The 72,089-nt window shown below is 42.8% G+C and overlaps 2 protein-coding genes and 1 long non-coding RNA gene across 7 annotated transcripts; 2 read left to right on the top strand and 1 right to left on the bottom strand.

Moving 5' to 3' along the window:
- The first annotated feature begins 32,152 nt into the window (after nt 1-32,152).
- LOC113025039 (inner centromere protein-like) lies at nt 32,153-59,905 on the top strand. Its single transcript, XM_026172409.1, has 2 exons — nt 32,153-32,484; nt 58,414-59,905. The coding sequence occupies exons 1-2, from the start codon at nt 32,379-32,381 to the stop codon at nt 59,718-59,720; spliced, it is 1,413 nt and encodes a 470-aa protein (XP_026028194.1). The 5' UTR covers nt 32,153-32,378; the 3' UTR covers nt 59,721-59,905.
- LOC113025041 (uncharacterized) lies at nt 43,431-45,026 on the bottom strand. Of its 3 annotated transcripts, XR_003272755.1 has the most exons (5): nt 44,973-45,026; nt 44,786-44,879; nt 44,627-44,689; nt 44,468-44,530; nt 44,171-44,351 (listed from the first exon to the last, which is right to left on the bottom strand). It is a non-coding gene; the product is annotated as an uncharacterized LOC113025041 (long non-coding RNA). The 3 variants fall into 3 exon arrangements; XR_003272753.1 differs by lacking the exon at nt 44,973-45,026 and having other exon boundaries at nt 43,431-44,351; nt 44,468-44,689; nt 44,786-44,963; XR_003272754.1 differs by lacking the exons at nt 44,171-44,351; nt 44,973-45,026 and having other exon boundaries at nt 44,376-44,530; nt 44,786-44,963.
- LOC113025040 (uncharacterized) lies at nt 45,054-50,620 on the top strand. Of its 3 annotated transcripts, none has more exons than XM_026172412.1 (7): nt 45,054-45,195; nt 47,139-47,728; nt 48,023-48,202; nt 48,571-48,711; nt 48,964-49,009; nt 49,171-49,324; nt 50,410-50,620. In XM_026172412.1, exons 2-7 carry the CDS (start codon nt 47,291-47,293, stop codon nt 50,555-50,557), a joined length of 1,107 nt encoding a protein of 368 aa, XP_026028197.1. In that variant the 5' UTR covers nt 45,054-45,195; nt 47,139-47,290; the 3' UTR covers nt 50,558-50,620. The 3 variants fall into 3 exon arrangements, with proteins under 3 accessions (XP_026028197.1, XP_026028196.1, XP_026028195.1); XM_026172411.1 differs by lacking the exon at nt 45,054-45,195 and adding an exon at nt 45,598-45,712 and having other exon boundaries at nt 48,068-48,202; XM_026172410.1 differs by lacking the exon at nt 45,054-45,195 and adding an exon at nt 45,598-45,712.
- Nucleotides 59,906-72,089: the final 12,184 nt, after the last annotated feature.

The raw sequence follows: 72,089 nt of genomic DNA, 5'->3' as shown, positions 1-72,089 counted from the left end.
AGGTGGATCCGTTGATGACTCACTGTGAGCCCGATGTGTGAAGGGGCTACATGAAAAGTTAGATTTGTAAGAAGAAATGATCAAGTTCTTTCTGCCAGCTCAAAGTAAATAAAAAGCCCTGAGCATTAGTCAGACCTGTCCTCCTGCTCTGCCAGGAAAACTGTTTCTGTGAGATGCTGCTGGCGCTCCTGCTGGCGCTGATAGAAGAACACAGACATTAAGATCTTGGCAGGTTGTTTGAAGATAAATATATATTTGAAAGTGGCTTTCATTTAAAAAAACAGAAGAAAGCGTGAAAACATAAGAGAGATCGGGCACATCACCAAGAAACTCCAAACAATTGGCAGACGTGCGCTCGGGATTCAAAACCAGGTCAAGTGAATTTAACAAACTCAATATGTAACAGCAGATTTCCATAAATACACACATTTAAACAAACGTCACGATCCTCAGCTGAACTCTCCGGGAGCTGATTGATATTAAATCCTCCTCCATTTATCATCTTTAGCAGCAGTCAGGTTTCTACTATCCATCCATCCATCCATCCATCCATCGTCATCCGCTTTGTCCGGGGTCGGGTCGCGGGGGCAGCAGCCTAAGCAAAGAGGCCCAGACCTCCCTCTCCCCAGCCACCTCCTCCAGCTTATCCGGGGGAACACCAAGGCGTTCCCAGGCCAGCCGAGAGATATAATCTCTCCAGCGTGTCCTCGGCCTGCCCCGGGGCCTCCTCCCGGTGGGACATGCCTGGAACACCTCACCCAGGAGGCGCCCAGGGGGCATCCTTGTCAGATGCCCGAACCACCTCAGCTGGCTCCTTTCGATGTGGAGCAGCAGCTGCTCTACTCTGAGCCCCTCCCGGATGGCCGAACTTCTCACCCTATCTCTAAGGGAGAGGCCAGCCACCCTTCGGAGGAAGCTCATTTCTGCCGCTTGTATCCGCGATCTCGTTCTTTCGGTCACTACCCACAGCTCGTGGCCATAGGTGAGGGTAGGGACGTAGATCGACCGGTAAATTGAGAGCTTCGCTTTTACACTCAGCTCCCTCTTCACCACGACGGACCGGTGCAGCGTCCGCATTACTGCAGCTGCAGCCCCAATCCGTCTGTCGATCTCCGGCTCCCTTCTCCCATCACTCGCGAACAAGACCCCGAGATACTTGAACTCCTCCACTTGGGGCAGGAACTCATCCCCGACCCGGAGTGGGCACTCCACCCTTTTCCGGCTGAGAACCATGGCCTCAGATTTGGAGGTGCTGATCCTCATTCCCGCTGCTTCACACTCGGCTGCGAACCGTTCCAGTGCGAGCTGGAGGCCCTCACCCGATGAAGCCAACAGAACCACATCATCTGCAAAAATCAAAAATCAAAGCGAAAGCTTGGTGGCCTCAGCTTTCTACTAATGGGAACCAAATCATTGCTACCTGACACTCGATGTAGAGGTGGGGAAATGGCTTGTTTTACACATACAGGTTTAGTTTGGGATGAGGGATTATTTAGGACTGTGAATGATGCAAAGTTACTTCAGTGAAGTCCAAGAATAAAAGCACAGAAGTTGAAATGAGTAGAAAACATCTCATCTTAGCATTCCTATATCATCGAATACGTGAGCCCCACTTCTGCTTCGTGTTGATGGACTGTGACAAGTTTCCATATTTAGCCAAGCTTAGCTGAGGTGGAGCCTAGCAGACAGCTAGCACACATCTGCGTCACTACAACCACCTGTCAAAGAGGCCACGCCCCTAAAAGTGCAAACTTTAAGCTTTAAACAGGCGACACAGGTGTTATGAAGTAGGACGTTTTCTACAGAGACCAAACCAGCTTGTGTGTCCGGCTGTAAACGTGTTTATTTCTGCCGTAAAGTTTAAACATGCGAGTTTGCGGGGTGCCCCGCTGCTGCCCCTGGTGGACGTCAGTGGAACTGCAACTTTTGGTACAGCACCACCTTCAGCCACAGCTAGATTCTTCTTCTAGTCACGGACGTTTTCCCAGATGCTCCCCCTGAGTTACTGTTTGAAACAGTGCCATCGGCCAAACAGAGCAGATCCAGTCTGTGAGGCTCGTGCTCAGCTCAGGGTTCACGGCCCACTGCACACTCACAGGAGGCTTTAAACACCCTCCTCACTTTCACACGTCTCTCTGCAACGTCCAGGTCAGTGTCGAGCAGCTGAAGAAGTTATTGTGTTTGAGGATGTGCCGTCCATTGCTCTGCAGAGTTCAGCTTTTCTCTGCTTCACTCGTCCTTCGTTAAATCATGCTTGATAAAAGAAATTAAAGCCTGTATACGAAAACAAAAAACCCCAAAATCGATCATCTGAGTTTGTGTCTCCCACGGCGACAGCTTAGACGGGATAATTCGGGGCTCACATGCCTTAGATTACCTTTAAGGAGGGGGAGTGATGATGACTTAAGCCGTGACATTTAGAGGGAAACCCATATTTCCAGTGTTTTTACCAACTCTTTAATCCACAGGATCAACATTTATTAACTTCTCAGCTTTATAGTGTTTGGTCAGAAAGGCCTGAAACATAATATACTGACAGAGCCTCGTTAATAACTCATTGCATTCTGTGTTTTCTGCTCAGTTTAAGTTAAACTTCATTTCTTCTGCTTGTTGTCATTCTGAAGCTGCAGGGAAGCGAACAGCAGGACACAGAGCAGCCTGTGGGACGAACCGAGCAGTGGAGCGGGGAACACGAGTGGGTGTCACTGTGGACCGCCACGTTCATCTAAATCATCTGTGTCTTAAATGTTGTCGGTGTGTTGGCTCGGCAGGCCTGTAGCTCCGAATCATTTGTTAGTCGTTGATTTGCTGTGAAGCGCTCGCCACGTTTAAATGCAGAAATAAACTGATTTAATCAGAGTCTGAAAGCCAGCATTTAATCAGCTTCAAAACTAAAGTTTGTGACCCAAGACAAAAGATCCAGAATCACGTGCTGCACGGCGCCAAACAGGGAACCAGATCTGTGAGGGAACACAGACTTATATCCCTTTTTCTTAGTTTGCTGTGCTTCATAATCGCAGAGCTTTAGTTTGTTTCTTCTGTTAGTGTCTCTGGTTCTGACGCCTGAAATAAAGATGGCGACACGCACGCACAGTGCTTTTTGTTGTTCCTACAGTAGCCGATGATAGTCAGCAGGATTTTCTATTCATATTATGTCAGCTACTTATGTTAAGTGCTTTTTTAGTATTGCTTTAATCCAACTCTACTTGCAGAAAGACAATACAGTCTTAAATCCTTGAATTCCTTGAAGCAGGATTTGGTCTTATCCAGGTAACCTCAGAGTGAACCCGGGTCAAAGGTGCTTCACTCCTTACTTTGACCTCTGCAGGGAGAGCAGGAGTGACTGTATTACCCTGAAGAGCATCAGTAATACACATTGATATCTGATCATAAAAGATAACCTTTACACTATACTTGCTGACCTCATGTGGACTATATTTGAATTCTGAATTGATATTTACTCCCAAACACTTAAACAGGTCAGAATCTGCAGCTGAGGGAATGAAAACTTAAACTGTTGGGAGCAACTGGTTTAAAATAATCTGAAAGTGTCTGATTTTCATATTTACAGCGTGTTCGTAGAGTCTCTATTGGGCAAATTTGTTCTATGTGTGTAAAATGTTGAGCTAAAACCACTGAACCCAAACTGTGCATGTGTTAATCTGCTGATTCTGACTCACACTGATGTGACCAGCTGCAGTGATTTCCACGTGTGCTGAACTAACCTGGATCTACTTAAACATCAAAGCTCACAGTCCCACAGCCTGATGCGGACTCCAAGATCTAATATTTAGCCAAAGTGTGATAAATCAGCAGATTAACAATCATCTCTCGTTCTTTTTAAAACACTGCTGTATTTTACAGTTAGATGTTTTAAACACCATTTAAAGTCTGTGGAGCAGGAGACGCTCGCGGGGATCATTTTCTCGAGAAGAAAATTCACCTGATCTGATCTTCTAGATTGGTCAGAAGATGCTAACACCGGCCTGTCATGTGACTGTGCAGGTGTAACCCTGATTTAACTTAACCAGCTGATAACCAGCTTTCCATATTTAAGACTGTCCAGTTCTAATCTGCTGTCACGTGTGTTTGTTAGTCATTAGTCAGTGCCAGCATGTCACCATCGCACAGTCGTCAGACCCTCCCAGCCTGCAGGGAAGTGAGGCTGAAGCAGAATGTTCTCCTCTGGTTTGAAAGTGGACCGCGTTTTCATTCTTAGGATTTATTTTAAACCAAACTTTCTGCCGTCATAAAGACACTTCAAACTCTCCAGGCCCGTCTGGGCCGATAGCCGGCGGATGTTAATTTTCAGGTTTTCAGTGGAACAATATTTTAAAGTAGGGGCTCCCCGGAGGCTTCTGATGGCGGCATACTTTAGATGCGCTCCACGTACATGCAGAGCACACATCTGAATTCAGCCGAGGACCCGCTCCAGACCACACTCTCGTCTCGTTTCCGTCTTCCATCGTTTCCTGTCTGGCTCGTTTAATGAGGGAAGTTAAAAAAAAGAGTGGATGGTTTTCATTCCTGATGAAGCTGAAATGGACGAGACATAAACAGGTTAAGAGGCAGCAGGGAGTTCGGAGACAGGAGGCCTGGGTCTGAGTTTACTGTTCCCGAGGAGAACGTGATGTCATGAAGTGAGAACGCCGATGTGATTGCATCTCCACTCCGTCCTCGCCACTGCTTTGACTCCATTAGCAGACGATGAGCTCTTGAAATGAAGCTGGTGGAAAACATCAGCTGTCACTCAGCTTTAAAAAGCAGCAGCCATTAGGCACAAAGACGCGGAGCTCTTCATCAGCCGGCAGAGATGGCTGTATTTTCTGCTCAGATTGCAGTTAATTACACCGACGTGGGATAAAGAGCACGGGTGGCTCATCTGTTTCTGCCTGATTCTTTCTAATCACTGAGAATTAACCAGAGTGTTGATGATGTTGGACGTCAGCCTCTTCGTGTCCGGTTCGGGTCCTGACATGTTGAACGCTCACAGAAACATCAAATGTCAGCGTCAGGGATACAATCACGCTGGGCTGTGAACTAAAGGATGCTTCATCGATGAAAATGATAAACCTGCAGGGGGCTAAAATCAAAAACATGACACCGTGTCCTGATGGAACTCCACCCACATCTGAAGCAGGGCGTCGCCGTGGACAGTCTGAGGTGCACCCTGGTGGTGTCGGATGGACCGAAACATAATGTCCCCGAGATGATCAGAAGAGCACGCCTATCACACGTGCTCAGGGGGAACCTGCTCTTATCTGTGAAGGGCACAGCTGTCCACTGGTGGGCCGGGCAGTGACCCTCCCTGTGAAGTGTATCTCCGATTGGTTGGTCAGAGACGTTGACCTCAGCAGCCTGCCGGAGGTCATTTTGTAGCACTGGCAGCACTCACCCTGCTCCTCCTCGGTTGTGTCATTGTTGCCCCTCTAGAGCTCCTGTTGTTAATTTCATGAACACCAAAGCAGCTGAAAGTGATGAACAGCCCCTCTGATGCTTGACTGACCAGGTCAATATCCCAGACGTTTAACTGACCCGATGCCGTACTCTGATTAAAACGTCCTCCTTTGATGTTTCCCTGAAACGTGTTTCAGGAACAGAATTAAAGTGTTTAATTAATACATACTGAAAACACAAGGACAACAGCAAGTTTAGCAGGTGAGTTTGTAGCTGCTTTTAAAACATGATCACAGATGTAAGACTTCCAGAGTCTGCGAGCCACTGTTGCAAATAATGAGTCGAGCCATCTGTGTGACTCATCAGATGTGTGCGACAGCGAGTTGACGACTTTGGAAAGTAAAGTTGAAAAGTAATTCACAGATGAGCAAAACACAAACACAAGCGATGCCTCTTTTCAGCCGCGTCACAGCAAACAATGAAGCGCAGCCATGTTTTTATTAAACACCAGCAGCCAGTCTATCAGGTCGAATGTACGCTTCATTAAAGAATGTAAAGGTTACTGGATAAAATGATACTGGAAACCTGATGGTTATGAAACTCAGTTCTGACAAAGAAAAAAGGCTTTTGCACATTTTCGATGAAAGATTTTTGATAAAACTGTAAAGCAGCTTCAGCGTCGTGTGAAAGCTGTCAGACGCTGGAAAGTCTAAAGCAGGAGAGAGAAACTGTGTCCATGGTGACACCATCCATCAGCGTCACTGCGAGTGTCAGAGTGGACCCGTCGAAGCAGAACGCCGCAGGGCGCCGAAAAACGTTTGACAGCTGAGAATGATGCAGCTACTGCGAGGCACACCCCCTGACTGAAGATCTGATGATCGCTCATCTTTTATCAGAGACGCTCGCAGCTCAGTGATGATGATGAAAACGCAAAAAGATGAGCTCATGAATTATCAGCCTGGTTTAACTTTACTATTCTGGGACACGCACACACACGTGCGCACACACACACACACACACACACACACACACACACACACACACACACACACAGGTTAAGATAAGTTAAACCTTTATTCGTCACAGCAGACAGTACAAGCTGAGAGCAGGAAAATTAAGAAAAAAACAGAAAACAATGTGATAGAATAAGATGCTACTGTATATAAAATAGAATAAAATACCATGTACAATAGAATAAGTACTATACAAATAGAATAAACACTTGCACAACAGTGACAGTTACAGTTGTGTGCATGTGTGTGTGTGCAGTCATCTGCAGAGACCACGTTGTAGAGTCTGACAGCAGTAGGGAGGAAACATCGTGGGTGCCGCCACTGATGGAGCGGCTCAGTGCAGCTCAGGTTCAGCTGCTCAATGATGCAAATCATCTAATCGGCCAATCATGTAGCAGGACGGTGCACAGCAGCATTTAGGCATGTAGACACAAACTGAGAATCAGACTGAGGTCAGCTTAAGTGACTTTGACTGTGGTGTCATCTGCTGGGATTCAGATCCAGGGTCCTGCCTTGCATCAGCAGTGCAGGCTGGTGCTGTAATGGTGTGGGGGATCTCTCCTTGGCTCACCCTTGACCTCCTTAGTCCCAGTTTAGCACATACCTCAGCCTACCTGAGTGCTGTTGTCCATCTCTGTACGCTGCCTCCAGCAGGACGTCACAGAGCTCAGACCTTCTCAAACTGGTTTCTTGAACATGACGATGACTGTCGCTGTGGTTTGGTGCTACATAAGTCAAACTGGACTGAAGTCAAGTCAAGTAATCTTTATTTCCCTGTTGGAAATAATCCCTGTTGGACAACATCTCCCACCCCATGCAGCAGACTGTGACAGCACTGAGCAGCTCCTTCAGTGGGAGACTGCGGCACCCACGGTGTGGGACGGAGAGATTTCGCAGGTCTTTCCTCCCCACTGCTGTCAGAGTCCATAATAAAGACTTTAACTGATCAAGCACACACATCCATACATATGCAATAATACTAAGTGCAATAATCCTTTCTGTCATCGTTGTATTTTTACTCAGTTGTATATAGTATTTGCATTTGTATTCTATTTTTATCTTATTGTATATTTATTTTATTTTATTCTACTGTACATAGTATATTATTTTATTCTATTCTGTACAGCTGTGTACTATATTTATTCTTATTGTATTCTAATTTTTGCCTCATAACTTTTGCACTGTCCACTTCCTGCTGTGACAAAACAAATTTCCCACGTGTGGGACTAATAAAGGTTATCTTATCTTATCTTATCTTATTTATATAGCACATTTAAAAGACGTCAAGTGTCGGCCAAAGTGCTGAACAGAGGGATGATATGGTCAAAGAATTAAAAAAAAAAAGAATTGTAAGACATGTAAGAGTATATAGCATATAATGTAGATGCAATTTTCCCATAGAAACATAGAATTGAATAAAATCGATTCTATGTTTAACTGGTAGCCAATGTAGAGATGCAAGTACCGGGGTAATAGTCTCTGTTTCTGGTACCCGTCAGGAGCCTTGCGGCTGCATTTTGAACAAGTTGCAGGCGGGTCAGGCTTGAGTGACAGATGCCTAAATAGAGAGACTTACAGTAGTCAAGACGTGACAATAGGAAAGCATGGATAACAGTGTTCAGGTCTTTAGATGACAGGATATTTTTGAGTTTAGAAACGCTCCTGAGTTGAAAAAAACTGCCACGAACGACTGAATTTATTTGCTTGTCCAGCTTGAGAGTGGAATCAAAAATGAAACCAAGATTTTTTACGTGGGGATGTACACGAGCTGATAATGGGCCCAAATCGTTTCTTATGAGACTAACAGAGTCCTGCTTACCGAAGATTATCATGTCGGTTTTGTCGTGATTTAGTTTGAGAAAGTTCAGAGACATCCAGCAATGTATGTCGCTAAGACACTCTGAGACTTTCTGCAGCGTACTGTCAGCACCTGGTTTTAGAGAGAGGTAGAAATGTGCATCGTCTGCATCGGAGTGACAGGAGATCTGGTGTTTCTGAAAAATGGAGCCTAATGCGAGCATGTATAAGGAGAACAAGGCCGGGCCCAGAATAGAGCCCTGAGGTATTCCACAGGTGAGAGTAGCTGGGAGGAGTATTTGTTACCCAGCATCACAGAGTAGGATCAGCTCTCCAGGTAAGAGGCAAACCATGTTAGAGCAGAGCCTCGAATGCAGACACGTCTGTAGACGGTTTAACAGGATTGTGTGGTCGACAGTGTCAAAGGCTGCGCTCAGGTCTAGAAGGATGACAACTGTGCTTTTTCCAGAGTCACCAGCTAGAAGCACATCATTGAACACCTTCAGTAGAGACTCTGTGCTGTGGAAGGCTCTGAAACCACACTGATATTTGTCTCAATCTCAGAATTAAGGCAATTCTAAAAAGAGCGTCCAACCCAGTACAACAAAGCCCCAGTCAGTGTACTTTCTCATTTGCAGTTCAAAACCAGCTGGGCTTGTTCAGACTCGAGTGCCTGATTACAAAAGCTCTTTGTGTTCTGCGCACTCTGACCTGCAGCTCAGCAGGTCATCTACTTATTGAAACAGTTGGTAGTTTGATCCCTGCCTGCTCCAGACAATCAAGACACTAACCCCCGGTGGCTCTTAGATGCATCCTTTGGAGTGTGAACGATAGATAATATATTCATGAAGGTAAAAAGTATGAACCAGTCCCAGTATGAGAGTGGTGCTTTCTGTCCTCACGGCTCATGAGCAGTGAAAGAAAAGCCTCTCTGTGGTTTTGAATGTTTCTACATCATGTTTGTTTGGAAACATTTCTATTTTGTTGTCTTCTTTCCTTCCCTGATCTTAAAAAGCAGTCTGACAATGAAAAAGACGTCAGGAATGCAAAATCAGGAAGGCGACACAGGAGAGGAAAACTTCCAGGATGAAAAAATGAAGCTCGATGGCTGAGGCTGTCTTCCAGAAACAGCCTTGGCAAAATAAAGATTCAGATGATCTCAGAGGAGCGTGTAGCTGAAAGCCAGGTGGAAGCAAAACAGGATGAAGCTACGGAGAAACAGAGAGAGCCAAGACGTGCAGGAAATGTAAAGGTCAGCCTGGATCCACGAGGCTGTTTTTCAGACCGCAGCAGCTGAAGGTAATCTGAGAGCGCCAGATGTCAACAGCTGCAATCAACACTAAGAAGGAAAAACAGCAAAGTGTTCGCCTCGTGCTTCTCCAAATGCTGCAGGAAGGAATAGATTCAAGATACAAGCAGACATCTCACAAACAAAAGGACAACTGACGCAGCCCAAGTGCTCAGCAAAGGCCATGAAACACCAGAACCGAGCCCAGAAATCACCATCCTCACGGTGTCGCCTCAGAAACTCGTGTTTCTAAGGCTCGTATTTTTATGTATCTGCCTTTAATGCTGCGTTTTTCATCCAGACCGGTGCACAGATCTCTGTGGTGCAGGGCACAGCTGTGATTGGCAGTGTTTTAGGAAGTGCCCAGTTTGTTTTTGCATCGCCTTCTGTTGGCAGAGCATGCATTTTAATATTGCTTTATGGTGTTCGTTTGAGTGAAGCCAAGATCGAGATTTGATCAATGGTGCAGGCCTTGATTCAAACTCGTCTTTTATTCTCTCACACCTAAATAATAAATGGATCGTCCTCACAGACCAGCTTCACTCTGACGCCCCAGTAAGAATGTAAAGCCTGAGGTGGCAGGTCCACACTAACAGTCCCTCATGTGGGTGCAAAGTGATTGACCGGAAGCAGAGGAGAACATGTCAGCTCTGCACAATCATCAGTAAACTGCAAATATATTTAGCACCTTTTATCCTTTAAAGTCTCCATCAGTCCATCGATTCAGCCAACACGGCTGCTGTGTCAGTGTCAAACGTGTGGCCTGTGGCCCAGAACTGGTCACCAGTTAAAAGAGCCACTACTGTGGAACTGGTTCAGTTCTTTTCTAATCCAGATTCAGGATTTTACCTGTTCAAGTGACCGGCCTCAGCCACACCTCTGAAACTCCGGAATCATCTCCCTCTTCACATTATCTTCCTCACTGACAATCTTTACCTGAAAACAGCCTCGTATTATTATTTTTCTCAGCTTCAGACTTGTTTCAGGTTCCTGTGTTGTTGTTTTTACTTTAATTGAATGATTGACTGCCTCTTGCCTTCTAGACAGCTGGGATACGCTCTGGTCCCCCGTGATCCTGAACTGGATAAGGAGAGGAAAAATCGATAGCTTTGGAAAGAAAAGCGTGGGGACTTCTTTAAGTTTCCTGAAGATGTTTCATCTGAGAAGCTTCTTCAGTTCTCAGAGCAACTGGTGGAAAGTCCCAGGTTTAATCCCTGTGGGACGGACCCCCCAATCATCCTCTGCCTAATCACACAAGCCAAGGTGTGAAAACTGGTGTGGGTCACAATCAGCAAAGGTTTCAGGTGAACCCACTGTGAAACCTGGCCCCACCCTATCATGTGATTTCCTGAGCTCAGATGGCCCCTGAAACTATGGATACTGGATGCCTGTGCTGGCATTTCTCCTGCGGTGTTGCTATCAGTGTGTGAAGAGTGGGAGAAGAGGGTTGCATTGACAATCCAACACAATGGGCAGCACATTGAACACATTTTATAAGTGGTCAGAAACGTAAATAACTCATGAAAGAACAAAGTTACGTTGAAACCAAGCACACCATTGTTGTTCTTGTGACATTACCAATAAGTTTGATGTGTCACATGGCCCTCTTCCTATTGAAGAAACAAAAGTTGTATCCAAGATGGCCGACTTCTAAATGGCCACCACCCATCTTGAGGAGTTTGCCCCCTCACATATACTAATGTGCAGCAAACAGGACTTTAATATCACCAACCATTCCCATGTTATTATGGTGTATCCATATAAATGGCCCACCCTGTATATGGCAGACAGTTGGTGTTGTAAGCCCCGCCCTCTGTTAAAAGATGGTCGTTCACAGTGGACATAGATGTTTCTTTCACTCCTCTTCAAACCCTCTTTCTTCTCTGTCCAACATGTGAACATTGGTGTCCTCAAAGTGTGACCTTTAACCTTCAGATGCAGATATACAGCCAAGTGTTGTCTGAGTAGAGTTTGCGTGGGCTCTGTCCGGGTACTCTGGTTTCCTCCCACAGTTCAAAGACATTCAATTCAATTTTATTTATATAGCACCAAATCACAACAAAAGTCGCCTCAAGGCGCTTCATAGATACAGAGAAAAACCCAACAATCATATGACCCCCTATGAGCAAGCACTTTGGCGACAGTGGGAAGAAAAAACTCCCTTTTAACAGGAAGAAACCTCCAGCAGAACCAGGATCAGGGAGGGGCGGGGCCATCTGCTGTGATTGGTTGGGGTGAGAACACTAACATGCAGTTAGTGGGGTCAGGATTGCCCATAGGTGTGAATGTGAATCTGTCTCTATGCGTTAGCCCTGCAGCAGACTGGTGACCTGTCCAAGGTGTGCCCCGCCTCTCACCCTAAGACAGCTGGTATCGCAACCCTGACAGGGATGGATGTTTCTTTGATACTTTTGCTTCCTGTGCAGCACTTTAGTCAAAATCTGAGTTTAATTTTGCCATAAAAATAAACTGACTTTAATGAGATGGATGTACGGAGCGTAGACATGTCCTCGATGCAGCTGAGGAGCTACAAAGTGCAGTGTGACTGAGAGCAGCGAATAATAAAACTTTCAGGCACTGGCTTTCGTCTTACTTCCTTTTAATGGTCAAAATGAAACGAAAGGCGAAACTAAGGTCACGTTCGTGCTTAAAAACGTTGATGCTTTCCTGCGTGATGTACAACTTCTACCAAGACTGCTTACCTCTCAGTGAACCAATCAGATGATGTTGGACAAAGATCACAGCGCAAATTATTCAAGAGGTAAAAGGTGTATGCTGTAATGTCCGATGATGTCAAGGTGGGTGAACGACCTGCTGTATGTGTTTGTAATGTTCGCCCAGAAGGAAACACCAAGCTGCATGACTGTGATTCAGAGATGATTCGAAAAACATTTGAAGTTCTTCTGAGAACACGAAAGACCTGAAGAGCTCGAAATGACGTTGAAGCAGCGATAGGTGGAAAAACACGCATGTCACATGTCCTAAACCTCATTGTTTGCCACACCTTCAAAGCCATTTCTGAAGCTATGGATCTGTTTATCAGTGTGCCCACACTCCACCACGACCAGTTTCCTGCCGTTCAGAAAAAGCGACGCAATGAGCACCGAGAGCTTGAACACCCAGAGGTCATGCACTCTGCTAATTCCTGCAGCCTTCAGATGATCAATGAGCATCTTAATGCAGCCAAAACTGTTTTGATTTCAGTTCCAGTAAATGCTGAGCAAAGCCTCGCAGTGAACTCCTGATCTGCAGAACTGTGAGAGATCTATCAACTGCATTCATCATCTCGTACAGAAACAGCTGTTTGTCAGCGCTGCATGGCTCAGTCAGTCAGCTCTGTGGCTTTTAGCTTTGAGGTTGAGGGTTCAACTCCTGCTGAAAACACTATTCTTTCTCTTCAGCCACAACATTTAGATGTTTCTGCTTCGGGGTCCATGAATGCAGCATCGACTTGTTTGGTAGGAAACGTGACGAGCTTGAAACACCCGATCGAGGTCGGGTTCATGATTATTCATACGGCACATTTAATGTAGAGCACTTGGGTCACACGGTCTTAAAACTGTATCTAACCCCGAGAAAAACGTCACTAAGGATCCAGAAAAATCAAATAAAAACGATAAATAAAAGTAAAAGCAGAATAAAGTGCAGTCAAAAGCTTCATCCCCTCGCCATCAGAGCATCCGGGCAGATGACCTCAGAGCTCTGATGTCTTGGTCGGTCGGTCCTCCTCGGACAACCTAGTTTTTGTATGCATGCATTCTCCCTTTTTCCTCTCCCCTGCCTGTGGGGCTTTGTTTACAGAAGTTTCCAGTTAAGACGTGGCTCGAACGGCCTCCAACCCGGAAGTTTGTTGGATTTTTGGGGCACTGTAAATAAACGCACTGTTTTCATCTTCACCAGAGCGCTGCACCTCCACAGCTTACAGGTGTGAGCTTTGAAATCAAGTTTAAGCTCAGTCAGTCAGTTTTTGTAGCTTATTTCCTGTTTGCACTGTTAGTGCCTCCTTCATTACATCCATGAACCAACTCTGAGGTCATAATCTTTTCAGCCACCACTGCGCCTCCTCTGTGCATATCCAAACTGTCTCAGCGTCGCTTCTCTAGCTGCTCAGCCTGAGCCGTCCCTCCGATGAACTCGCTTCTAATCCTGCCCCTCCTGGTGATCCTCAACTCTGCCACCTCCAGCTCGGCCTCCCGTCTTTGTGTCGGCGCCAAAGTCTCCTCGCTGCCGTTTAATGAGAGCTTATCAGATTTGTTGGCTTGGACAAATTGCTTTGCTCTGAAACAGTTCACTGCCCTGACGGGCGAGGACGGTTCAATTATCACTGCAGAGCCAAACGAGAGTGGACAGAAAGAGCGTTAACCGTTTCTGCACGCTCACCATCTGCAGTCGCACGAACAGCACGGACTTCAGGTTTTGCCTTCTTCAGCATTTTGCAGTGTCCGTGAGAGATGCAGTGGAAGATCAGGTGTTTTTGTGCCATGAATCATTAGCTTTAGATGGGTTTTGTTGATTGGTCCAAACTCAGATGCTCATCTGTCTCTTTTGGAGGTCTCAGATTTACAAGAGATAACCGTCCCACTTTCGAGACCTAAAAGTCCACCTTAAGAGGTTGGAGGGATGGTGGTAGTATCACCATCCTGTCTGGACCTTTACATTCTGCATTTTCCTTCATCATAATTTCTTCCAAACTCACTGATTTCATTTTTTTTTCTTGTTAGGTTTAGTCACTCAAGACTGCTCGGTCAGGTTTTAGGTGCTAAAAGCACCGTGGCTGGGTCGAAGAACACACACCTGACTGCTGAACCTTTGCATGGCTCAAGTGTGACAGTTTGCGGTGCTGCATTAGAACAGACTGTTTGTTACAGTCTGGCTGAGGCAGACTGTAAGGAGTGAAGAGGCAGACCCAAGTGCAGACACGAGACAAGGAAGAACAACCGACGCTCGGACGAGGAATGAATGAACACACAGACTAAAAGCACACAGGAGGTGGAAACACGTGGAGAAACAGCTGACGCAAATGAACATAATGACGTCACAGTGGAAGAGTAAAACTAAACACATTGAACACAGGAACACAAGACCTCTTCAAAATAAAACAGGAAACATCATGTTGTCATGTCTGTGTCTCATTAACTTGACAATAAGAGACATGCAGACATGAAACACATGAAGGAAAAGGGAGACGTAACACGGGCTGAAAACACAAGCGGAGACTAACAAAGCCTAAACCCTAACCATTAAAAATGAATGCCTAACCCTAAACCTAACCAGTGATGGGAATAATGGTGTTACAAGTAACGGCGTTACAAACGACGTTAATTTTTTTTAAGTAACAAGTAATCTAACTAATTACTATTCCTATCGTTACAACACCGTTACAGTTACCAACAAAAAATGCCGCGCGTTACTATTTTTCAGCAAACAGACGGTTGAAGTTGTGTTCAGTTTACCGCTTCTTATATCAGCTGCACGGACGGTAACGATCACACCTGGATCGCACGAGTGCTGCTGTTTGACTGAGGAAGAGTAAAGTAGTCGTGGCAAGCCAATCACATGACCACTTAAAGACAAAGCAACAAGGTGACATATACCAGTTTATAAACTGTGTTGATCGGCCACGTAAAACCAGAGTCATGATAAGAGTTTTGAGATGTGAGAGATTTGTGACGTTCAGCGTGTTTGGAGTGTGTAGTTAATGTGTTGTCTTGTGTAGTTAGTGTGTAGTGCTGGGAATAGTGTGTGTCAGAACAATGAGGCGACTGCTGTCGCAGTCTGTGGAACCAGCTTCCAGTTTGGATTCAGGAGACAGACACTATCTCTACTTTCAAGATTAGGCTTCAAACTTTCCTTTTTGCTAAAGCATATAGTTAGGGCTGGACCAGGTGACCCTGAATCCTCCCTTAGTTATGCTGCAATAGATGTAGGCTGCCGGGGGATTCCCATGATGCATTGAGTTTTTCCTTTCCAGTCACCTTTCTCACTCACTATGTGTTACAGACCTCTCTGCATTGAATCATATCTGTTATTAACCTCTGTCTCTCTTCCACAGCATGTCTTTATCCTGTCTTCCTTCTCTCACCCCAACCAATCACAGCAGATTGCCCCGCCCCTCCCTGAGCCTGGTTCTGTCGGAGGTTTCTTCCTGTTAAAAGGGAGTTTTTCCTTCCCACTGTCGCCAAAGTGCTGCTCATAGGGGGTCATATGATTGTTGGGTTTTTCTCTGCATCTATGAAGCGCCTTGAGGCGACTTTTGTTGTGATTTGGCGCTATATAAATAAAATTGAATTGAATTGAATTGAATCCAGGTAGAAACAGCAGTGACACACCTGCTGCTGTCAGACCTGCAGGTATCAGGCTGTGATGTTTCCTTTATAGTGGACAGAAATTATTGTTTTGGAGTGGCACAAATAATTTGTGGCATCTTATTGAAGAACAGCTGATTGTTCTGTAAATAGTTTGAAATGGTTATTTAAAAAAGGGTAAAAGGTAAATGGCTGCAAATAACTTTGTTGTTTGCAAAACTTGTGCATATGATTTTAAAATTGACCATTTATATTTGCATTTAAAGTTATGAAATGTGATTCATTAAACATGTTTGTGGTTCTTACAGTAAAAATATAACTTTTTCTATTCTGATATGTGTGTTTGTCTGGTTTTAGATCAATTGTGTTAATACAGTTTGTCAAAATGAAAACATGACTGTAAATTCAGACACGTGAGGTTGTGCTGAAAAGAATGAGACCAAACAAGGCAAAGTAAACAGTTTTTAAAGGTAAAATGTGGGAAAATCAAAAGTAGTAAAAAATGGCCGCACATCTACACACGTACGCACGCACACACTGAGTCCAGTTGTTGCAGAAAGAGGCTGGATCACAGCTGCTCCACAGGAATAACCAAAGTGGGTGAGCTTCATATTGTCAGGTAGATCCTACAGTAATATACAGAAAACCCAACAATCATATGACCCCCTATGAGCAGCACTTTGGCGACAGTGGGAAGGAAAAACTCCCTTTTAACAGGAAGAAACTTCCAGCAGAACCAGGCTCAGGGAGGGGCGGGGCCATCTGCTGTGATTGGCTGGGACGAGAGAAGAAAGGCAGGATAAAGACTTTTGTCTTTGTTTTCACCAACTTCTTGTGTTGATCCCAGGATGATGGGCAGCACTATATCAACAATATCGACTGGATGAGCAATCAGCTTTGGCAGGGGGGCGTCGTCACTTTGCTTTCCCTCACACGTTATGCATATTTACAACAACACACTCAGAGAGAAAGGTTATCAAAGTGAATAAAGTACATACATATCGGACAGACACACCATCAGGGAACTTTGCTGATTAGTTAAGTCTGCGCAGCGGCTTAGTCCCAGTTCTCTCAGTTCTCTTCGCACTGTGTATGTGCAAATACTCTCACTCTGACTTTGAAGCATAAAACCGAGTTGTGCTATTGAAGTCTTGAACGACTTTCATCAGAACACTGAAATTCACACCTCTCTCTCTCACCTTCGTCCTCCCAGGTTTTAGTCAAACGTTGGGATGTTCTTCACACATCGGGACCTCTCCTACATTTAAATCAGGATGAGCTCAGAGTACTTTCACTTGTGTTGTTCTCACTCAGGTTTTTTCATTTTATCTTTCACTTCTTAAACTTTGTCATTTTGTCTTTTGTTTTGTGTTATTCGATTGTTTGTGATTTACAACAAGACATAAACCTGACTTGGTGCAGGACACGTGCGTCCGTTATGGTGAACCTGTGGGCGGTTCTACAATAGATGCAGCTCACAGCTTCACATCACATCAGTCACACGTGAGAGCACAAATTTCCAGCATGGATCACTTTAACCTGCTGTCTCTCCAGGACTGTGATTTGCACTTGTGTGAGAATAGAACAGGAAGTGGTGAATTCACAGTGAGTGGGTGTCATGTGTCCCTGCCTGTCTCCACGGCTCACGCTGGCCATCGCACCTCAACCAGATCCAGCAGTGTGTCTGTGGTGGACAATTTCCTGCAGCGTGTTACACGTGACAAAGTCTCTCCTGAGTTCATGTTTGGAAACGGCTTCAGAGTCCTGTGAGCGCCATAAGAGACCTGCACATCCTGCTCCCTGGATTGATTCTGGAAATTGATTTTTTTCTGCATGTGTGGACACAACCTTTTTTTCTTCATCTAAAAATCTAGACATTGCCTTCTGCCTTTTATAGACACTGAATTCTAAAATCAAAGGGTTTTTGTGCACAGAGAATCGCACTAACAAGGCTTTGCCCGCAGCATGCTGGAGGAAGAACATTCCTGCAGCTAAAGGGCAGCTCGGCTTTGTGGAGAAGGCACCGCAGACCAATTTGAAGGATGAAAAGCACACAGAGGTGAAAAGAGCAGCAGCCTGTTATACAGGCTTTGGATAGAAATGTTCAAAGGGTTATCTCTGTGCAGCCGCCCAGTCAGAACTTTCTAAATCTCTCTGCTACGATTGTTAGACCACAGGGGAGGCGAGAGGCGGGGTCTGGGCTGGACTGATCGCCAAGCTCATGCAGGGCTATTGTTTCCTGTTTCTGCATAGAAAAGGTTTATTAAAAGACAGAAGGTGCAGAAATAATGCACGGCACAAGGAGACGGCAGCAACATGCGTGAAACGATGCGCAGCTGCAGACTCACACTGAGGGGGATGCAGATGACTCTCAGTCCAAGCACGACACGGCGGGACTGAAAGTGTTAAACAGCGTGTTTTTGTGTGTATTTAATACAGTGCAGTATTTGTTACCGTGGTAGTAATCGCTTTAGTTAAAGCTGGTTCAGTCTGCTGAGCGTTCCTGTCACCAATCGCTGGATCAGCGATCCTCCTGGAACACGTCACCTGTGCCGTTTCCTGTTTCAGGTGACAAACGGAGGCTAAAATGAGGCATCAAGAGGACCAAACGCAGGTCTGCAGCAGCAGCAGGGCGAAAGCTTTTAGTCCGAGAGACGACCGGCACGTTACCTGCAGCAAGGAGATGAACATAAAACCCGTTTGCTGAACACCCGTGTGAATGTTGGACGTTTCTCGGTGCTAACATTAGAAAATGAACTTTCTCCCTAAAAGGTCAAATAAAAGCTGAGAGTAACGTGGTGTGAAATGCTTTTCTGATGGTTTTCTCGTGTTGTGCCTCACTTACCTGAAAGCACCCTCGGGGTGTTATCAGCAGGCTGCACATTAAGGGTCTGTCAGTACCCTTGAGTGCAGACAAGCATCATGAAACGGCCCAGAAAATACCAGAATTGGACCAAATCTAACAGGACGGCCGGGCCTGTTACCTGCAGACGGACAGAATGTCGGCTCAGTGAATTATTTTTTTGTTTGCTCTGATTTTTTTTTCCTAAAGAGTTGTTTTGATAGTAAAGAGGAGCATGATTGGCTAAAAGAATCCTCTACTTGGTCTTTGTGCCTTTCTTCTGCCTCCTTAACAGACTTGTAGAGGCTCGTTCCCAATCATACATGAAAGTTTCGAGCACTAAGTACAAATTCAGGTCTTTACATCTTGGCTCATCAGGATGATTAAATGTCCTGAAGCTAAAATCGGTTCAGACGAACATCTCAGTCACACCAACATCTCCAACTAAAGGAAGAAAGTGAGCTTTTAATTCAGCAGGAAGCTGTTGGGATTTTAAATATTGCTGCCTCAGATAAACAGCTTCCATACTGAGCAGCATCTCTTTAAAAATAATCTGTCTCATCTTCAGAGGCGGCAAAAGTACAGACTTTAAGTAGAAGTACAGATACCAGTGTTTAAAAATACTGAAGTACTGAAGCAACTTCTTTACTCAACTAAAAAAGGTTCAGTCTGTGAAATGTGCTCAAAGTAAACAGCAGCTCCTTGGAGGACAGTCATAACAGCGAATGAATGTCAGCATCATCAGCTTCAATGCAAATTCATCTCTGCTCTGTTTTCTCTGGCACAAAGAAAAAAATGCGGCTTTTTGCTTGTATTTGATGAAATTAGCAGACGATGCTCGCTCCTCATCTGTGGCACCAACCAGATGCAAGTTTACAGAGATGCAGCTCCGCGTGAGCACGGCAGCCGTGTGTGAAGGCAGGAGTGATTTTCAGCCCTAAATGCTCCAAAGACGATATAAAGGAGGAATCTAAACATTATGTATATTTAGTCCAACACTGAGCATAAAGTTCACCCTGTGAGTTTGCCGAGCTGTGGTGATCTTAACTTTACCTGCTCTGATTCCTGGAAACACAGCAACTGTGCATGTAGCATGCAGACACGTGTCAGTGTGTGTTTCCTGTAGCTGTTTGAAGAGTCACCTGCCACTTAAAAGCTTCACTGCTCTGGTGCAGCGAATGTGGCGTATGAAACATCCCTGAAATGATGTGCATGTAATTAGTAATGAAAACTGCAGGAGCTGCAAAACAAAGCTTGAGAAAAGTCCTCGTGAACCCAGCGGCACTCATTATCCTGGTTCCCCGTTTATATAAGAAACACTGTGAGCGAGGATTAATGAGTTTAAGGGTCTCGTTAGCTCCACTACGTCCTGTTTGTGTCTTTATTACAGTGAAAACATTTCACAACATTAAGTGCGAAACTAAAGCCTGCGTAAACTGTTTGATGAATGCACGTCTGAATCACTTTGTGGATAAATATCTGCATCATTTTCAAAGATGATGAAGACGGATCTTGTTTGGCCCTCGACCCTCGTCATGACATGTGTGCATAAAAACATTTTTAAATACACCATATTTCACCACTTCTGAATAATATCATCAAAGAAGCCACCGAGTTATAAATAATTACAAAACAAAGAGATTAAAAAAGATAATGTCCCATATATCATGAAAGTTATGAATGATTGCACATGCATTCAGTTTCTGACACACAACATATTTCAGACGTGTTTTTAAACATTTGAACGAAGCTCAGATGATTCATTAGCATAGCTCAAATTTATGACACCACCATAAATACATGACCGTTTTATTACCGTCTCAGATCATTTGGTGGGCGGGGCCATAAATCTGCATTTGACACTTGATTAGCTCTCTCTTTATGCAAGCAGACAACACGAACACAGACAAATACACATCAGTGCAAATGTTTCTGTGACATGAAAACTGTCTGTGGGCAGCTGGAGTCACACACACACACACACACACACACACACACACACACACACACACACACACCTCGGGTAAGTGGTAGATGTATAACAGCACAGGGTCGTGAAGTACGCCGGTTTTTTAATCTTTGAAAACAAACTTTAGGCTTTAAACCTGCAACAAGGTGGAGCTCAAACACTGAGTCTGTTTGTCCAAGTCTGAAGGAGGGCTGTTTGGGATGACGTGCTGCTGCCTCGCTCTCTGTGCCGACTTGGCTGAGAACTTAATCACATCTCACTAGTTTGGGGTTCTAACCCATGAAGCCGCACTGCACACAAAAGCAACATCTAGCAAATCGGCATGTCTGCGAAGGCAGACGTCAGGTTTTCCTCTAATGCTCAGTGTTAATCACTTCATCAGTAATGATGCAGAAACACCCGCAGTTCACTCACTTCCTGGAAAAGACCGATCGTTTCCATCTTTAGATTCAGCCACTTCTTATTGGAGAATCCCAATCAGCATAATTAGAAAACTCGAGGCCGAGCAGATAAACAGCACAGCAGTAATTAAGCTAAACTGGCTGCTGCCTCCGAGCATTATGACTGAAAAGGCTTCAGTTTGGCTCTGGTGCTTTTTAGAGGCTGAGGAAGCAGCAGCAGCTCGGTGGTTTATTCTCCTCTCTGCACCCGTTACAAGCATCTTTTAATTAGACACAGGCTGCTCGCACCTGGCGAGGAAGCTGTGCAGGAGAAAGCTCCCCTCAGCGCGTTTTACAGGGAAATTATAGCTGCATGGAGGTTCCCAGCGGACTCTCCATAAGTCAGAGGAAGCCGAGACAAAGACACGGCTGTGGGTTTCCCTTCATTTAAATTCAGCACACGGCTCCACATGCTGCTTCTGCCAACTTGAATCGAGAGCTGAACTCAGCTTAACAAAAGGCAGCAGAGTTAGGGCGTCACCGATAACCTGAATCGCCGCCGCACGGCTCCAGGAACCAGTCCAGCCCTGCCTAGTGTCCATGTGTTAGTTTAATTTCAACTAGCACCGCCGACGCTGAAAGAACAGGTATTCCCATCTACAGCAGCTTATGTTGGGAGGAATGGCTGATCTCACACCTCCTCACTCTATTAACCTTTAAGACCTACCACAGACAAGCTCGCCAGAGTTTATATCTTTATATTTTTACATGCTGTAGGGCCATTTCAAGTTCAACCGTTATAGCCCCAACTTTAATATGTATGCATTAAGTCCATAATAACTACATACATTGCAAAAAAGTGCAATAAACTACAAAAAATTGATTTTTTTTTTACAAAATTTTCTAGTTAGAGAAATTTCAGAGGCTTATCCCTCAAAACTGTAAATACAAAAAAGTTGCACTAAATAGTTTCCAACCACAGGAAAGTTATTTTGAGTGTCTTCATAGTTTTATTTTTGAGAAAATAAACATTAAAATGCAAATTTGCAAAAAGAAAACAGCATATGCATCAAAGTAAAGTATGTCCAGCAGCAACTTGAGTTCTAAGCATCCCAGAAACTATAGAGAAAAGCATAAAGTCAAACATGACTTTTAAAAACACCAGTATAGGCTTATAAGGCCCTGAAGGTAAAAAAAAAAAAAAAGAAGCAACAAAACTTTCCACGAAAATGACATCACTTCTGGTTTCAGGCAGGTAATGGCGGACATGCCATAGTTTGCGCTATGAACAGCTGATCGGATCGGCAAAGCGTGTTTCTGGAATATTGTTTTTGTTGCTGCAAGTGCTTTTTATGCAAGGAAACTGACGACATAAGATGTAAGTACAACTCCTCAGCTTTCATGTGCAAAAAAAATTACCGGGATTTAAAAATAGTTATGGTTGGTTTTTATTGTTTTACATTGCCATTTACTGTTACATTGTTTTATATTTCCATTTCTTGTGTTGTAAAGCACTTTGTGGTTTTTTTATCTGTGAAAAGTTATATATAAATAAATTTTACTTACTTACTTTTCCTGGGGAGACAATGACGTCGGAGGGTGAGCAGAAACGAATGAGCTCATTGTGCACAGGTTGGATATGGGAGGTCGTGGAGGAACAAGGAGGTAAAACATTAACAAGACGAAGAGAAGACATGATCTTCCTCGGCTCTTTGGTAGACTGGATGCTGGTTCTTTTGGATGACGAGGTTGATCAAACACAGGCTGCCTGAAGAGCAGGAAACCCCCAGAATAGCTGCTCAGCCATCCTGGACTTCAAACTGAAACAAACCAGGAGCACGACAACAGAAAAGATGAAAGTCTTTTAGAACAGGCTCCTCTAAGAGCATGTACATGAAAACAGCCTATAACATCCAACAATCCAAGCAGTTCCTACTGACAACAACGGCCAAAAGCGGGATCACCGGCACCTTAAAACCAGTTAGCTTTGGGCATACGAAGCTTATTTCCCAAACTTCCGATGGCCGGCACAGCTTGAAATCTGAACCTGTTCAGTGGCACGCCCGAACTTTTCTCAGACAAACCAAAAGTGTCACGGTGGTGCAGTGGTGAGCACTTTTTCCCCACGGCAGGTTCCTGGTCTGAATCTCCTCATCGGCAGTGGCCTCTGTGTGGAGTATCCCCCCCGAGAAGTCTGGCTTCCTCCGTGCTCGATCGTATGGCAGCGTCCTGACCTTGTAGCTGTAACAGCCTGCTCACACGACCCAAACCGTGCATCAGGCGGCTTTTTCTGTCATCATTTATTAAACGTGAGTTTCTTTGGGTAAGATGTGCGGAGCTGTGGGCGTCACTCTCAGTGTCACATCTGGTCCCGAGCGTCTCGCCGTCGTTTCCTGCGAGCAGCAGATGCGACTCGTCGTGCCTCATTAAGACACAGCAGGTTCCATCTTCAAGCCCTGACACCTTTTACTCACCCTGCTTCCTGTTTAACATGTAAGGTGGTATCACACATCTACCTGACTGCATCTTTATCTGTTAAACTGTCATCACAGCTCCATTACCAACACCACTGAAGGGTAGAGACGTCTAAATTTTGCACCGTGAAGTGGATTTTTCCTGGGTGGCTGCCTTTAGCAGCAGGGAGAGTGAATCTGGTTCAGGTTGGCATTAGTATTATCAGGGAAGCTCAGCGGGGAAATTGCCCCCCTGTCAAAGGGTTATTTCAGTCAGTCTTCCACACAGAAGAAATTTCCGGAGGGACTGCGAAACCATCGACCTGACACTCGGCCGCCCACTGAGCGGCAAAACTGCAAATACGAAAGGATCCGATTCGCTGCAAAGCTTCGGCCTTTCCTTTTTGCTCCTCCTGGCCATTTCTCACTCTAAATGCGTCTCCGTTTTCCTTCTGCCTTTGCTTTAGTTTTCGCTCGTATCCTGCAGATCAAACCTCCCATTTTATCAGAATGTGATGGTTCTACATGAGGGTGAGTAGGGCATGACATGACGGGACAAAGACGCCAAAAACAGGCCAAACTTCAGCCAACAGAACGCCTGAGACAATCCGTCCATATCAGTCATGAATGTTCTGCTGCGTTGGATTAAGCTTGGGATCAGGATAGTTAATGTCCGCACGTCTACTAACATATGTGCAGAAACTGATTTTGCATGTTTTGTGTTTGTTGCACTTAGTCATTTATTTAGTTACTATAACTAAATAGTTCCTTTTAGCTTTAGCTATGCATATTGTTTTGGGAATATAAAGGCTGTATTAATGCACTGAGAGCTGAAAAGCTCCAAAAATATCTACAGTATGTAAAAATGTAAAGAGAAGCTCTGAGACTCGCATAAAACAATCTGACTTAAACACAAACTTGCACAGATTCATCACACCACTGTCATTTTTCTTATTTGTGCCATTCTTGTCACAGTGATGGTTTCTGGTTTTGACCCAACAGTGAACAGTAAGAGACAATTTGGGGAAGTGGAGCTGAGAAGCGTGCACAGCGTTTCTGTCCCTGCTGTGAAGAACTCGACGGCTGCAGTCATCTCTGACTCACGTTGGCCTTTGAGCTCAGGGCTGATGGTGAAACAAATCTCAGATGTCTTTGTTTAATACTATGTTAGTACACATAAATAACCCAGCACCATGGGGGGCTTACATAAGCACACTGGCTTGTGCTTATGTAACGTCTTTGCCAGAACAAACATGCAGATCAGCAACAATGACATCTCCGTATCGGATCAATCAGGGTGCGACGGAAACCGAGGCCAAAGGAAGCAGAGAGAGAGCTGACAGTATGATGTGCTTACTGTTCTGCCATGGTGAATATAGGAAGATAAAGGGTGTGGGAGTCATTCTGAAGGAGAGAGGACCAGACAGGATCATGAGTCTGAAGCTGGAAATCCAAGTGGTGACGCTGAATGTTGTCAACATCAGTTTACTGTAAAGCAGAGGTGTCCAACTCCAGGCCTCGAGGGCCGGTGTCCTGCAACTTTTCCATGTGTTCCTGCTGCAACACACCTGAATAAAATTAGCAGGTCATTAGCAAGAGTATAGAACGTGACTGCATGCGTGGTGATTCAGCCATTTAATTCATGTTACAGCAGCTCATGAGTGAATGAACACGGTGCAATAAAAGTACATTTGTCCAAACACATACTTCACTTTTATTTACTTGAGTAGGGTTACAGGTTGCCACCTCGGCATGCAGTCAAGTTCGATAGTCTTGCTAATGATCTACTCATTTTATTGAGGTGTGTTGCAGGACAGCCGCCCTCGAGGACTGGAGTTTGAGAACCCTGGTCTAAAGGATGCATTTGGAAATCCAGAAGAGGAAGCAGAAGAAGGATTAATGCTGCACAGAGTTCAGGAAGGAGCTGAGTGGTAGGGAAGAGTCGGCAGGTGACTGGGAAAGTTCAGCTGCAGTGCTGAGTGAAACTGCCAGGAGGTGTTTGCTGTTTCCTCTGAGGAAAGAGGACGAGGAGACTTTGAATACTTTCCTGCTCTTCCTCATTCCTCCACAAAGGACGAGGTAAGAGAGGAGTGCTGAGAGGTGGCAAAGCTGTTGTACGTGAGTGTCGACTCTAAGGAAGAAGTCTAAGTTGCTTGAAGACGTTTCACCTCTCATCCGAGAAGCTTCTTCAGTTCAGAACTGAAGAAGCTGAAGGGGAGACGACAGAGATGGGAGCAGCAAAGTCTTCCTGAGTCTCCGGGTTCGATGGGCTCGCCTTTCAGCTTCAGATATTAAATAATGATTTTATAATCCATTCTTTCTTTCTGCAGTTTTCTCAGCATTTTAAGCCAATCCTGTGAGTGAGCTCTGAGCTCGCTGTCAGCCTTCCTTCCAAACTCATTAAAGGCACAAGAAGCATCAGGTGGCCGTGGACAGGAGCACATTTTTCAGATTCTGGTTTCAGCTCCACTGCTAACACGCGGTGTGATTTATTACAGTCTGAAGTGACTCATATGCCCTCCATTCATCTGTAACAGCCGTCTTATCTCTGGCACACCGATTCCTCAGCCTAGCTCATCATAGACGAGTCCTTTCATGTGCACCTGATTGTTGCTGCCACGTTTGGTTCCAAGTGAGAAAACAGAATATTCGTTTAGCAGAATTCACTCAAAGATACTTCATGTAAGAGCTGATGAGACAAAGTTAATGGTCAAAGATGTCATCTGTATATTTAGTAACGAGATGACAGGCAGCACCACATGAATGGTTTCATCTTACATAAACTGGAAGTAGCTGGCCTTTTCCTCCTTGAGTCATATAATTGGTCATACTTTTAGTACCGTCTCATACAGTCCAGCGATGTGTTGCCGACCCATATGTGCTGTGATTTCTACGTCACTTAGCGTTGCTTTGCTTACATTTGACCTCTGATTTTTTGATCAAATCCGATGTTTTTGTCTGCTCGTTCACACTACAAATAAAATGCGACAGCAAACGCGCTCTAGTGTGAACGCTCAAAGCGCCACATGCGCAAAAGAAGACGTCACACACAACGCGCTCTGTTTAGACCCAGAGTACAGTATTGTTTGACTGATGACCTTAATATAAAGACTTCGGACTTGACGTTTCCCAATTTTTGCTTTAAGTTATTTTGTTATTGACATAATAATGTAAATAACCTAATAATGATCCTTATTGCTGTTTTAGAGGAGCGCTGCTTCAAAGGATAGCTGCAGATTTCTGTCAGAATCTGCAGATTATACAGAACAAAGAAAATGTTCACGTTTCTCCAACGCTGTCTTCACTGACATCTACACTGGTTGGACAGGAAGCGTTCGTGATGTCTTCTCCGGAGCTGATAATTGGCGTCTGTCTTGTGTCGGTGACGTAAAAGACAGATTTAATGCGACCTGACCGTTCAAACAGCAGTCGCTTTCTAAAACATCGGATATGTATGGGATTCAGCACCACATACGAAAGTGACCCAGATCGGATTTGATGCCCTTTCGCCTGCAGTGTGAACGTAGCCTTGGTGAGGTACGGCGTAACAAGCTGCTCTAATAAACCCAGCAGAGACTCATACGTGCTGGAAGAGTGAAAACGTGGCACTTCCAGATTATTCTAAAACCTCTGCAGCCAACAGTTTTAGTTTGTATTCTCTCAGCTGTAGACTCTGTTAAAGGATTTAAGTATTTAAATATTAGAAAATGAACTCAAACAAGCTTAGTCTACCTACAAAGTTGATGAGGTCTGCAAGTACAGCGTGGGTGTCCGTGTTTAGGATCAGATACAGGAAAAAAAAATACTCGAGGAATAAAGCTGCATCAGGAATGTAGATGTATCACTGATGCTAAAGATTTCATACACTGAGAAACATTAAACCCTCCTACTCGTCCACAGAGGACTGAGCGATCTTCCAGGAATGGTGATGGTGGAGAATTGATTGGTTGGCAGGCATCGATAATCAATAATCAAGTTCCAGGTTCCCCAAACAAAGTGACTCTCTCCTCCAGGATGAATGTTATTTCTCGGTTCAACCCACTTTCAGCCTGGCGCATTAGTATAAATAGTGGCCATTTGAGCATTCCTGGATCGCTTACCTGTGATCTCCTTTTTGGTCACCTGACTTCCCTTTGGCGTTGCAGAGATCATTCTGAAGCCTCCGTCGCGGCTGGTAGGTGTGTACTCATTGTAGTGCGTACATTACCTTACTTGGTGGTAAACAGATATTGTTTTTAGGTCATAGCTGTGGAAGCCTCCTATGAGCCACTCTGCTCATGTTTCATGACGCGCTTTACTCAGTACGTAATTCAATTTTGTTACGATCTCTGCCTTTTGTTGTTCTTTTATAGTAATTATTATGCTTTGCAGGAAGTGTGGGCCTTAGTTTTAGGCAACGCCACGCTAACTGAAGTGCTGCTGCTTTGCTTTGACCGTCTGTTCCCGTTGCGAGGTTTCTTTTCCTGCTGCTGCCAGCTTTTCAAAGTGGACGTCGGCGTGGACAGCGGCCATATGCATGCCAGTTATGGGAGTCAGCTGGCGTACATATTAATTGACCGGATGATTAACTTATAGTCGGGCAGACGGCAAGTTGGAGCAATGCGGCGATTCCGTTTGCTCCAGATTTTAAAGTTTGAACTCGATTGTATTGTATGTTGTTTTTTAGTTTGGATTTTTGTTACGCCACTGGTGGGAGGCCCTTTTTCTTGCTGCAGATCACCAGTGTGGTCCTGCAGTTGGGTTATTCTCCAGCGCTACATTAGTTTTGTTGTAATATATTAAAATTTTCTTTATTCTTTTTTTCAGATGCGGAGTGCCGACGTGGAGGAGATGAGGGTGGTGGGATCCTTTGAGTGTACACACCTGCCTTGTTTAGTTTATTAGTGTGAGTGTGTGATTTTGTGTTGCACTTGTGTCTTGGTGTGTTTTCTTTTTGAGTTTGTGCGTGGCATCCCTGCCCCTCCACTGGTAAGCCTCAGCTCTGAATACCTTTTTAAGCATATCTGTACATGGATATTTATGATTGTGCTTTTATACGGTGTTTTAAATAATTATTAATAAATTGTCAACTTGTTTTACCATTGAACCTCGTCTCTGTACTGAGTATAACAAACCTAACTGCCTTCTTGGTGATTAGTGTTACTTCCAGTATTCTCTGGGTGAAATTCCCAGAGTGGCGTTGTCTTTTAAACTGTGAAGAGTATTTACTTTATTCTCCAGCACAAATTAATCATTAAGCAACACAATCGACACATCAGAGTTACACCTGTTAAAGTGTTGGGGGGTAAATTTAGAACTGGGTTCTAGATGTCCTGTTCCAAATTGGGCGCTCCTGGTTTCTGGATAGTCGGGGAGGACATCCTGCCCTAAACCCCACCAAGCAGCATGAACGTTGTTTATGTCATTCACATTATTCACTGAGAAGCAGCTCACAGTGCCTCCTGCTGAACTGCAGCCAGTGTGTGTTTGCGAGGCCAACAAGAAGTGCAATACCTCCCCTCAACTGACTGCACACGCACAAGAAAAATTCAATAATGAAAGCCAATATTTTGATTAGAAGAATAAAACTAGAGTGTCTGAAACTGTAACCCAGTAAATTCGATTGCTGTATTGTGCCGGCCTCTGAGCATTCACTGAATTACCTCTTAAATGTCCTGAGAACAAAATCACATCTCTCACAGCTCAAGTTGAAAAAATAGAGGACTGAATAAAGAAGCATCTTCAGCTGTTTACTGAACACTGTGCAGGATTCATTTTAGCGACGACTTCCTCATTCAAACAAAACACACTGAAAAAGCCAGAACAGCAACAACACACACATTTCAGATTTAATGAGGAAGTCTCAGAGCAGAAAAGACGAATGATTCTCTTTTCAAGTCTGCTCACACTTCACCTTTTATTCAACAGACGTAAATGTGAAGAGCTCCGACAGCCCCCCACCCCTGCTCGGCTCTGCCCCCACCACATGGCAGGTGGGGAATGCTGAGGACGATTAGGTGGAGGAAGGCAGAAAGCCTGGGCTTAGCACAGAATACAGCAGTGGACCAAACGTTCTGATGAATCGCCTTCAGTTTTCTTCACACACTGAGCTTTTTAGATGTACTAGCTTATCTGTCACGGCCTTATAAGCCCAAAACAAAAAAAATAGTCCAATAAAGGCCGTGGGTGGAAACAGGTGGTTCGTCCCAGAACGCACTTCCAGCTTGATTCTTAAAAAAATAAATAAATAAAAAAAAGGTTTGTTTCGTGCTAAAATTTAAACCTAAAGTCAACCCAATCATTTTTGCAACTTGGACATGAAAGTTAAATTAATTTGTTCCCAAGTGTTCAATCTTAAACCCTCGGTCGTTTCCATCGCACCCCATCCGTTAATCCATCAATTAATGGGAGGCTTTTCCAAAAGCAAGATTACAGATTTAAATAGCAAATCTAAAAGTTCTTACTGTTCTAAATTATGATTCATAAGAAGTAAGCAAAAATGGCCACAGCATTATAGCTGAAACACCAGCACAGTCTAGCTGCTTCCCTGCTCTGTGTGTTTAGTTACTCCTCAGACCGGAGTCGGTGAATTGCAGCTCGACCCCACACCACGCAGAGCACTGTAGGCAGCCAGGCTCCTGTAGACTGTGGCCCTGTTAGCTCTCCCCCAGCAGGACTTTCAGAGCAGCTGGAAATGAAGCCCTATGAACTGCATCCTCACTTACCCGAAGTCTCAACCTCAGTGGCTGCTGGTCATCAGCAGAGAGGAGGCGGCGAGAGATCCTCAGTGATGTCATCAGGATATATTCTGCACATTAGCTGATTCTTTGTTTACAAGCCTCTGAGATGTAGCTGAAGCAGGCATGATGGTGCGCTGGAGAAACCTGGAGTCACAAGAGCAGAAATTTCTGACGCTCTCGTGGTTAAAGGAACTTTAATCATCCTTTCAACACGTCAAATTTACTGATACATGCGGCAGGTCCAATGTCATCAATGCAGTCGTCGATGAGCGGTAAAGGAGATGCGCCAGGAAGCGTTACAGCGTTCCCGTTGCTCAGGTCTGTAGCATCCTAGACTTTGATCAGCTTTTATGTGCAGTGACATGGAGAACTCCATGAGCTACAGCGTCTAACAAGAGATTCCACTTCCTTTTTCATAACCTCTTTTTATTGGGTTAGCATGTTATGTACGCTGTTTAATATGTGCAGGATTGGTGAGAACAACCACCACAAACCTTTAACAAACAGAAGAAATGCCCAAGAGCAGGAGGAGAGAGCCCAGCCACATGCAGGCTTCGATCCTGGCTGGTAACACTCAGTAAGACTTAACTAGTGAGTGAGACAATAGACCCATCAGGAAAGAGCTGACTGATCTGAGAGATCATGTGAGCAGCGGTTTCACTTCCTCGTACTCCTATACAGTGGCGTGTCCAGCGGGGTGGCCTGGGGGGGCACAGGCCATCCCCCCAACCAGACTGGCCACCCCAGGTGCCACCCCGAAGCTAAAACAATAAAATTCAATCAAATATCAAATGTACGATCATGTTAATGATGATAATAATGGATTGGATTTATATAGCGCTTTTCAAGGCACCCAAAGCACTTTACAATGCCACTATTCATTCACTCTCACATTCACACACTGGGGGAGGCAGCTAGAGTTGTAGCCACAGCTGCCCTGGGGCAGACTGACAGAAGCCAGGCTGCCATATCGCACCATCGGCCCCTGTGGCCAACACCAGTAGGCGGTAGGGTAAAGTGTCTTGCCCAAGGACACAACGACCAGGACAGAGAGCCCAGGGATCAAACCGGCGACCTTCCGGTTTTCACAGTGAAGCTCAGATATCCGAGTGTAAGTGAATGCAGCATCGGCTTCTGCACTATGAGCATCACCTTAGCAAAGGTAGGAGAGCCAAGCACGAAAGACGGTGTTCTGGGAATCCATCCTACCTGGCAAACCATCCTACCCGTTGTTTCTGCGCATGCGCACAACACGAAATTCAGTGCCAAACCATCCTACCTTTGTGAATGTCACCTACAAGCAGACTTAAACGGCTAAAATTTAGTGGCAAATCGTCCTACTTTTGTTAATAACAGCTACAAGTATACTCTGATGGGCAAAGTTAGGTGGCAAACCGTCATACCTACTTAAATTGGTGCTGGAATTACTCTGTGACAGCAGAAATGTGCATAAACTACTTACGGTAGGACGTTTTGCCAAAGTAGGATGGTTTGTCAGAAAACAATTTTCGGCGAAAGAAAATGAGGAGAGAATAAATGTCCCGGTACGTAATATTAAGTTTGTTGAGTTTAGTAAACTTCGGTGAAATTAGAATACAAAGAAAAAAATAACACTTGAAGAATTATTGCAGCCGTGGAATATTTCAGACAGTATGCTACTGAGGGAGCTAACATAAGAGTTATGAGTTATAAGATATAATCCAAGTCGTAACATTGCTGTATGGAGCTGCAGATTTGGTTGCAGGTTAAAGGCCGGTCTGTGAAAATATTGTCGGGCATAAACCGGTCCGTGGCGCAGAAAAGGTTGGGGACCGCTGCTTTAAATAATGTTTCCTTTTATAAAAGTAGGATAATGAAAAAACATTTATCATAAAATTTATTATTGACATGTTTGTGGCAATTAATATGTGAATCAACTAAATGGGGGGGGGGGGGGGGGGGTGTTAGCCCAACTGGTCTTAAACTAAGAAACACTAAAGTTACATTTGAAAACAATTTAAAACAAAACATCCCCATTCTAAAATGTCATGTGACAATCTGATTGGCTTACGGAGTGATGATGTCACAAGGACTTTGTTGCCTTTGATCTGAAGTCTATAAATAGGGGTCAGAAGCAGCAATTAATCAGTTTGTTCACAGCCTTCAAACGTTCGACCAGAGATACATTTGGAAATATTTCTAAGCCTTTTCAGAGTCACTGTGCACGGGCTCCAACATGCCTCCACGAAAAGGCCAACAAAGACAAAAAGATTATGCTCCCTGTCCTTTGTGTTCTGGCCGGCCAATCTCTCCAGGAGAAATTGTGCGGCCAATCTCTCCAGGAGAAATTACCACGGCTGGTGTCTTATCAGTCCTAAGAGCATTACAGGAAAGTCAGAAGGAAAAATCTGACCTACATTACAAAATTAAACAAATTGAAGAAGAGAAGCTTCAACTAGAGGAAAAGTGCAGACAACTGGAAGCACGAAATAAACACCTGGAAGAAAAACAGCAACGCCAGCCTGATATAAAAATGATCAACGAGGGCTCGGGAGTGAAGTTTGATGAAGGACGAGAGAAGATTTTTTCTCGTTTTCTTTCATCAGGAACACAGAGTGCTGAATTAAAAGAAACATCTGCCCAGCTTCAACGAAAGAAAGCTAATATTGAGGAGATACAGTGGGATCTCCAAAACATTGAGAAACAGAATCAGGTGCTTCGAGGAAAGCTCAATGAAGCGGAGAAAACAATTGAAAAAATCCACCAACAGAAGACTGAACAGGAAATACAAATGCAGGACGAACTCAAAGCCATGCAGAAATTGTACAACAATCTGAAAGTCAAGTGTGGTGAAACAAAGCGCAAAAATAAAGAGCTTCTTGAAGAGAAAAAGCAACAGGAAGAAGAAAAACGTATTATCCAGGACTTTGAGAGAAGGCATCTAGAATTGCAAGAATTTTATAATAAAGAATATGAGGAAACACTTCAACTGAAAAGAGAAAAGGAAATACAAATGAAGGACAAACTCAAAGCCACACGGAAATTGTACAACAATCTGATAGTCAGGTTTGGTCAAATAAAGCGCAAAAATAAAGAGCTTCTTGAAGAAAGAAAGCAACAGGAAGAAGAACAACGTATTATCCAGGACTTTGAGAGAAGGAATCTAGAATTGCTAGAACTTTGTGAAACACCTGAACTGGAAAGAGAAAAGGAAATACTGGAAAAACGATGTTCAGAGATGCAGTGTAGGATTGATGGAATGAAGAGGAAACACTCAGCGGTCATTAAGGAGATGTTGTTGAAGTCCAGTGACTTGAAGAGCCAAATAATTGAAATGCAGGCACAAAAGCAACAACAAGAGAAAATGCATGAAGACCTGCAGCGTACGAGTCAAGAAATCCAGAGAAAAAATGAGCTGTTAGAAGAGATGCACAACAAAAAGCAAGAAAAGCTTAGAAAAAAACAAGCAACCTTAAAAGAAATGAAGCAAAGATGCCAGCAACTCGAGCAGCAGAATGCAGAAACAAACGATCAGCTGAGAACCCTTATCCTGGAGAAAGAGCTCATGGAAAAATACCTGAAAAAGAAGAAAAAAGGCTGGTTCTGCCGCTTATTCAGATGATTTAGCCTCGTCCTCCTCCACCTGTGATCCAGCTTACCTTGCACCTCACCTGTCCCCCCTAACACATATTCTCCACCTTCTTCATCTTTTTTCGTTTTTCACCCTCCCCCCCAACCAGTCCCAGCAGTTGACTGTCCCCTCCTGAGCCTGGTTCTGCTGGAGGTTTCTGCCCGTTAAAAGGCAGTTTTTCCTCCCCACTGTCGCCTCGTGCTTGCTCAGAGGGGGTTGTTGGGGTTTCCTCCCCTCCTCCTTTCCCCCCTTCATTTACTTATTTGCTTGTTTAACTTTTCTTTTGTTGTTTCTGTAGTTACTTGTTTTACTTTTTTCAACTTATGTAAGAAAATAATAAACCAATTGAATTTATCCTTTGAGTATTTTTCATCTAATCTTTACAGAGTTAAGCTCTGTCTTTTATTTGCTTGTTAAAACCCCATCAATGGTGAAGTAAAAACCCTGGGACATGGTTTAAAACGTTGAAATAGACTAACCAGCTAGTCTAAAACTAAGAAACACTTAAATATTACGTTAAATTGAAAACAGTTCAAAAGAAATATCCCCATTCAAAACTGTCATGTGATAATCTCATTGGCTTATGGAGTGATGATGTCATAGGACATCATCACTCCAGCAGTTCAATAAGGCTGATAGAAGGGTACAAAGAAAGGGGCAAGGCAAACTGATGCAAAACTAAACTTTAACCTAAACTGGGTGAACTAAAACACAACATGAAGAACCCTGACATGAACAAACCTGGACATGAATACATGCGACCTGGAAACATGGTGTGAAACAACAGACGACCTGGGCCCTGTTTCAGGAAGCCGGTTTAGTGCAAACTCTGAGTAAGTATATCCTGAGTTAACGAAAACTCTGGGTTTTCGGTTTCACAAAGCGAGTTTAGATTAATTCTGAGTGAGTTACTATGACGACACACTCCATGAAGTAAACCTGCCCCTGCTAGGGGGCAGGTTTACTTCATGGCTTTACCTCATATGGCTGTTTTGGATCAGCCATATGAGGTCGCTGTTATAGAGATACAGTACCCACGCATATGGCGGACTTTTCCACAATCAGATTCGGAAGTGTTCATGACCCCGTCAAAGACGGAACCATAGCCGTAACCATGATCGAACTGTCTGTGGGCCATTATGCATCTGTGGAACAGATAATAAAAGAATTTAATTTTAAATGTCAACAGCACCAAGCCACTGGAGACATTAAAATGCAGTACAACGCCGTTAGTAACCATGCCTGTGTTATGGGGCCTAGGGGGACTATTCTCACATTTAGAGGGAGACTGGCGGAAATCCTAGGATTCAAAACAGGAGAACCGTTTGCACTTCATTATAAAAACACATATGCCCCGCACCCCGCAGACATATACGGGGGAAAATATAACATCTTTATTTATTCAGATATCGTTGATTACCAGCTTGTGGGTGACGCCCACGCGAGGCTATTAAGAGCTATAAATATTACAGACGATGACCGCCGGTTGCCTATTCTACAATTTGACAGCCCACACTACACACCTGTGTCAAAGACATTAATCGACGACATAGAAATTGATTTGAAAGACGATCGAAATCAACACATACCCTTTTTATACGGCAAAGTGTTTGTCAAGTTACACTTCCGACCGATAACACAGCATCTTTGAAAAAAAAGGATGGCCGTCTACAACTCTGATGACTCAAAATATGTAAAATACTACTTATCATAGGCTGGTGGAGAGCTCGGAGGGTATGTTGGGACCAGTACACAATATGGGACAGGTCTGGGTGGGTTGTTCCGTAGCTTGTTTAGATTTGCAGTACCGCTGTTTAAAAAAGGAGTCAGCATAGTCAAACCACACCTAAAAACAGCCGCATCGGGCATAGTGTCTGATGTCATAACCAACATAACCAGACCCTCAACCACTAAGCAGGACGGTAACGGCTTGTATGTGTATACGCCCAAACCATCTAAGACCCCACCCCCAGGGCAGCCGTTGTCTAAAAAGCGTAAAACCACAAAACCTAGCAGGAGAGCCACCAAACGGACACCGTCACGCAGAGTGAAGAGACCCAGAACCAGTCGTTCAAAAACTGCAGCGCTTGACATATTCTAAATGGCACTGTTACACAGTCATTCTGGAGAATGTGTAAAAACAGAGCTCGATCTTTTTACTGTCCCATACACACAGACTAGCATTGAGAAAAGTACATTTATTGAAATCCCACCTGTATCTGCAATCACTGATGGAGGGCCGATCGAGTTTTACATCTCATCGTCGGGTGAAGATTACCTGGATCTAAATGACTCATATATCTACACACGGGTGAGAATCACAAACGCTGATGGCTCAAACCTGGCTAGGGACGCTAATGTAGGATTTATTAATTATCCTGGATGCAGCATATTTAGTCAAGTCGATATTAATTTGGGAGACCGGCTCATTAGTCAATCATCCAATACATATCCATACAGAGGTGTGATAGAATGTCTTATCAATTATAATAAGGACACTTTAGACACACAGTTCAGCACCGGGTTATTCTGTAAGGATACAGCATCACACATGAATGACACATCTATAGAAGGAGAGAACCAGGGTCTGATGACCAGAGGTGGCTACACAGCAAATAGTAGTATTGTTGAATTGATTGCACCAGTACATGCAGACCTGTTTTTTCAAGAAAAACTGTTACTTAATGGAATCGACCTGTCGCTGAAATTTGTGCGCTCTAAAGACGAATTTGCTCTCATGACAGCGGATGCCAATGCATACAGAGTTAAAATTGTCTCAGCCAGTCTCTTTGTCAAGAAAGTTAGTGTATCACCTAGCGTCAGACTTGCACACAGCAAGGCATTGCACCATGCAAACGCAAAATACACGGTAGACAGAGTATCTTTAAAGACCTTCTCCATACCTGCAGGGGCTAGAATATCAACAAATGACAATTTATTTATGGGTAGGATACCTAAATTTGTCATCATTGCATTCATAGACAATGAAGCATACACAGGCTCCTACCAGCGTAATCCATTTCATTTTGAAAACTGCGATATAGAATTTATGTCTTTATATGCTGATAGTCAGGCTTATCCTGCTAAACCATTCCAGCCAAATTTCCAGAGAAAACACTATATCAGAGAATTTTACCAGCTGATACAAACCACAGGAAGACATTTAAAGGACAGATCGTTGGCCATAACACGTGACGACTTTGGTAACGGCTACACTTTATTCTGTTTCAATCTGGAAGCTGACGAAGGACATTCAGGGAATGTGTCGTTAATTAAAACTGGGAACGTGAGATTGGAAACCCGTTTCAGAAATCCACTACCCCGTACAGTGAACCTCTTGTGTTATTCTGTATTTGATTCAGTCATTGAAATATCTAACATGAGACAAGTGCTCTTGGACTACTATTGAGACAAAAACGGTCATGAACACTATAGAACTATCAGCCGCGGTCGGCAGCATTATCAATAAAAACACACATTTCCTAGGCGTGTTAGCCTATGATCAGCTAACCACTGAACGGCTTCAAAGACTCCCTGCTATGTGTATTGTAAACACACACCCTTCTACGATGCCAGGGGAACATTGGCTTGCTGTTTATATTTCGAGAGACAGACGCGGTTATTTTTTTGATAGTTTTGGTCACTCGTTAGACAGTTTTCCCCCAGCAATAAAGATGTTTCTTCTAAAAAACTGCTCCACTGTTTTATATTCAGGAAAACAAGTGCAGAACGACTTCTCCATCACATGCGGTCAACATTGTGTATTTTTTTTATATCATATGCAAAATGGTGTATCTTATGCCCGCCTGCTTAACATGTATGGGTCTGATTTAATTTGTAATGATGCTATGGTGTGCCGATTTGTCAACAACATACAACCTGTTGCTGTATGCAGTGATTATGTGTGTGTGCAATGTGGATACTGATATGTACTAATGAGAATAATAATAAAAACAACATGAGAGCATGATTTAATCGAGTCAATGGTATTTATTATCAAATCTCGTATATATATATATAGATTCATAACATACTTTGTTTAAACATAAAAGAAATCAAACATTAACCAGTAATAAAAGACATAAAATATTTAACAGTAATAAAAGAAAATAAAACAAAACAATTTAGCAGCAATAAGTGAAAAAAAAACATAACAGTTGAAAAACACCAAACAGCAAATATTTTTAGCAGAAAAACAATTTCTGCAATAAGAAAAAAAAACCTGAATTCAAAAATCCAACCACTCTACAGGACCCCCCTTTAATTTGTTTTTTTTATTCTTTATTTTTTTTAGTGTACTATGTCGCAGCGGTCCACCGGGGGTGTTCTTTTTTGGTGTGTGTTTTAAAAAACCGCAGTCTTCAGACAGTGTGTAATCGGTTTTATACATGGCGACGGTCTTACGTATGCCTGTGTTAGATATGGCTGATAACGGTATGTTTAAATCTGAGAAAGCTTTTAAAAACTCTGTCCAGCCGATAGGTCTCAAACCCTCAGAAGGTGTGTGTGTGGTTGTGACGGCTTTAATTAGATCATAAATGTGTGAACCAGGGATGGTTTGTTTATCAACAACAATTTCGCCTTTGTCATTGTAAGAGATCAAGTGTGGCGAACGGTTCACCGCTGATAGAATAAGTTCTGCATTCCTCCTACTCCTTTTAGGTATGTGTGTTAAAACATTCTCCGCAACAAGATCCCGCACCCCGGCATCACCATGAACAGGCAATGTGTCCGCCGACTGGGGTTGCACATCCCTGTTAAATTGTTCAGGTAATGATAAAGACAATACATTCTTTTCACGGGCACCTTGTCTCACAAGGGTGAGGTATCTTTGGAGAATATCGCTGTATTTTTTAGCCTTCTCATACACATCTATGTCAGAATCTTGTAACACTTGTAACATCTCCTTGTCCAACTCGTTCTGAGACTGTTGTCTGATGGTGCCTGTTTGCTGCTGCTGCTGCTGTTGCTTTATTAAGTCCAACTGGTGTTGGGGTACCAAAAACATCTTTTGCACATGTTCCATTTTCACCTGTTTGCTATCAGACTGGTTATGAAAGGGATTGCAGCCCCTAATAACGGCAGTAAAAACCCTCCAGATTGGTTGATTGTCTTTCTCTTTTTCAAAGATTTTATTTTTTTGTCTGCAATCAGTCTGATTATTGTTTTTTTCTTTTTTAGCTGTTTGTACTGCTGATTGGTCAGTGGAATGTTACCATGCAATACATTAAAGGCTATCTCACACAATGCATTGATAAAATCTAAGTTTGAATTACTAATAATAACTCTGCGTAGAGTAGGAGGAGCCCTGTATATCATCTCCAACAGAGACAGATTCCTCCGCATGCGTGATGACATCCTTTCACCTCTTTGCTGATTTTTGTTTTGGAATGTAAACAACCGGACGGTCTGACAGTAAATTTGTTCTGAGTCTTGAATAGTCCGGGGTCTTAGCTTTATAGTCTATTAAAAGATACCCGTATGTTGTGGATGTGGCATCATTAAACGCTTCTATAAAATATTTAGTATTACCCGGAAACATTTGCTGGCTAAAAGCATAACCTGATATTTATCTCTTGGATTTTTAAACAGTATTAGTTAGTGTTCAAGGAAATGGTTCTACTGGATTTTCCCTGAATAAACAAATTCTGAACTAGATATATACAACTCAAATTCCTCTATGATGCACATACTTTGTGAACACATTTTGTACTTCTAAATTGTTAGCTGCATCGTTCATTACATCGTCTATAATTAACAAATTGTTCTTTTCTGCAGGCAGAAGGGTGTCATCAGCCAGAGATTCGGGTATACCGTTAACAAAGTTTATGTTTCTTATCTTAAGAAGCTGGTCATATAGTGGCTGCCAGCATGAGTATATATACACAATGTTATCAATGCTGCATGATATAATCCTGGAAGAGTTTTCAATTATGTTTTTAACAAAAAAAGTCTTGCCACAGTTACTGGGACCGCTGACCACCATGCTGAACGGGTGCTGCAACCGGGCGTCAAACCGCTGTTCTAATTTAAAATCCATAAGGAAGGGTTGTGAAGTCTGGGAGCACACGGCGCTTATTGTAAACAACTTTAACTTTTTTCACAATGGTTTCATTCTTCAAATGAAGCTTCTTTTTATCGCGTCTGATGCTATCAGACACGGCAACTAGGTGTGCGTCTGATGTCTGATTGGCTACAAACTTGCGGACTAAACCTTTTAAGGATTCGTGGGTGACAACTTTCGAGTTTAATGCATTCAGTGTTACGGCTTCACATTTCACCTGGGTCTTGCCCAGCGCTGTGTGATACGCATAACATTTTGGCCCACCGGAAACAAATTCCGCTATGTAATCCTCCACACCATCCTCTCCACAATCTAATTCACTTGTGAGATCCCCCAGAAACGGACCTAGAGGAGGCATCCACTCGCCAGGGCGTGCCGTGAAAATGACACTGTCCGTGTCACAATACAGCACGCGCTGCTGCAAGTTGTCTAGCAAATCATACAGCATGAGTCTGGCGTGTGCAGTGGTCATGGCCCCGACAAAGACATTAACGTCCTTCACACGGGAAGCTCTACCATCAGCGTGGCGCCACTGCACCATTGCGACGTCGTCAGAGATGAAACAAAACTGACGCACGTCGTACTGGTCGCTAAACATTAGCTGACTAAACCTGGAAGGGTCTGTAATGAGCTCAGATGATGCCATGTTTGACCTCATGCTGAAACGACCCCATAACGAGTTTAACAACAGCTTGTTACAGTTACGAACAGCTTTATTTACACAAATCTTGGATGGGTCTAGCATTATTCCCTCCTTCTCATAATACTCGTCTATGTACTTCTGCTGTTCGTCAGGTGTGTTCACATGTTCAGGATACCCCGAGGCCTCCTGTTTGAGTTTTAGGAAGGCTTTCACATAGTCTTTAAACAATGTGTCGGTCTTATTGGGGAAATGCCACACCTCGTCAACAGCAAGAACCCTGTATCCCTTCTCAACAGCTTTTTCAAGCTCAAATGAGACCCATGTGCCTTTCAACACCCGCTCACTGTCACTGTGCCCGCATGCAGTATGCTGGTTCTGGTCTTCAGCACACATGCTGCAGAGTGGAAACATCAGTTTTCCATGGCATCTGTAGGGTAGGACGGGGTGAAAAAGACCCTTAGGTGGGAGCACTGTGCATTTAACAAAGCCGAAATAATTTTCTAGCTTGTCAAAGTTGGTGTAAATGACTTGAGGGTGTCCTACAGGATAGTCTTTTTTAGACTGCACTGTGGGATAGAGACTGGTGAAGTCGTAGTAAAATATTTTTTCATCACAAGCAGTCTTGTGGTACAGCTTTAGAGCATTTGTGCGACCGCCAAAAAGGGCGTCTCGGGGATTCAGGCGTTCTGGCTTTCTGTACGTATGCATGAAAGCCACAACTGCAGGGTCTGTCTGCTTCAAGGCAGCCCATTCACACTCCCACATCACTATTACGCTCACACTGTGTTGTGATCTCAGTGCATCAACTTTGTCACAAAACATGCGATGCAGCAGTCCATGCTTTGCTGACAGGATTAACTTCACTCTCGGGGTAGCATTTAACACAACCGTGGTGAAAACATCCTGCAAATTCATAAGCTGTATTACTTGTGGGGTCAAAACCGTCCACAAAATACGGTCCAACCCTCTGTTCGCCTCCTCTGAGAGCATGTTTTACCACTTTGTTGGTGGTGTGGGACACATATTGAAGCCATTCAATAGAGACGTTAGAAAACGTCTTGTTCTGCTCAACGTATGCCCCTTCATACGTGAGAGCGAGCGCGTCTCTAGGCAGAAACAGCGTTTTATACACACCCATACTAAATGCAGCCAGGGTGGTATACATGAATGGATCAACTTGAGTACAACCCAGTAGCGTGTCACGATAAATGATGCATGCTTTACGCAGGACATCAACATCGTTAACACAGTAACGCCTGAGTTCAGCCTGAAAATCAAAGGGATTCTGTGAGGCAACCTGGTACCATTCCGTGAATCGCACCTTATCGCTTTCAGACATGTGCTCATAGCCGTAGAAGGAGGGGTCTGGGTACGGGCCCACATAACGCTCATTATCCCTCGTATTAAACCTGTGTGGGAAATGGCCCTTCTGCAGGTCTTGAAAACCTAAAGCAGAGGGTATTTTGGCAAGGCCCATGGGCAAAAAGCTGAACGAATCAATCCACCGCTGGTCATCGTCCCTGTCATGCATTAAAATCACACGGCTGCCGCTCATTATGACACTAGGTGTTATGCTCTGTCTGACAAAGTACTCGAGGAGTATGTAGTTATCAAAGCCAGATGCATTATGTGCTATGAAAGTGTACCCACGAAACCTTGGGCGTCTGTAATGCTGCACAAACGCCTCCACACACTTTAATGTATTAAATGTGAACTTATTGCCCTTCAGATCAGACGCACACACAAAGTTAGCCTCGTGTTTACCGTTGTGGTACCGCGTCTCAAAATCATATAAAATGTATTTATCGTTAGGCTTCTGTTTTTCAACAGGCTGTATGAAACACTGATGCTCGGAGTCTCCTGCTAATTTAGGTTCGCGGCAGTGCTCGCATCCAGGCTGCGCACATTTGTGTGGCAATTTCTTGGATTCTCTATATGTGGTGCCACAGTGCATGCAATGTTTCATATTATCACAGGGGATCATGTTGTGTTTTAATTCAGGTAATTTGTGTTGTTGGTAACAGTGTTGTGATTTGCAGATGCGGTTACAGTCGCTGCATTTCACTGTGGGTCCCCTGTGATGTTGACAGAGTGTGTAACATGTGTTACATCTATGTTTACAGCTGTGCTGTAATGGTGTATTATATATACTGTAACAGAAATTACACACATAGGACCCCCCCAAAAAAGCGGTCGGGTTTAAAATCAGGTGGTAATGTTGATTATGGAGATACATCATCAACGTGTTAGGGTTTGGCTCTTCATGTGTGTAAAAACATTCCAGGCGTTTACGCCCTTCTGTGTGGTAATAGATTACAATCTTAATGTTGAAGTGCTTCTCAAATTTACCGACATCAGAGAATGATACTTGCTGTGTGTCGCATAGACCTACTTCAGCATGCATCTGTTTAGCTGTAGCAAGTTTTTCATGCTCAGAGGATGATGAGTTTAATGAATGTGCTATGCATAGGGAGAAGCACAAATTGTTGTTTGTGTTGTTTGGTGTGTATAAATGTCTGCCTTTCTTTGAGAGAATCTCATCATAAGGTATGTGCGCCAGTCTTAAGCGAGACCCGCCACTACTGTTCTGAGCTACCGTGACAATAAACTCTAATTCATCATCACCGATAGATTCATCATTACTCTGCATAACTTGTGCAATTTGATCGAGAAACAGCTCCGGATCATACCGATCATCAGCGTTTAAAACAGCCTGAACATCTGAAGCCAGCGAGGGGCCACGCAGGACCACGTTTAGAACACTGCCCTGTTGGGATCCCGCCACAGCTCTGTCTATCACATTGGCTAAGCACTCGCGCACTCGCGCCGGCACTTGTTCTGGATGATCGAGACTTATACCCCTAAAATCAAGGCGTTCACGCAATTCGCGAGCATTAAAATTAGGTATCTCTCTAATGTGTGACTGAGAGCGGCTGCCGGATCCAGACTGCACAACGGGCTCAATAACAACTGCAGTAGCTGCAGCAGAGGTGACCCGGCTAGATTGTGCATCAGACGCAAAATCACCAGCAGCACAAGCTATATGGTTAGCATCAGTAACAGCAACGGCCCGAGCAACACCTGCTGTACTATCACTATTATTAGCAACAATAGCCCCATCAGCAATAGCAGACGTAGGAACAGTCTGACAAGGATGTGTATCGGATGAGGCTGATGCAGGCACCCTATTAAGTCTAGCTATAATATCGTCTAATTTTTTATCTGTTTCTTCAGCCCACTGCATAAAAGTCTCTAAGTCAAAACATCTAACAGGAGTGGAGGTTCCGTTATTATGTTTAAATAATTTATTTGGAGGGTCCATGGTCTGGATTTTAAAAGTCAGGGACTTGAAATTTTGCTGCAGATGTTGTCTAATGTACTACACACTTTGTTTATGAGTTTGGTAAACTGTTGCCTTTGTACCTGTGCTTCTTGGTGGTATTGATTGAGTCTAGCTTCAATCAAACATAATTTATCAGCTATTGCGGCTATATGACTTTGTTCAGCAGGCTGAGCGTCTGGAAGCTTTATGTAAGCATCATACGCCGCTGATATTTGAGAGTCTGTTATGCCGCCTTCTTCGAAATCTATGTGTGAATCAACGCTATTTCTGACACATTCTGGGGTGGTGGGTATATGAACTAGATCAAAATCTGATATACTGTACTCAAAAACATCAGAGAAATCGCGATGTAGCCACTCACTCGGAGGTGTTGCAGGTTCGCTGATGAAGATCGGTTCTGACTCTCCACTGTTGCACAAAGCTCCAGGTTTTTGTTGTTCTGGGAGGTCGATACTGCTTAAACATTCCAAAAACGTCTGGAATCGTACGGTGTCCTGATCATTATGAGGAGGGGTGCTGTTCTGCAGTCTGTGAAGATAGATAGACATGTGTTAAAACATTTTATACATGTACCCATTTCAAACTGAATAAGCGTGTCTCCCTCTCTATCTCTTTTTATCTAATTTATATATGCCTATGCTTACCTTGTAGTGTGCGTTATTCGGGATGGTCCTGCTCCTCCACACACACGGTTCTCTGGCGTGGTTCTGTATGTGTAAAACGGTCAGTTTAGAACATTTGTAATTGTTTAAACCCCTTTAAAAAAAAATAATACACAACTATACATCGCGTTGTATACACACCTGATGTAAGGTAGGGCTCTGTGGTCGCGGGGTCTGAATGTTTTCCTGCTCAGTTTGTTAACCCTGGAACTAATCAAACAAAAACGTTATTACATAATTTAAAACAATCGCTAGTTTAAAACATACATACGTTTAAAAATCCAGTAATGCTGTACACACCTTGTGCCTGTTAGAGAACTAGTTCCAGCTGTAAAAGCGCCCGTTTCTGAAGAAAAGGGTCCTGGGCCGTTCTCCCGAACTCCTAAAAATTAAGCTTTTGTTTTAGGAAAAAAAATAGTTTGAATATCCTATAATATGTTAACATAACACTTTTTAAAAATCCAATAATAGGTTTTGTTTTACTTACCGTTTACGATGGCCATGTTATACACTGTTAAAAAAATCCGTAAATTTAGGGGTCCCTTTACCGTGGATTTGCTACGGATTCGCTCCGTTTTGCGAAATACGGAAAGTTTGCTGTTGCGCGAGGCAGAATTTTCTCCCCCAGCCAGAATATTCCGACGCCATTACTTTCAGTGCGGTCAGTGCCTACCTAAATTTCTGCAAGTCACAAGGAAAGTTGGAAACAGGTTGGTTGTGTGGAATGAGAATGAGAATGGAGTGCCACCTTGTTCCCCCTCGTACATTAAATTGGTCTCGATAGGCAGTTGGTAGTGGTGTGTATGTGAGTGGACGTTTGCTGCTAGCTGCGTTAGCATTAGCTAGCCGCCTGCGCTTCGTAAGTATGTCAAAAACCATTTTTCCCTCCCTCTTACATGAAATTTGGTCTCGATAGTCAGTTGGTAGCCGTGTGTGTTTCATGGTAACATTTGAATGTGTGGGTTTTGCGTTATTTTGAAGCGTGGTTTGCCCAACTAAAGTTAACGTTAGCCCATAAGTTGGATGCGCGCGCTTGTGTGTGTGTGTGTGTGTGTAAATTAGCCACATGTGTGTATTGTTATAGCTCACTGTGTTACGTTAGCATGCAACTGAACATGGTAATAATTAGAAGGGGTGATAGTTAAGTAGAATCAGATTTCATTGCAGAAAACATTGCAGCCCAAAGAGAGTGGCCCATGCAGCCCAACGCAGATTACTTATTTGAAGGTACCTGAAAAGTGAATATGCTTCACTGTGCTGATATAAATTTATTGTTTTCATATTGATTCTGTTCTGATTCTGGCTATCCGTCAATTGGCAAATTCAATCTCTTAAAAATGTTGACTTGTAACATTTGTGGCTTTAACGCTCGGTCTTCGACTGATTACTTGAAACACTGCCGAACACACAGAAATAATAATAATGTATCTTTTTTATGTGGCCATAGGGATTGCAGAAGGAAGTTTAACACATACAGTAGCCTTGCTGTGCATATGTCACGAGCTCATGTAGACAGAAGGAGCACACAAACATGGAACCGTAATGTGTCTGTACAGTTAAGGTGCTTGTTTAATTTTTGCAGCAGTGAATATGATGATCTTAGAACTTTAAAGTGTCATTTGAGTGGTCACATAGATGAGGGTTTGACTGTAACGTGTCCCTTTGATGGATGTTCTAAGACATTCAATGTAAAGTCATCCCTAACGCATATTTCCAGATACCATAAAGGGTGGGATGTTACCAAGATAGCCCCAGTTCATATATGTGAACTAACAGAACGGTCTTTCCAAGGTGAAGGATCACCTGAAGAACCTGAAAGTTTTAACATTGATGCAGAACAAAGTGATAATTTCTGCAGTGATCAAGTGAAAGACAACTTCACAGAGAGTCTTGCTCAGTTTTACTTGGGTTTACAGGCAAAATATTTGGTTCCAGCCTCCACAATAACAGAAATAGCAAATGAAATGAGAACTATAAGTGATATTCAACAGGAATATACTGTGGATGCACTAGCCTGTGAACTGGGGCAGTATGGTGTTCCAAGGGAGACTGTAACATCTCTTGGGAATAGTATATACGAGCAGAGCCCTATGCACAAGGCATTACATTCTTATTTTAAAAGGTGCATTAGGGCAAGTAAGAACTTCATAAATGTAACCAAGTCTCTGGCTGAACGGCACCAGTTGCTTCAGGCTTATCAGTCTTGTGGTACCTTGTTTCGTTCCCAGGTTCATGTCTCAGACTCAACACGGTTCTATCCAGAGCTCTATGACCAGAACATAAAGACAGTGGTTGGAGAATTTGATTTGAACTCAAGTAACTCAGTTGTCACAGAGAGTGTGCAGGTTAAAGGCACTACATATGCAAATTGAATGCTGGTCTTACTGAGCTACGCAAAAGGACTACTGCAGTTAGGACAAATAGCAAGCATTTTTGTAAAAAATGAAACTACTGTCCTACTTTTGCTTCGAGGGAAAAATAAAAGTTGCCATCAGCTGTACATGGCAATAATTACTCTATAATTGGTTTTCATAATTAGGTCCATTTGTATTCCTGGTTGACCCAAACTGGACATTGAGGACCAATGTATTAATTGATTTGCAACAATTGTGATGTGTTTAATTTATGGAGATGTTTGTCATGTCATCCATAGATTCACAAACTCCACCGCAGTTCACCCGGCCTGGCCCCTCATCAACACCTGAACCACAGAGGTTTCAGCTGCCCTCAACACCACCTGAGACAGCCGACTCCCCATCCCAAGACGCATATTCAGTACCATGGCACAAATGTCCCTCAAAAGTCATGGATGAGTTGCGTGAAAAAAAGTACATAATGGGGAAAGACAGACGAGAGATGGTTCGGATCGTCGCTGAAGATTACCTCCATAAACACCCAGGAAGACCTGGTAGACAAAAGCTGAGGGAACTCGCCAGTATGATTGTAGGACAATATCCTGCCTCCTTCAAGCTGACAGAGCCGTTTGGAAACAAACCTTTTGCAAAAGATGGTTCTGAAACTCTCTTTCGTCAGCTGGAACACAGAATTGAAAATATGAAGAGGCCACAAAGCTCACTGAAGAGGCAAGCAGGGGGTGAAAATTCAACAAAGAAAAGGCCCAGGAATTCAGATCTGTATGGATGTGTGGCGTGGGATCCAATCATTGAGGGGGCCGTGTGTAGAGAAGACCTGCTGTCTAAACGAGATGAGTTGAAACGTGCCTTTCAAACCCAGGATCTTCAGGTGGGTCTGCAATCATCCATTACAGATACAGAAAGCTTTATTAATCCTCGAAGGGCAATTCGGTTCCTACAGTCCACCATCTAGACATACAACCATTCACACAGCAATAGTATATAGCAGGAGTAATGCGATAAGGTCTGGGTCCAAGTACAATTTAGGACACATTGTGAAATTGTAGATCGTCTGTAGATCACTATGCCCATAGTCAATTGAAATTGATACCCTGTTTTATTATTTTAATTGGTTAGTTTGACTAACTGTTCGACTGTTTGTCTAACTGCCTCATATCTTTAGGAGTCATCTGTTCGAAAATTGATGACTGAAACATATCCCATTCAGCGTGAAATCCTCAACGATGATGATACCACTATTGTCGTTGTAAAGGACGAGTGGCCGTTCCTGTTTGAAGTTCCTCACCTGTTTGATCATGCATCTAAACTCCTTGGCTTCTCTGTACAAAACAAGCTGGCACAGGTGTGTTGTTATTGTTATTATTATGATTGTGCTGTGCTGCTCCATATGGAGAGAATTTTGTCTTTATTAATCAATCAGAAAAAGATTTGCAACCAAAAAGAGAGTTGAGACCAAAAAAGATAAACTGGCAACCAATCAAATAGAATAACTTGGATGAACAATCAAATGGAATAGATTTGAGACCAAAAATCAGGAAGTGACAACCAAAAAAGCAGGACATTTGAGATCAAAACAGAACAGGTTGCAAATGAAAATGAAATAATTCATTTTTATTTTTATTTTTTTCAAAATTCTCTCCATAGCTCCAAACGAAAATGAGTGTTAGTCTTATGTACTTGTACAAAATTAACACCTTGAACCTTGAACAGGAACTTTCCAAAAAAGAAAAGGGGATCAATGACTTCCTTGACTCCAAAGGGATGAAGATGGGCGAAGGTCCAATACAGCTCATCTGTGGCATTTCAAAATACTTCAAGGAAGACTCTTATAAACTCTTCCACAAAAAAGAGGTAGATGTTGTAGATTTTAAACTGTGTGCAAGATAATTATTTGCATCCAGTGGTGAACCAAGTAACCAACCACAGTAGGAAGTATAGATTCCCCTAATTGTGCTGCTGATATTCTCTATAAACTATTTACATTAATGTTTTTGCATAATGGCTACCTCTGTCTGATGAAGACACTAGCAGATAGTCAAGTTGCCAGCAGGTTTGTGTGTACTGGAAACATTAATTCATGTATCATGTCTGTCACCAAAACAGATCTCTGCAGATCCTGAAGTCGAACTCCCATGCATCCTAATCAGAGGTTTGTAGTTAAATCTTTTTTTGTATCCCAGCAAGCTGTTGTTAGCTGTTGTTATAAGCTGTTGTTGTGTCATATTTATTAAAGAAATGTTTTGCTTGCCTTAAAATATAGGATTTTTTTTTTTTTTTGTAAATGGTACATGGTTTTTATCTGTGTTTAAGGTGACCAGCAATTCAAGATTGCTGTTGATGGGTTACTTGTCAATGACCACATCACCTCTCCCATTGTGGCCTTGAGCTACGTCTTCTCCATGTTTTATGTCTGGAACGTCCAATACCCACCGGAGATGGCTTTTACTCTCGAATTCATGCAAAGGTAAGCACTCATTGTTTGGAAATACTTTGTAAATGTGACTTTGCCGTGCCTTTCTGCACCTGACCTGCTTTTTGTCAATCTACACTAAACCCGTTTGTCTGAGATGTACAAGCTCAAAATGTGTCGTCACATGCTGTGAGCTTTTAGATCAGCTGTTATTGGCTTATGATCCCCCTGAATATGGATTTGTTCAGAGATTTTGTAGCTCCCTGTTGAAGACTATTGTTGGAATAAATGTGTCATATCTTTTTAAAGGGCAGGTAACATGCTTTTTGCTTTAAATAGTGTCCTAAGTCAATCAATAACAAAACAAACATAACATGATTCTAGTTGGGAAATGGAGCAAAAACATATTTTTCTCAGAATGGATTGTTGACACAAAATTCGTTTGAGCTATCTCTTTAAAACCATTAGCACCTGAGACCAGGTTATGTCAGTGGTGGTCAAACCTTTTCATGTCAAAGACACACAAACTGAAATTTATTTGGCTGCAGACCCCAAACTCAAAATATGTTGTTCCAGGGACCCCCCCCCGAAGGAAAGACTAAACATATTAATTTAAAAAATACTACATAGTGGATTCATGCCCAAATGTTAATACTTGTACTGATGTGTAACGTGCACTGAATGTCACAGTTTCTCCACTCCATGTTTGAATAACCCCCAGGACAGTCCGTGTTCAAATGTGCTGTTACACCTTTTGATAGGACAATGTCAACTGTGTTTTCTATCCCCTTCTGTGTTCTGTGCATTTATAATATCCCTGCATACACATTGAGGATGCATGCTGTCATGTGTTGGTGATAAGCAGACTTCTCACCCTTGCAAACATTTCTGTATATGCACAGTGTGAATGCATGTGTCTTGAAAAGACAAAGGAAGAGATAAGCTTAGCCACTGGCACCAGCACCACAACAACATTGGGTTCTAGACAGATGGTCAACTAGAATGATAGAGAGGTTCACACATAGGGGCATATTGAAGAAAACAAATGTAGGATTTTATTGAACTGCTCCACTCCTGTCAAGCCACACTACATGTGCAAACTTTGTCTGCATATCACTATTGTTTTTTTTTTCCCTCAGAGTTTTCTTTGGGGTCAATCCTGAGCGAGGCTCCAAGGCAGAGAAGAAGGGGAAGAAACGGCACTTCATTCCTCCACAGGTGTGCAAGCTGGTTTCTCAGCTGAAGGAATTTGAATGCAAGCAGAAGGAATCTGAATGGGCCATTTGAGCTGTTCTCAGAGCTCAGAAAATACCTTTTTGGACTGAATGTACACACACACACACACACACACACACACACACACACACACACACACACACACACACACACACACACACACACAAAGGCAAATCCAAAAGCATGGGGCTTGGGAGTAGAAATACAGATTTTTACAGTATTAGGTGAGTTCAGATGTTTTAACTAGATGCCCACAACACACATGCTGCAGTTTCAAATCCCCCATGTTAAGGGGGAGGGAAGGTGGGCGATATTTGTCATTCCAGTTAAGCTTTTCCTGTCATTGTGGAGTTGGAGGTGTACGTTTTAATTTTTTTTTAGTTTTAAGTTGTTTTAAGAGTTTTAAAAATCTCTTTATGGCATGTTGCACAGTCATCCTTCTAAGGTCATGGTTGTTATTGCTGCACTGATGTTTTATAGAAAAGTTGTATAATGTAATACTTCTAATGTTCTATTTGTTTTTTGTAGAAAGGTCAGCCACTGGTTGCAGAGCTCTGCCTGTCGGTGTGATATGTGGAGTTGGAGGTGTAGGTTTCTGCATCCTCCTGGAGGGGGCTCCTCATTTTGCACTGACAGGTGAGACAGCAACAGCAATGCTGGCAGTTTTATTGTCTTATTTTGTCATTGTCTTTAACAAATCAATTTGTTATTAATGCCTGTCAGCCTGTGGATGCTAAAAAGTTGCTAGATTTGGCATCTCCCTGTTAAAGGACATGGCTGTACTTCTTTGAGAAAACAGCTGGTTTATGTATGTAAAATTTCTCTGAATGTGAAGGTGATGTTCTGAATGTTTTAATGGTTGTAGTGTAAATATTGCAAATCATTCACCACAAAAAGTGAAATCACTTTAAAGCACTGGCAGCTGTTAAAGGAAATAAATAATTGCTGTGATTCTACATTTGTGCTTTATTGATGGTAAACGGTATAGAGAATGGTACAGAATTAAACATTTTAGGATGACTGAAGTGTCCGTAAATGGTATGGATTGAGTACTTAAATAATACGAAATATTCCATTTTAGGTTTGATGGAACTGTCCGTAAATGGTAAAGAAAAAGTCAGGTAAATCTACGGAAATATCTGTTATAGGGTTTACGGAATTGTCTGTGCAATAACGCCGAAATTTATGGAAAATACGGAATTTTCCATTTTAGGTTTGACGGAAATGTCCGTCAATGGTACAGAAAAACTCGGGTAAATCTACAGAAATATCCGTTTTAAGTGCTTAATTAATTAATTACCAGCACTTTTTCCGTTTTATAACGGAATTTTTTTTAACAGTGTAAAGAACGATGTTAGTGTTGATAATCGCAAAGAAAATGGTGTGCTCTGCAGCGAATCTTGAGGCGTAAATGGCTCAGGGTTTCGGGGTCTGAGCCTGTTTTTTATATAGGGTGGTGTTTCCAAAAAGAAAAGGTATGTCGCCAATCAATTTAAATGAGACCCTTCAGGGCTTTTGTCTTCTCAAGGAATTACAAAGGAACCGATACTTCAGACAATAGGCGGGGTCGCCACCCGACTGGTACACCTGCCCCATTTACCTTGTCGAGGAATTACAAAAAGAGCCAATACCGGCCACTTTAAACAATAGGCTGGGCCCTTGTTCGCATGGTACTCTCAACTAGTGATACCCACGGTGGGCTTTTACAATCCTGAACAAATTCAAACAATTAGCCAGCTGTTGAAAAGTTGGAGCGGGTCTGGGCGACTGGTTTTAGAAGTATCACTGTAGCGTTTATTTTCTAAAGGGCTGAATGTTATTTGTGACTATCTGTTGTGTTAAAAACTACTCTGAAACCATGAAACCCCTTACAGAAGAAATGGCCCGTTTGATCCGTTTTTAAATAAATAAAATGCTTGCATCGGTGCAAGGTGTTGACACCGGAATCACAAAATGAGTGTATTTAAAAGACGATTAGTTTGAAAAGAGCGATACTGGCTGCTTATAGCATTTATTTTCTAAAGGACTGAATGCTATTTGTAACCTTTACTGTGTTAAAAACTAGCTGGCTGGCTTTGTCTCACTCTTAGTTCAACATTCCGAAATCCCGATTTTTAAATAAAATGATCGCATCAACCCTGGAAAGAAACCCCAGTAGATGTGTAAAAACTAGTTAAATTAAAACTAGGGGTTTGATTAAATGAAACGCTTGTGAACATGCTGACATCACCCATTCAGAAGAAATTCCCATTTGTACCATTTATAAAATAAAATGCATGCCTCACTGCAAGCTGAGACATTGTCAGATTTAGAAAATTAGTGTGATTAAAACACTATTACCAACACTTTTGACTAGAGCACACCCTCTTTGTTAAGGCGCACTGTGAACCAAAACAGCTTCCACTCCGCCAAGAATGAAACAAGAAACAAAGAATTGCTTTTAAGAACACATGCATAACTGAATGTTGCGATACACCTAAGTGATAAAAATAGTTTAATTAAAAACCCTATGGTTTGATTAAATTAAAACCCCGTTAAAAACACAAACTCATATAACCCCTCTGATCCCCTGTAGTATTTCCACACCTGAACGCGCATGCGCACACACACACGAAACTGGTCAAATCGGTTGTCAAACCGGTTTGGTTGGCCGCCATCTTGGACAGGTGCCATCGTATTACTGAACGCGCATGCGCACACGCACGAAACCGGTCAAACCGGTTGTCAAACCGGTTTGGTTGGCCGCCATCTTGGACAGGTGCCATCGTATTACTACTGGCCTCAAGCGCTGTAAAATACATTGACCGCGCCTTCTTTCCCTCCGTCTCCATGGTGACTCGCTTAATCTGTGCTCCACTAATCAGGGCTTTATGTATCCTCGTGCGCGCTTCACTTGGGGTTAAAGCAACTCCGCGTTGATTGAACTAATTGTTATCAGCCTTTCTGAAACCGAATATTCCGAGTTGGACAGTTCGGGGTTACTCAACCCTGAGTATCGTTTTTCACTCTGAGTTTTCTAAACCGGCTTCCTGAAATAGGGCCCAGATAAGGAACGAATGAAAACACAGACTAAAGCACACAGGAGGTGATCAGGGGTAGTGAAAGTGTTGGAGTCAAATGTTAAATGTTGCCATCATTGTACTTAAACTTGTAAGTCTTGGTTCAAACTATATGGTCAAGGACATTCCTTTGTTTGTGACCCCCTCCCCAGCCTGTTGAATGGTGGGGGAGGCTGTAGTCTTTTATTACAGGCACAGCCTATGTGAGGGTTCTGTTTTCTTGTTTAGTAAACGTCCTGCCTTTATGACCCTTTTGGTGAGCAGGGCCCTGTTTCAGGAAGCCGGTTTAGTGCAAACTCTGAGTAAGTATACCCTGAGTTAACGAAAACTCTGGGTTTTCGGTTTCACAAAGCGAGTTCAGCTGAAGCCTGAGTGAGTCACTATGACGACACACGCCGTGAAGCTAACCTGCCCCCTAGCAGGTTTACTTCAACTAACCCTGACTGTCTCCGCCCCTTTGTCGGAAACTTGACTGTAGGAAGTGTCAGACATGGCGTGCCCCGTCCTTGAAGAGCCAGTAGATGTTGAAGCCCAAATTCTCCGCAGAGCTCTCCGCCGGGAGAGAGTGATTAGAGCGCGTTTGGACATTTTATCATTTCCTGATGATTTCCTGTGTGAACGTTACCGTTTTTCAGCACAATCAATAATTTATTTGAATAACATCCTCAGGCCATATATTACGCATGTGACACATCGCGGACATCCTCTCAGTTCTGTACATATTATTTGTATCGCACTTCGGTTTTCTGTCCATGACTCACAAATATTCCGTGAATGTACACTGAGCACAAAATTTGGACATGGTGAGTTGAGAATACTTTAAAATATATAAAGACCAATTGCTTCAGGGACATTTGAACTGAAGTGTATCCTTCTGTCTTAGGAGAGTTCACTGGCTACTTGCTTGGTGATAGGGGGTATCCATGTTTACCCTATTTGCTTACCCCTTACCCTGACCCTGAACCGGGCCCACAGCAGCGATATAATCTGGCTAATTGCAGGACAAGAGCCAGAATTGAAATGACTATCGGAATGCTTAAGGCCCGGTTCCAGTGCCTGCAAAGACTCAGGGTCACCCCAGAAAGGGCATGTGACATTATTGTGGCATGTGTGATTCTTCACAACATTGCCACAATTAGAGGAGAACACTGTCCTTCTGAACCAAACATCAGCAGTGATCCAAACCATGAACATCCTGACCCTCGCACGGACATACAAGATGGAAGCGCAGTCAGAGACACCATATGTCACAATCATTTCTTTTGACCCATCACCTCAACATGTTGAAAGAAGAATAAACAGATTTTTTGTTCAACTGGCTTTATTGGTCGCCTGTGTTTCCTGTACACAAAGTATTAAAAGATGTAAACCTCATAAAGTGTCTCTGTTGCTTCCTCCTCTGTAACAGCTGTCAATGTTTCTTCATTATTTTCCTGTAGTAAAGAAATAGACAACATTGCTGTTCTACTGTAAACTCATATAATCTGTGGAGTATTACTCACAACTGCATGTTGGTCTGGCTCAACAGGAGGCTGCACCAGATGCAGTACACCATCACCATCAACTGATAGAATATGAGGTTTATACAGGTCACTTATAACTTACAAGGGACCAAATGGCAATTAACAAACATACCAAGCACCTTACACTTCATTGTCATTATGCTCTCAAAGACAACCAAGACTGAGGGAAGGCAAAATCAGTCGGAAAATAACTTCACTACAAAATAATCCATTATGGTAAAGAGTTTATCAAATGAATGTGTCGCACTGCAAAGGTGACTGTGAAGAAAGGATGTATGCACATCATGTATTATTTTGAATTCACCCCCTATGTAGGCACTTGTGTCTTGCGGGGTTATTGACTCAGAGGATGTCCCTGCAGAGATGCCTTCGGCCACAGGGCGCCCACTGTTTTGGCTGAGGGCCAACTGCTCAGCCTCTGTGAGTGGTGGTGGTGGAGGACCCCCACCTGTTTTTCGGGCCTCCGCTTTTTTTCTGTTGGCTATAACGGGCCACATTTGAGCATACAGAGTAAGCAAATATGTACTTGTAATGTGCTCAGATAATTTCAATAAGTGCTTACAGAAAGAAAATTAATGTAGCCTCTAACTGCAATTGATTTACATGGGACAAACAGACCAAGCACTATGGCTCATAATACAATTACACCTTACCTGTTTGGACTATATTTTTATATTTCATTTTTACTTGCTGCCAGGCACTTTTGGGGCCTGTTGGGTTGCACCTGCGCTCACATCACATCACAAAATAAAATGTATAAAATAACAAATAAAATAACATATGATAAAATAACGTGTTAAATGGGTGGAAATCCCTCGATCAATGTTTATATTAACACTCACGCATTGACTCTGTCGGCTATGTTTTGCCATGCATGCTCCCTTTCTTTTGCAGCTGTGGCTGTGTTACTTTTTTCCGCGGAATTTGCATGTTATCGGCATATGCTGCCATCAGAATTTCGGCCTCAAGCGCCGTGAAATACATTGACCGCGCCTTCTTTCCCTCCGTCTCCATGGTGACTCGCTTAATCTGTGCTAATGAAAATTTGATGACAGAGGAACACAAAAACATACAGAAAATGCATTAACCATGCTAACCCTACATGCATATACACATACAATGATACTCATGAAGACCAGACGGCATCTTAAGCATGAGATTCTGCTTGTCATCTTGTCCAAGTCACTTAGTGTGATGAAAAGTGATGCAAAGACCATTGGACTAATAGCAAATTAGTTTAAAAAAAAAAAAAGATCAAATAATAGCAAACAAGTGTGTAGGAAAGGCAGCTTTAACAACATGTTCTGCTGGAGATGCAGCTCCTCAGACATCGATTAAACCTGCCTAATAACACACACACATGCAATGAAAATCAGCTTGTTACCAAATGCTGAATTTATCCAATGCTGACAAATTAACTCTGTAGGCTGCAGGACAACAGTTTAACTTTTGTGGGGAAAAAGATTCTGGTTTGAACAACCAGTGATCAGACAATAAATTTAGTTGTTAATATAGTAAATTGGGAGATGCTTTCTGTCTGATGCAGCACAAGTAATTTACTGTATGAGGGAAATTCTATTTTTGTGATAACATTTTGAACATGCATTTCTGTTGTCCTGTCAACTTGGTGGGATGGTAGCTGATATGCAAATTAGCTGATCATAATTAGATTAAGGAAAGGTGACTGAATTTTAGCACAAGTGAATGGGATGTGTTGGAGACTCTAAAACACTGAGTTTCCTGTTTTGATGTGCGAGTGAACCCTGCACCCAGATACACAATACTGAACACATAAGAACAAACTTGTTTTGTGAAGTGCATGACAACATGTCACGTGTTTTATGATGAAGGGAAAGAAGGAAAACTGAATAAAACGTGTCTGTGGCCTAAATGAGTGAGCTGATTGTGAGTTTCTGGTGTGTGAGAATTTAAAAAACAATGGGGAACTGACTGACTGGTTAAAGCTGACAAGACTGACTGATTTAACATCATTGTGTGAAGTTCAGTGGCATGTCCAGCGGGGGGGCACGGGCCACAGCCCCAACCAGACTGGCCACCCCAGGTGCCACCCCGAAGCTAAAACAATAAAATTCAATCAAATGTACGATCATGTTTTCACAGTGAAGCTCAGATATCCGAGTGTAAGTGAATGCAGCATCGGCTTCTGCACTATGAGCATCACCTTAGGAAAGGTAGGAGAGCCAAGCACGAAAGACGGTGTTCTGGGAATCCATCCTACCTGGCAAACCATCCTACCCGTTGTTTCTGCGCATGCGCACAACACGAAATTAACTGCCAAACCATCCTACCTTTGTGAATGTCACCTACAAGCAGACTTAAACGGCTAAAATTTAGTGGCAAATCGTCCTACTTTTGTTAATAACAGCTACAAGTATACTCTGATGGGCAAAGTTAGGTGGCAAACCGTCATACCTACTTAAATTGGCCTGGAATTACTCTGTGACAGCAGAAATGTGCATAAACTACTTACGGTAGGACGTTTTGCCAAAGTAGGATGGTTTGTCAGAAAACAATTTTCGGCGAAAGAAAATGAGGAGAGAATAAATGTCCCGGTACGTAATATTAAGTTTGTTGAGTTTAGTAAACTTCGGTGAAATTAGAATACAAAGAAAAAAATAACACTTAAAGAATTATTGCAGCCGTGGAATATTTCAGACAGTATGCTACTGAGGGAGCTAACATAAGAGTTATGAGTTATAAGATATAATCCAAGTCGTAACATTGCTGTATGGAGCTGCAGATTTGGTTGCAGGTTAAAGGCCGGTCTGTGAAAATATTGTCGGGCATAAACCGGTCCGTGGCGCAGAAAAGGTTGGGGACCGCTGCTTTAAATAATGTTTCCTTTTATAAAAGTAGGATAATGAAAAAACATTTATCATAAAATTTATTATTGACATGTTTGTGGCAATTAATATGTGAATCAACTAAAGGGGGGGGGGGGGGGGGGGGGGTGTTAGCCCAACTGGTCTTAAACTAAGAAACACTAAAGTTACATTTGAAAACAATTTAAAACAAAACATCCCCATTCTAAAATGTCATGTGACAATCTGATTGGCTTACGGAGTGATGATGTCACAAGGACTTTGTTGCCTTTGATCTGAAGTCTATAAATAGGGGTCAGAAGCAGCAATTAATCAGTTTGTTCACAGCCTTCAAACGTTCGACCAGAGATACATTTGGAAATATTTCTAAGCCTTTTCAGAGTCACTGTGCACGGGCTCCAACATGCCTCCACGAAAAGGCCAACAAAGACAAAAAGATTATGCTCCCTGTCCTTTGTGTTCTGGCCGGCCAATCTCTCCAGGAGAAATTGTGCGGCCAATCTCTCCAGGAGAAATTACCACGGCTGGTGTCTTATCAGTCCTAAGAGTATTACAGGAAAGTCAGAAGGAAAAATCTGACCTACATTACAAAATTAAACAAATTGAAGAAGAGAAGCTTCAACTAGAGGAAAAGTGCAGACAACTGGAAGCACGAAATAAAGACCTGGAAGAAAAACAGCAACGCCAGCCTGATATAAAAATGATCAACGAGGGCTCGGGAGTGAAGTTTGATGAAGGACGAGAGAAGATTTTTTCTCGTTTTCTTTCATCAGGAACACAGAGTGCTGAATTAAAAGAAACATCTGCCCAGCTTCAACGAAAGAAAGCTAATATTGAGGAGATACAGTGGGATCTCCAAAACATTGAGAAACAGAATCAGGTGCTTCGAGGAAAGCTCAACGAAGCGGAGAAAACAATTGAAAAAATCCACCAACAGAAGACTGAACAGGAAATACAAATGCAGGACGAACTCAAAGCCATGCAGAAATTGTACAACAATCTGAAAGTCAAGTGTGGTGAAACAAAGCGCAAAAATAAAGAGCTTCTTGAAGAGAAAAAGCAACAGGAAGAAGAAAAACGTATTATCCAGGACTTTGAGAGAAGGCATCTAGAATTGCAAGAATTTTATAATAAAGAATATGAGGAAACACTTCAACTGAAAAGAGAAAAGGAAATACAAATGAAGGACAAACTCAAAGCCACACGGAAATTGTACAACAATCTGATAGTCAGGTTTGGTCAAATAAAGCGCAAAAATAAAGAGCTTCTTGAAGAAAGAAAGCAACAGGAAGAAGAACAACGTATTATCCAGGACTTTGAGAGAAGGAATCTAGAATTGCTAGAACTTTGTGAAACACCTGAACTGGAAAGAGAAAAGGAAATACTGGAAAAACGATGTTCAGAGATGCAGTGTAGGATTGATGGAATGAAGAGGAAACACTCAGCGGTCATTAAGGAGATGTTGTTGAAGTCCAGTGACTTGAAGAGCCAAATAATTGAAATGCAGGCACAAAAGCAACAACAAGAGAAAATGCATGAAGACCTGCAGCGTACGAGTCAAGAAATCCAGAGAAAAAATGAGCTGTTAGAAGAGATGCACAACAAAAAGCAAGAAAAGCTTAGAAAAAAACAAGCAACCTTAAAAGAAATGAAGCAAAGATGCCAGCAACTCGAGCAGCAGAATGCAGAAACAAACGATCAGCTGAGAACCCTTATCCTGGAGAAGGAGCTCATGGAAAAATACCTGAAAAAGAAGAAAAAAGGCTGGTTCTGCCGCTTATTCAGATGATTTAGCCTCGTCCTCCTCCACCTGTGATCCATCTTACCTTGCACCTCTCCTGTCCCCCCTAACACATATTCTCCACCTTCTTCATCTTTTTTCGTTTTTCACCCTCCCCCCCCAACCAGTCCCAGCAGTTGACTGTCCCCTCCTGAGCCTGGTTCTGCTGGAGGTTTCTGCCCGTTAAAAGGCAGTTTTTCCTCCCCACTGTCGCCTCGTGCTTGCTCAGAGGGGGTTGTTGGGGTTTCCTCCCCTCCTCCTTTCCCCCCTTCATTTACTTATTTGCTTGTTTAACTTTTCTTTTGTTGTTTCTGTAGTTACTTGTTTTACTTTTTTCAACTTATGTAAGAAAATAATAAACCAATTGAATTTATCCTTTGAGTATTTTTCATCTAATCTTTACAGAGTTAAGCTCTGTCTTTTATTTGCTTGTTAAAACCCCATCAATGGTGAAGTAAAAACCCTGGGACATGGTTTAAAACGTTGAAATAGACTAACCAGCTAGTCTAAAACTAAGAAACACTTAAATATTACGTTAAATTGAAAACAGTTCAAAAGAAATATCCCCATTCAAAACTGTCATGTGATAATCTCATTGGCTTATGGAGTGATGATGTCATAGGACATCATCACTCCAGCAGTTCAATAAGGCTGATAGAAGGGTACAAAGAAAGGGGCAAGGCAAACTGATGCAAAACTAAACTTTAACCTAAACTGGGTGAACTAAAACACAACATGAAGAACCCTGACATGAACAAACCTGGACATGAATACATGCGACCTGGAAACATGGTGTGAAACAACAGACGACCTGGGCCCTGTTTCAGGAAGCCGGTTTAGTGCAAACTCTGAGTAAGTATATCCTGAGTTAACGAAAACTCTGGGTTTTCGGTTTCACAAAGCGAGTTTAGATTAATTCTGAGTGAGTTACTATGACGACACACTCCATGAAGTAAACCTGCCCCCTAGCAGGTTTACTTCAACTAACCCTGACCTTCTCCGCCTCTTTGTCGGAAACCTGACTGTAGGAAGTGTCAGACATGGCGTGCTCCTTCCTTGAAGAGCCAGTAGATGTTGAAGCCCAAATTCTCCGCAGAGCTCTCCGCCGGGAGAGAGTGATTAGAGCGTGTTTGGACATTTACATCTTACTTTAAATGGAAAGAAGACAGAAATTATTGTTTTTGACCAAAATATGCCTCTGGGACAATTGACTGACACATTTGGGCCTGTTGCTAACTACCTTACTGATACTGCCAGGAATCTTGGAGTTTTCATGGATAGTTCCTTCAAACTTGACAAACAGGTCTCTAATGTGGTAAAAACTAGCTTTCATCAACTACGCCTAATCTCTAAGGCTAAACCCTACATACCACACAAAGATATGGAGAAACTCATTCATGCTTTCATTATGTCAAGACTGGACTATTGTAACTCTCTCTACTTGGGTCTACAATCTTCTCTTCTGCAGCGTCTCCAGCTGGTCCAGAATGCCGCAGCACGTCTCTTGACCGGCACTAGAAAGTTTGACTCTATCACCCCTGTTCTGAAAAATTTACACTGGCTTCCTATCAAATATCGAATTGATTTTAATATTCTATTGTTTACTTATAAAATTTTGAACAATATGGCACCTGACTACTTAGCTGATCTCCTCTGTCTGTACAGCCCTCAGAGAGCACTAAGATCATCGGGCCAACTGCTCTTGGTGCAACCTAGGTCTCGGCTGAAGACCAGAGGAGGCCGTGCCGTTGCTGCACCCAGGCTATGGAATACTCTCCCTCTTCATATTCGCGCGTCAGATTCCATTCAGTCTTTTAAATCACGTTTAAAAATGTATTTGTTTGATCTGGCATTTAAGGCAAATTAGGGTAATTTACATCTGGCTCTGTATTTAGATTATGTAATTATCTTATATTTTATATATTTGTAATTTATATTTTATTGTGATTTTATTTGTACTGCGATTTTAATGGAAAGCACTTTGGTGTACTTCGGTCTTAAAAATGTGCTATATAAATAAATTTTGATTGATTGATTTTATCATTTCCTGATGATTTTCTGTGTGAACGTTACCGTTTTTCAGCACAATCTATAATTTATTTGAATAACATCCTCAGGCCTAATATTGCTCATGTGACACATCGCGGACATGCTCTCAGTTCTATTAGATTATTCTGTTATTATATGTTACCTTATATATGTAATCAAAGTAGGTGAATTAGAATACTGCTGTAGATCATATTATACCCTTTAATATAGAGTGTGTGAGCTGTATGTAGTGTAGTTCTCATTATACTTTTGAGTTAACAGAACATAGTCACATATTAGTTCATTAGATAAATGTGCATCACTCTGTATCCTTGATCTGCTGGGAATGTGTTACACTGTTTTCTTGACATGCTTAATTGTTGAATCATGAAGAGAAGGTTGTAAGCAGGAGACTCTGTGTCTAAAGACAGGGGAGATAGATAGACCACATTCCACACCCCCACCTTACAGAAAGCAGAGAAACAACTGCCGAGGTCATAACTTAGGCGCTGTAACAGAGAAAAAAATGTGATGTTTTGGCTTTTACGACTAGCTGGGGGCCACTAGAGACTATAAAAAGCTGAGCAACCCGTCACCATTTTGAGACATGTGCCTGGCCCTCTGGTAGCATCTCTCCCGTCCGGACGTTGTAATGCTCTTATTGTTGAATTGTATGGAAATAAATGATTGTTGATTGAGCATTTATACACCGAGTATTGTCCCTCCTTCAGCCCAAAGATTCAAAGAATTGGGAGATTTCAACAGTTCATTACATATAATTTGTATCGCACTCCGTTTCTTTGCAAACGGGAGCTTTCTGTATAATATTGGTGACGCTGAGCACGTTTCCAAGGCTACCGTCTGTCGGGCAGTCAGGAATGTTACAGTTGCACTGAAACGTCTCCTGTACTCGTTTGTGGTGTTCCCCGGTCATAGACCCACAAGATTTATCAAAGAGGGATGCCACAAAATTGCAGGTATCAGGATGAACAAAACTTAATTCATGATGTGGTGATACTTGAACTACTACTTAAATTTTACATTTATTCTCACGGTTCCCAGGCGTGATTGGCTGTATAGATGGCACTCACATTCCAGTCATTGCTCCTCCAGTAAATGAAGGAGACTATGTGAACAGGAAGTCTTTCCACAGCATTAATGTACAGGTACATAGTTCCCTGTAGCATTTCAAACTAACAAATTATTTCATCATAGTAATGGATGCTAATTTGTGTTCTCTGCACTGTGAAGATCATATGTGATGCTGCCAACATTATCACAAATGTGGAAGCCAAGTGGCCAGGCTCTGTCCATGACTCACAAATATTCCGTGAATGTACACTGAGCACAAAATTTGGACATGGTGAGTGAGAATACTTTAAAATATATAAAGACCAATTGCTTCAGGGACATTTGAACTGAAGTGTATCCTTCTGTCTTAGGAGAGTTCACTGGCTACTTGCTTGGTGATAGGGGGTATCCATGTTTACCCTATTTGCTTACCCCTTACTCTGACCCTGAACCGGGCCCACAGCAGCGATATAATCTGGCTAATTGCAGGACAAGAGCCAGAATTGAAATGACTATCGGAATGCTTAAGGCCCGGTTCCAGTGCCTGCAAAGACTCAGGGTCACCCCAGAAAGGGCATGTGACATTATTGTGGCATGTGTGATTCTTCACAACATTGCCACAATTAGAGGAGAACACTGTCCTTCTGAACCAAACATCAGCAGTGATCCAAACCATGAACATCCTGACCCTCCCACGGACATACAAGATGGAAGAGCAGTCAGAGACACCATATGTCACAATCATTTCTTTTGACCCATCACCTCAACATGTTGAAAGAAGAATAAACAGATTTTTTGTTCAACTGGCTTTATTGGTCGCCTGTATTTCCTGTACACAAAGTATTAAAAGATGTAAACCTCATAAAGTGTCTCTGTTGCTTCCTCTCTGTAACAGCTGTCAATGTTTCTTCATTATTTTCCTGCAGTAAAGAAATAAACAACATTGCTGTTCTACTGTAAACTCATATAATCTGTGGAGTATTACTCACAACTGCATGTTGGTCTGGCTCAACAGGAGGCTGCACCAGATGCAGTACACCATCACCATCAACTGATAGAATATGAGGTTTATACAGGTCACTTATAACTTACAAGGGACCAAATGGCAATTAACAAACATACCAATCACCTTACACTTCATTGTTATTATGCTCTCAAAGACAACCAAGACTGAGGGAAGGCAAAATCAGTAGGAAAATAACTTCACTACAAAATAATTCATTATGGTAAAGAGTTTATCAATTGAATGAGTAGCACTGCAAAGGTGACTGTGAAGAAAGGATGTATGCACATCATGTATTATTTTGAATTTACCCCCTATGTAGGCACTTGTGTCTTGCGGGGTTATTGACTCAGAGGATGTCCCCGCAGAGATGCCTTCGGCCACAGGGCGCCCACTGTTTTGGCTGAGGGCCAACTGCTCAGCCTCTGTGAGGGGTGGTGGTGGAGGACCCCCACCTGTTTTTCGGGCCTCCGCTTTTTTTCTGTTGGCTATAACGGGTCACATTTGAGCATACAGAGTAAGCAAATATGTACTTGTAATGTGCTCAGATAATTTCAATAAGTGCTTACAGAAAGAAAATTAATGTAGCCTCTAACTGCAATTGATTTACATGGGACAAACAGACCAAGCACTATGGCTCATAATACAATTACACCTTACCTGTTTGGACTATATTTTTATATTTCATTTTTACTTGCTGCCAGGAACGTTTGGGGCCTGTTGGGTTGCACCTGCGCTCACATCACATCACAAAATAAAATGTATAAAATAACAAATAAAATAACATATGATAAAATAACGTGTTAAATGGGTGGAAATCCCTCGATCAATGTTTATATTAACACTCACGCATTGACTCTGTCGGCTATGTTTTGCCATGCATGCTCCCTTTCTTTTGCAGCTGTGGCTGTGTTACTTTTTTCTGCAAAATTTGCATGTTATCGGCATATGCTGCCATCAGAATTTCGGCCTCAAGCGCTGTAAAATACATTGACCGCGCCTTCTTTCCCTCCGTCTCCATGGTGACTCGCTTAATCTGTGCTCCACTAATCAGGGCTTTATGTATCCTCGTGCGCGCGCTTAATTTGGGGTTAAAGCAACTCCGCGTTGATTGAACTAATTGTTATCAGCCTTTCTGAAACCGAATATTCCGAGTTGGACAGTTCGGGGTTACTCAACCCTGCGTATCGTTTTTCACTCTGAGTTTTCTAAACCGGCTTCCTGAAACAGGGCCCAGGAGGTCACACAAACGCACGCCCAAACACACACTCACATGCACACGCACGCCCAAACACACACACACATGCACACGCATACACACAGACACATACCTAGAAACTAGAATTCTGTGATCTGTTGTGTACACGTAGCCTGGGTTTTGGGGTAAGTCGCGTTTCCTGCCGCAAACGTAAAAGAAGTCCAAGGGTGAAATACACTGCAAAGTATTTATTGGGCAGTACGTGGTGTGTGGATCGTTGACGAATGAAGTGAAATTGTGCGCTAAGCAGAAGTGAGTGTGTCTGGCATCACGGTGTGTGTGAAAAGGTATCCAGCTGGGGCAGACATGATTCTGCAGGTCACCTGCCCAGTGGACAAAAAGAAATAAAATATTTGTGTGGATGAAGTATGAATGATAACATGAAGAGTGTTTGGTGTTTCTCAGTCTGAAACAACTGTAACGCTACTTTCTGTTTTGGAGAAAAGGACAGTTTAAAAAAAACAGAGAGATGTGTGTTGTTTTAAGCAGTGATGAGAATAATGAAAATTTGATGACAGAGGAACACAAAAACATACAGAAAATGCATTAACCATGCTAACCCTACATGCATATACACATACAATGATACTCATGAAGACCAGACGGCATCTTAAGCATGAGATTCTGCTTGTCATCTTGTCCAAGTCACTTAGTGTGATGAAAAGTGATGCAAAGACCATTGGACTAATAGCAAATTAGTTTAAAAAAAAAAAAAAGATCAAATAATAGCAAACAAGTGTGTAGGAAAGGCAGCTTTAACAACATGTTCTGCTGGAGATGCAGCTCCTCAGACATCGATTAAACCTGCCTAATAACACACACACATGCAATGAAAATCAGCTTGTTACCAAATGCTGAATTTATCCAATGCTGACAAATTAACTCTGTAGGCTGCAGGACAACAGTTTAACTTTTGTGGGGAAAAAGATTCTGGTTTGAACAACCAGTGATCAGACAATAAATTTAGTTGTTAATATAGTAAATTGGGAGATGCTTTCTGTCTGATGCAGCACAAGTAATTTACTGTATGAGGGAAATTCTATTTTTGTGATAACATTTTGAACATGCATTTCTGTTGTCCTGTCAACTTGGTGGGATGGTAGCTGATATGCAAATTAGCTGATCATAATTAGATTAAGGAAAGGTGACTGAATTTTAGCACAAGTGAATGGGATGTGTTGGAGACTCTAAAACACTGAGTTTCCTGTTTTGATGTGCGAGTGAACCCTGCACCCAGATACACAATACTGAACACATAAGAACAAACTTGTTTTGTGAAGTGCATGACAACATGTCACGTGTTTTATGATGAAGGGAAAGAAGGAAAACTGAATAAAACGTGTCTGTGGCCTAAATGAGTGAGCTGATTGTGAGTTTCTGGTGTGTGAGAATTTAAAAAACAATGGGGAACTGACTGACTGGTTAAAGCTGACAAGACTGACTGATTTAACATCATTGTGTGAAGTTCAGTGGCATGTCCAGCGGGGGGGGGGGGGGGGCACGGGCCACAACAGCACCACTGCACAGAAGACCCCACCCCCTCCTGGTGACCAGGTGATGACTCTGTCCCCGGACAGCGTGAGGAGATCCCTCAGCAGGATCAATGCACGTAAAGCTCCGGGTCCTGACAACATTCCTGGTCGTGTACTGAGAGACTGTGCAGTGGAACTCACTGATGTCTTCACAGACATCTTCAACATATCACTCATCCAGGCTGTCGTCCCCACATGTTTTAAAGCCACCACAATCATTCCGGTTCCAAAAAAGTCATCTCCCTCCTGCTTTAATGACTACCGTCCTGTTGCACTTACTCCCATCCTGATGAAGTGCTTCGAACGACTAGTCATGCAACACATCAAGACTGTCCTGCCCCCCTCCCTGGATCCCTTCCAGTTTGCGTATCGGCCCAACCGCTCAACCGATGATGCCATCTCCACTGCACTCCACTCAGCACTCACACACCTGGACAAAAATGACTCATATGTTCGAATGCTGTTCATAGACTTCAGTTCAGCATTCAACACTATAATCCCCCAACAGCTCACTCAAAAACTGGTCCAGCTGGGGCTCAACACCTCACTGTGCAACTGGCTGTTGGATTTCCTCACCGGAAGACCTCAAACAGTACGGGTCGGCAGTAATACATCCAGCACCATCATTTTAAACACGGGGGCCCCGCAGGGATGTGTGCTGAGCCCCCTCCTCTTCACTCTGCTGACCCATGACTGCACTCCATCACACAGCTCCAACCTCTTCATCAAGTTTGCGGACGACACAACGGTGGTGGGTCTCATTAGCAACAGGGATGAGACCGACTACAGAAGTGAGGTGAGACGCCTGGCCACGTGGTGTGCTGACAACAATCTCTCTCTGAATGTGGAGAAGACGAAGGAGATTGTTGTGGACTTCAGGAGAATGCACACCCAACATGCTCCTCTGACCATTGACGGAGCGTCTGTGGAGAGAGTGAGCAGCACCAAGTTCTTGGGTGTGCACATCACAGAGGATCTCTCCTGGACGTACAACACCACAGCACTGGCCAAGAAATCACAGCAGCGTCTCTTCTTTCTCCGCAAACTAAGAAGAGCAGGAGCACCAGCCCCCATCACGTACACTTTCTACAGAGGCACCATCGAGAGCATCCTGTCGAGCTGCATCACTGTGTGGTTTGGAGCCTGCAATGCGTCCTGTCATAGAACCCTCCAACGCATAGTGAGAGCTGCAGAGAGGATCATTGGTGTCTCTCTCCCCTCCCTCCAGGACATTTACAGCACCCGTCTCACTAAAAAAGCCCTTTGCATAGCGGCTGATCCCACGCACCCAATGCAAAGCTTCTTCAAGCTGCTGCCGTCGGGGAGGAGACTGCGGAGTCTCCAGGCCAGGACCAGCAGGCTGAAGGACAGCTTCATCCATCAGGCTGTCAGGAAGCTTAACTCCCTCCCGATTCTGCCCCCTCTCCCCTCTCTCCTCCACGGTCTCACTGAACTCTGTCACACACACACTCACACACACACACTCTCTGACTCACTCACTGGCCTGCACCAGTTACCAGTCACTTTGTGGAGCATTGGACTGCCATTACCTCATAAGACTTTGTTGTTACACTTTCTCTTACCGTACACTACTAAATCTCCATTTGCACTATTTGCCTATTTGCACTACTCTGCCTGGTTTACACTCAATGTCACTTACCCATTATATTGTATATTGTATAGCTTTCTTGTTATATGTAAAATTGTATTTATTTAAATTTTTACTTTTTAATTATTTTACTTGCATTTTTAATCACTTTTATATTTAAATATATTTAAATGTTCATTGCTATTTATCTAGGGATTGAGAGTAACGCAATTTCTATTCTCTGTATGTCCTGTACATGTGGCAGAATCGACAAATAAAGTTGACTTTGACTTTTGACTTTGATACCTGGCAAACCATCCTACCCGTTGTTTCTGCGCATGCGCACAACACGAAATTCAGTGCCAAACCGTCCTACCTTTGTGAATATTAGCTAGAAAAATACTCTGACGGTTAAAATTAACTGCCAAACCGTCCTACCTTTGTGAATGTCACCTACAAGCAGACTTAAACGGCTAAAATTTAGTGGCAAATCGTCCTACTTTTGTTAATCTGAGCTAGAAGCATACTTTAATAGCTACATTTAAGTGGCGAACCATCCTACCTTTGTGAATGTGAGCTACAAGCATACTTTAACAGCTAAGATTCAGTGGCAAATCATCCTACCTTTGTTAATAACAGCTAGACACATACTCTGACGGGTAAAATTCAGTGCCAAACCATGCTACCTTTGTGAATGTTACCTACAAGCATACTTTAACGGGTAAACCATCCTGGCTGTATGAATATGAGCTACAAGTATACTCTGATGGGCAAAGTTAGGTGGCAAACCGTCATACCTACTTAAATTGGCCTGGAATTACTCTGTGACAGCAGAAATGTGCATAAACTACTTACGGTAGGACGTTTTGCCAAAGTAGGATGGTTTGTCAGAAAAAATTTTCGGCGAAAGAAAATGAGGAGAGAATAAATGTCCCGGTACGTAATATTAAGTTTGTTGAGTTTAGTAAACTTCGGTGAAATTAGAATACAAAGAAAAAAATAACACTTGAAGAATTATTGCAGCCGTCGAATATTTCAGACAGTATGCTACTGAGAGTGATATTATACCCCTTTCGTCAAAAATAGTGACAGGTTACTTCCGGAGCTCATTAATTATTCATGAGCTCCGGAAGTCCGGAAGTAATTAAGTAATAAAAATATGATATTCATAAAAATATGATATTCATAAAAATATAATTGATTATTTAGAAAGTTTTTTATATATCAAAATAGCATTCTTTTATTTCTTTAAGCAATTAAATTTTTATTTTTATTTTTTTTTATGCTCAAAAAACGCCATCCGGTGGCGGGTCAGTGTGTGTGCGCGCGCCCGAGGCTGTGTGTCTGGGCGCGCGAGGGCGCGCCCGTGTCTCCGGACCGTGCTCTCTCGGGCTCCGTGCTCATGTGTTTAAAAATGTATTAAACCATATTAAAATTGTTTAGTTAAACTTGTGCTTTTGTAACGTTCAGTATGGCCACAAACACATGCTGCATGCCTTGGGGGAAAACTTTATTTAGATTTATATGCATTTGTAGATTTAGAATAAAACTCATACTCAGAAAAAACTCGCGATCCCCTAACCCTCCTTAGATACATAAGCAGGGAAAACTCCTTAAAAAACCCTCCGCGATTTCTCCAAAACCCTACAATAACTTGTTAGGGTACCCCCTCTATTCCCAAAACCTTATATTCGATAACAGGGAAAATCCTGAAAAAATCCTTAGCCTTTTTTCTCAAATTCAGCGCCCCGCGGCTCCCTTCATGCTCAGCCAAACAAAGCCAAAACTCCTTTTAAAAATTTCTCCGCGATTTCTCCAAAACCCCTAGAATAACTTGTTAGCTACCCCTCTATTCCCAAAAACCTTATATTCGATAACAGGGAAAATCCTTAATCTTTTTTCCTTCAAAAACTTCCCTCTTACTAGCAAGCTCTAAAATTCAACCCACACTCTAAGTTCTACCTCGCTCTTAATCTCCGATCCACAACTTCTTGCAGAGCACAATTTTTTCCTGCTTGTTCGCTCCGCGCTCTGCTCCCTAATGCGCTGCTTACCTCGTTTGAAAATTCCCCCCTTAGACCAACTCCGCCTCACTGCGCCCCGCTGCCAATCACATAACCCTTGCACCGCTCCCTTCGCACCCCGGTTAGCCAATCCGCTCCAGGTCTGATTTTACGATCTCCCGCTGATGTTAAGACTATCTTCGAACCCCCAGAAGAGATCTGACTTCAGACGTATCAACAACTGGCGCCGCTCAGACTGCTTGCGAGCTCAACAGCCATGAAACCAGGGATCAACAACTACCTTCGCGTGCCCTATGTGCATATCACTCGGTAAGTGTTAATCTTCCTCTCTAACTACATTTTCGCATTTTCCTTTTTACCATTTCTGTCAATCCTTTCATCTTCAAAAAAGCCATGCAAATAGGCTCTGTAACACTTGGAATACACTTTTTAAAACATATATAAGCTCCCCTCTAACACTCAGAGCTAAAAAGTGCGTTTGTAAGTTAAACTATAGCAGCGATCATGGCCTCATCAGGTACCTCATTTTTCTCACTCTTGTTCATATAATGTTTATATTTTTACTGTTTTTTCCCCGTTTGTAAATACTCGATGTTATTTCTTTTCAGACTCTGAGATAAACCTGCTCAACTCCTCTTTTTTTTGAGTCTCTCGATCGAATTGGTAGGTTTGGTTCATTCTTGTTCCCCTTCTTAACAGCTAATTGTACAAGAAAAACAAAACATTTACCCTCTTTTTTCATTTTTATCAAACTTTCTAGATATCTCTGACTTGGACACCTTTATTGGTACGAGTTCCCCGAATTCTTCACCACCAGTGCTTGTGCGATCCACAGGAAAGAATATTCGTCTCTCCACACGGGACAGAGAGTATTTGCTCTCTACGCTAGATCGCCCTGCTTCATCTGGCCCCAGTTCCATTCCCGTCGGAGCTTGTTCTCTCCCGCAACCCTCTGGGAAAAACTTGCGCCTGTCCGCCGGGGACAGGCAAGATTTGCTCTCCGAGCTCACTCCCGATGCTCCGGCCGATCGGAGCCCCAGAAACGCTTCTTATTCTCCGCCATCAGACACACGAAATGCACCGCGCCTGCCTTTGAGACCCAATCACGGTCAGTCTCTCTAGATTCTCGCTTTTTTTCTCATTTCTTTTTTAAAATAAAAACTAACCCTTTTCTATTTAACTTTACTAACTGTTTGTATCTTACCCTCAAATTCTCAGGGCGTTTCAGAAGGAGGAGTAGCAGGACCCGCAGGATCGCAAGGACAACGCGAACACGCACCCGAAGGCAGCTGGCTTCAATCGCTCTTCGCGCGGTATCTCTGTTCGCTGAATTAGTTCAGCTCATCTTATAAAAACTTTGTTTTTGATTTTTTTTTTCATTTTGCTTTTCAAACATACTCTCTTTTGTGGTTTTTTGTTCTTTTAATATATTCCTGTTAAACAATAATAATAAAATAAATGGATAACCAGGAACAAGATATTACAGACCCGTTTCTTGCTTTAGAAACAGCGTTAGCTAGGTTAAATGAAAATATACACCATTCTCAGATTACATATTCACAAAACAGTGAGCAACCTGAGGTGATCAATAATAATGATCCTTTAGAATTGCTTAATTTAGCTCTTGCCTGATTAGCACCCAATGAAAGTGCCTTTCAAAATATTTCTTTGAGTTTGGGATTGGATCATGATGAGATCCAAACAGAGTCAGACGCGGTTCATTCACAAATGAGTCTGACACAAAACATCTCCTCTTCTGATCCGTTTTTAGCAATTAATAGAGCTTTAGAAGCTTTGGCCCAAATACAAAATGAGGTTCAAATACCGCCAGAGTTATTGAGTCAAATAAACAGGCTAAATCAAAATCGTTTCAT

This window comes from Astatotilapia calliptera, chromosome 7 (genome assembly GCF_900246225.1).
Source record: "Astatotilapia calliptera chromosome 7, fAstCal1.2, whole genome shotgun sequence".
Classification (NCBI taxonomy): Eukaryota; Metazoa; Chordata; class Actinopteri; order Cichliformes; family Cichlidae; genus Astatotilapia; species Astatotilapia calliptera.
Note: the sequence above shows the minus strand (reverse complement) of the source record. Positions and strands in the feature narration are given on the sequence as shown.

Coding starts and splice junctions, on each gene's coding strand:
- LOC113025039 (XM_026172409.1), top strand. CDS start 32,379: ATGCCTCCACGAAAAGGCCAACAAAGACAAAAAGATTATGCTCCCTGT. Junction 32,485..58,413: donor TGTGCGGCCAATCTCTCCAG/GAGAAATTACCA, acceptor CAATCTCTCCAG/GAGAAATTGTGCGGCCAATC.
- LOC113025040 (XM_026172410.1), top strand. CDS start 45,682: ATGCAGCCCAACGCAGATTACTTATTTGAAG. Junction 45,713..47,138: donor CGCAGATTACTTATTTGAAG/GTACCTGAAAAG, acceptor TGTCATCCATAG/ATTCACAAACTCCACCGCAG. Junction 49,325..50,409: donor ACTCTCGAATTCATGCAAAG/GTAAGCACTCAT, acceptor TTTTTCCCTCAG/AGTTTTCTTTGGGGTCAATC.